At 46.4% G+C, this 72089-nt stretch overlaps 2 protein-coding genes across 2 annotated transcripts; one reads left to right on the forward strand and one right to left on the reverse strand.

Moving 5' to 3' along the window:
* Positions 1-10603: 10603 nt before the first annotated feature.
* On the reverse strand, positions 10604-13733 carry LOC124706877 (histone deacetylase HDT2-like). Its single transcript, XM_047238542.1, has 9 exons — positions 13663-13733; positions 12533-12603; positions 12085-12331; positions 11959-12003; positions 11589-11779; positions 11400-11480; positions 11200-11302; positions 10976-11105; positions 10604-10877 (listed from the first exon to the last, which is right to left on the reverse strand). Exons 1-9 carry the CDS (start codon positions 13673-13675, stop codon positions 10811-10813), a joined length of 948 nt encoding a protein of 315 aa, XP_047094498.1. The 5' UTR covers positions 13676-13733; the 3' UTR covers positions 10604-10810.
* Positions 13734-63973: 50240 nt separating this feature from the next.
* Positions 63974-65632, forward strand: LOC124648076 (aspartic proteinase NANA, chloroplast-like). The gene has a single exon (XM_047187899.1). It carries the CDS (start codon positions 63974-63976, stop codon positions 65630-65632), a length of 1659 nt encoding a protein of 552 aa, XP_047043855.1.
* Positions 65633-72089: the final 6457 nt, after the last annotated feature.

A 72089-nucleotide genomic window follows, 5' to 3' on the forward strand; every position in this document is an offset into this window, starting at 1 on the left:
GGGTTGTTGGGAGGTTATCACATGCTATATCTTTTGTTGGAGATATTCACACTTTACTTTATTGTTAACAACTAAAACTGTAAGCAGAGGCATCTGTGAGCCCCTTTGCGGAAGCATCGGAACTTTGACTCACTAATGTCCCCTAGGACCCGAGTTCTTGTTATCTGTTCCGAGACTGAGCGCTCTAACCACGCGTGGCTATGCTTACCGGGTCTCCCCTTGACCACTACCGGAATCTACAGCTTTGTCCAGTGGCCACAACTAGTTTGAATGTTTGTTTGTTTCTCTCGGGCGTGCAAGCATGTTTCTTTGTGGTCAGATGATATGATATTACTTCTGGGGAAGCCGTGAGTGCCTTGTAACCCCGTTGTCTCTTGCACGCTCGTAGGTGCGGTCCGCATTGTTAAGAGGTCATCCTCTAGTGGGCTCTGATCCTCTTAGCCGTTCTCGCAACAGCTAAGTCCGCTTCGGAGCACGGCCGGACTTCGATACGGGTTAACTTAGTTAGGTGGCTTCCTGGACATTGTTGTAGTGAAGGAGAGTGCAAGTCGTGATATCCACCTGTCGCAAGTGGGTTGAGCGTGCGTGTGGCTACATTTGGGCACCCCTGCGAGGTTAAATCTTATCGATAAGCCGTGTCCGCGGTTATGGACGACTTGGAATTGTATAGCTCGATCATAGAACAACTTACACCTTTATGTTGTTGATAATAATTTGCTAATAACTTGATTAGTAATATAGCAAAACTACAACCGATACCTAATAAAACTTGTCCACCGTTGAGTGCCTTTTACATTGCCTCTTCGCTTTGTTGGAGGGGATATGTGTATTTGGCTGGGTTATGTTTGTGTAGTATTTATCTGTTACCTTGTGCGCTCTCTTATTTTCTCTGAGTAGACGGATGTTGTACCGTGTCTCTATTGGTTATTGTTTTGCTGCCGCCAAACCTACCATATAGCCTCAGGCGATATATATATTCGCCCGGCGAGCATAGCCATTTCTAGTCTCGCTAAGTCCGTGCCGGAGTTCGTTCCTTGGTACTTACTCTCGCCTTTTCCCTTTATCTTTTGCTTCCTCCCTTTTGTCGGCAACCGATGGCCCGACTTTGACAGGTACGAGATGACGACGTTAGCAAGGTTACCCTTCCGGCTTGGCTCGGGCAGGGTTATGGACGCCGCTGGTTATCTTCAGGACTCTTAGTCCAATTTGTATCTTGTCCGTACTCGGACGTATTTGATCTTCTCTATGATTTGGATCTTTGTATTGTATATTTGTATCTTGACTCGTTGGAGTCGTTGTTGTAATATATGTATCTTGTGGGCCCTATTGTAATCCTGTTGTAATGTTACCGCTCATGTTAATTTCTCTGGCATCACGTGTGTGATTCTTCGCGCACGTCGTGTCGGAGGGCGTCTCTAAATCGATATCGTGCGGATTTCGGCGGGATCGTCGGAATCCTCATGGTACCGGTTCCGGGGCGTCACAATATACTCCGGTCAACTTGCTCAATTTTTTTTAGATACGAATGTACAAATAATTAAAATATGTTTCTATTTTTTCTTATCTAGATAAAGTTAAGCAAATTATTTTGGAACGGGAAGGAGTATTATTATTATTCTACAAATAATTAATTTGGGCTACCTCTTGAAATATCGTTTCCTTACATGTACCTTCTTTTGGCCATATATATGACATACTAGCTTATTGAATAATCTAAGGAATGTTCCCATTATTTAACAATGTCATTTCCCTTAATACTTATTTGGCACTCGAATGTACCTTGTAGCAGATCATTATTTTTCCTTTTTGTTTTCAAGAGTACGCAATTGCCTGCCTTAATTTTATAGAAGAAAGGTTGTTTCAAGAACCGGTGGGCTATACCACCCCCTTAGCCGCCGTCCGATCTGGTATTGGAGATTCGGTCAACTTTGACAAGTGCTGGCACAACCAAATTTTAAGCGGTGTGGTATACATAACCAGTGTCATTAGATTACCTAAATAACCGTCGACTCAACTTGGTAAGCGTCAGACCGTCTGACAAGGTCTGCGGCAGGTTTCGTCAGCTCATCCATTAAAAGTTGCATGATCAGTCTAACAGTAACTGTGTTGTAGGCGCAGGTAGCTGCAGCTCCGACTAGAAAACAGGCTAACATTTACACGTGACGTGATGCGCCACCAAGAAACAAACAAGCATCTAGCAACTCCATCAGCTATAGTGCTATATACCATTACGTGCCCAAGCGAGACTTGCTGGGACTCGAGCTGCGCCACCCGCCCGGTTCGGTGGAGGAAACAAGCGAAGCAAATTCAAAATAAAAAATGAGGGCAAGTCCAAACAATCGAACCAAATTAGGGATCCTGCCCGTGATAAATCCAACAATTCGGAGCAAATTGGGGACCTGCTCATGGCAAATCTAAAAATAGTGAACTAGCATTCCTACTGACTGGTTGCCGAATTCCTAGTGTCACTTGCAAAAACTGGTGTGATTGCTACTCTAATAGCAGTTCCATGAATCCTTTGTATACTATAAAAAAAATCGAGACATATGTTGCTAGAATCACTAATACGTACTCCAGATTAATTCACACGCTAATACTGAGGCACCCAGCATGCCTGCCGCCGCCGGACTCCTCGCACGCACGCCTCAATGTGCTCGCCGGTGGTGACCTCCCACGCTAGCGGGCAGGCGCCTCCTCTTTGCGTGTACTCCTCCATGCGCTCGTCGCGGCGGCCTCCCCTACCTGACGGCCGCTTCCATGAGCACGTCGACGATGGCCTCCATGTGCTCGTCCGCTGCGCCATCACCGATGTGTGCTTGGTGGCGCCCGTCTCCGCGGTGGCGGCCTCCTTGGCTCCTCAGTCCTCCCCACAACGCGGCGAGCTTGGCGGCACCCCTATTTGCTCGGCGGCGCTCCTCCTCACACCTCGGTGAGCTTGGCGGGGTCCCTGTCCGCGACATGCTCAACGATGCTCCTCCGCCGCGGCCTCCTTCCCGCACCGCAAGGAGCTTGGCGGCGCCCCTATCGGCGGCATGGATTTCATTTTCATTGAGATTTCAACGTAATACACTGAATTTCAGTGATTTCGGTGGACACCGAAATAATTACCTTTCGGCCATAATATTTCAGTCATTTCAGTAATACACATGGACCTAAAAAATATTCAAAATATTTTTCAAATTTTTGAATATTTTAATTAATTTTGGTAGAAAATTTCACTCTTTTGACCGAAATCATTGAAATTCACTGAATTTCAGTGATTTCAGTAGGGGCTGAAATTTTTCCGAAACTGAAATTTGAAACCATGATCGGCGGCGCCTATCTCCGCGTAGGCCGCCTCCACCCTCAACGTTGAGTCCTCGGCGGTGCCCCTCTCCTCGGACGTGCTCGGCAGCGGGGCTCCTTCGCCTCTCCGATGTGCTGCCCCTCGTCCTCCCAACGCAGTGCAGCTGCTCGTTGTGGTATGGAAAAATAGACATAAGTTTGTGAGCTTCAGAGAAGCTCGCAAAGATAAGGTCTGGCACGATTTCTAGCACGCTGCACCTGCTATATTTTTCCAACAATAACTCGAAGGAGCTGAAGCTGAGCAGACCAACAGTGGACCTGCTACATGCACCAACAGTGGACCTGCTACATGCAGGAGTGCAGGAGCCTAATGACTGCCGAGATGGCCTAATTAAAAAACAATGGCAGGGTGTGCATCCGAATCGCAACAATCGATCAACGGCAATGAATGGGGTGGTATAGCCACCGGGTGGCACAGGGATATTTTCCTTTCAAGAATAGCGAACATACTGCACCCTCCTAGACCAGCTTTGGTTCCACTCCTGTAAAATTTGTTCCCCTAAACCTTGTACTGAGATCTGCTTATTGGCATTATGGAATTCTGTAGCATATTCATCTGCTTCCAAAGCCGCCAGCTTATTAAGATCACCAAAGTGTCGAAGCTGTGCTTTCCTTTCTGAACTGAACTCATGCATGCGACCATTAAGTTTGTAGAATGTCGTCCACCGAAGGGATTCCACTCTCAATCCCTAGTGCTCTCAAACATTCGAACCAGACTTGCCTCGCATACACATATCCAGCAAGAACATGAGTGCCTGTTTGTCATGATCTTTCACGGTTTGACTTTTGCAGTGTGGTAAAAGGTGATAGCACTTAAATATGCATATCATACACTATATCAAAGTTGAACCCATTTGGTGAAAGGAGAACGTTTTTGGAACTGTTACTCCCTCCGTTTCCTCCAATCAGATTTACCCACGTTAAGCTTTTGCACTATTCACGCGTTAATTTGGGCAACTCTTTCCTGTAACGGTCCCTGAGTTGGTTTTGATCTCTCTTTATTTGTGTGTGTTAAATTCGTGTTGACCGGCAGGTTCCGGTATCTTTTTTTTATTTCTTCCGGTTATCTCTCCTATCCTCTGTTGTTTTTTACTTTTATGTAACTTTAATTCCCGGTCTTCCGGTATTTGTTCCTTTGTTCAATTGTGCATTGATCGTGGTGGCCCTCTTTGCACCGCTTTGACCAAACCGACGAGTAGTACGTTGACCTCGAGAACGCTTTTCCCCTCTGGCCATCCGGAACAATCGAGGAAGCCAATCGTATCTTCATCCCTTTCCTCTAAGGGCATGTTCAATGCTGAGCGCTTATTCAGGCGCTTAAGCGGAGGAAACAGGAAAATTAATCCCAACGTTGATGCTAAGAGTCTGTAACTCCAACGCTGGCCTCCATTTTTGAGGCGCTTATTTGTACACCAGATTTGATTTTATTTGCATATCCAAGCCAACTGTAACAAAGCGCCCGGCGCGAAATCTTGCATCGACGCCTGTATCTAAGCGCCTAGCGGCCGGGAATGTACGAAGCAACTGCCAGTTCAGTGGGATTAGGATCCCGGCGCCCCTGCTTAGCGCCATGCGCTGTAGATGCCCTAAAAAGAAAAGGAAAGCGAGGAGGACTAATGGCCGCGGCAGGGGGCACGGCTTCTGACGGCCGGCTTCGAGCGGAGGCAGGAGCGTTGCTGCAGGCGGCCGAGGACGGCCATAGTTGGACGCATCCGGACGTGTTCGTCGCTGGAGGCGTCAATCGGCTGGAGGAGTTCGAGGGCCTGCAGGCGGCCGTGGCGAACGAGGCGCGGGCTCAGACTGGAGCTCCACCTCCTCGCTTCCAGGGGAGTCGGCCGCCGGCGCATCCCCGACCATGAAGGCGGGGCCAGTGCAGACCAGGAGATTTACCTCCGCCGGCGTCTCCTCCACGGGCAAGAGCAAGCCTGTCCTTCACCGCTAGCACGTCCGCGTCGACGATGGCACCTGCGGCAACACAAACAGCTGGGCGAGCCGACGCCATCTCTTTGGCAGATGCGTGTCCTCGGTCCCTGCGAGTTTGTAAGTCTCTACTCCTCCTGCTCAGTCCCCTGCTCCTGCTCACTCCCTACTTATTTCTCTCTTTTTTCTCACACGGGAGTAGCTACTGAGGTGCAGGCGGCCAAGCGGCACAAGGAGCAGTCAGGACGGTGGTGCTACAGATCTTCACATTTGATGGTATGCCCCACAGGTACTAAGGTTCAGATTTTTTGGTTTCTCTGTTTTCATTTCTTTTCGTTGTACCTATATTACTCATCTTTTGGTTCAATTTGTCATGTACCAGTGTAGCCTACAGCTGACGAGATTGTTGGAGTGCTTAGTCCAAGAAGAGTGGTGTTAATATTAGCAAGAAGTAAACGTTCTTTCAATTGTTCCTGAGTTATATTTAAATGAGGATCCTCTTGGTCCTCTCTCCATGTACATAAGGTGAGTTATCAGCCTCCATGGAGTATAAATTTACAGTATCTGAGTTACATGTGAGGTTTTTAGATTTTACTTTTGTGCTTGGTATTTGCAGACTCATAGTTAATCAAAATGCATGACTTTGTTCTACTTCTCTGTTCAGATTGACGCGCTCAAATATCCAGTAAATCATCACCCTGTACACTGCTTATATTATTCATTCTATCCTATTATTGTTGTTATTCTTTTCCTTTGACTGCTATTTCTCTGTATGTAACATACTAAAACAATGTTTTTCTCGTCTGTCACGGGATGTTGGTTTAATGTATGTGCTGACAGATATCATACCATAAAAAACAAATCAAGACCCAAGAATAAATATTCACCAATAGCTTGACTGCTAATTAGAACACGATGCAGGGTATAATTTCTAGCACACAGTTTCATATAATTTGAAGTAATTTTTCCACATTATGCCCCTCTTCTGTCGACTGTAAGGTAGCAGACCTCTGATTTGCTCGCTCTTATATATGAATGGATATAAAAGATCAAGCTCAATTCACTAACTATATTTCATATCGGAATTCAACATATTGCAAATGATATATGGCTTCCTTCATCAATTCCTTATAATCAAGTTTTACAGATGGCTTTACATCTTTGTATGATCAGCATGTCGTCCCTTTACAATTGGTTAATTTTGTTTTCAACTAAGTGCGACCAAACTCTTATTTGTCACTCTTTTGGAAGGAACTACCTTTATAGGATCATCAGTGAAAACGAGAGATACCAAATTGCATCAAAATAAAATAAAACACTTTGCCAACCATATGCTCAGGTTCTTCCCAGAGCACAAAATTCCAATTTAACAAGCTGTTTTGACAAAAAGCCAAACACGGTAGAAAAGGCACTTCTATAAAGTGAGCTCAACTAATTCTTGCATGGGCACTCATGAGTATGCACGGATAGAAAAACTATACTAAGTTGCACACATGTTCCTGAAATCTTGCTGTTTGAGTTACTGACAAAAATTTCAGTTGTCTTTTGTATAAACTATAATTTCAGCTTTGGTCCATGGTAGAGGGAAATAGAGTGGAGGGATGTGTACCAAGCAACCACACGGATCAATTCAGAGAACAAGTGAAGGAAGATAACACATGAAGTAAGCTTCGACCTTTCTATTAGAAATGTTTCATCCCTGAAGCATGGATAAGAACAGAGTTAATTGTCCAACATGTTGTTTTCTTTCAGCGGTAAATGTAATACTCACTCGATCTATATTAAGTGTCATGGTTTTAGTTCAAATTTGTTAAACGAAAACCACGACAATGATGAAGTGCGAATGCCAAGCAACTTATGTATTAAGTACCTATGTATAAATATGCCTAGTGGATCTGATCAAGCTACTATTACTTCTATATGATTATGACAAATGACACTTTGTGAGTTAATTTGACATACCATATGGGATGGGAGCTTCCTTTCCACAATGAAATACTAGCAGATTATCTGTATGTCCATATATGCAGAACAATACCGTTTTTCTGTAGCATTAAAAGTATCTTCATTCTTTGCCTCAGATTGACCCAACGGAGAACACTATCCACCTACCTAACTATGTAGCCAGTACGAGTGTCACCTACTTATTGAATACAGCGGTACGATTAATTGTTTTGTTGACACAGTGATGCTATTCCTCTGAACTCATGTAAGAATCAGATCTCTTCTGCTATTTCTTTCATTTAGTTTATCCAGTTTGTTGACTTTTTAACCATGGCTTTGGATCCTAGATTCCTAATAGCAATCTTGCTATATGTTTTTCTTCTGCCATAGAATGATATATGTCCATAGCTTTCATTATTCCAAGTTCAGATAAATTCTTTCGTCCCTACCGTGATACTGTTTCTCTTGAATCATGTCAAATTTAGATTTGATCTGCTCTTCCTCACTTTTAGTTACTCCATTTTGCTTGCACTTTAACCTTCACTCCAAGCCTAGATCTCTAATACTAGCAAACATGCTATTTTTGTCCAGGGCAGGTACGAACAAGTCAACCAGGCGCTGTCCGTGCTCAACAAAATTCACAGCAGTGCACACACCTTCACTGCTCATACGTGTCAGAGAAACTCTGTAAATTTCAAACTGTCCCATCTAATACAGTGATCTTATCTATGGTAGACAAACTGGATGTATCCAAGTGTATGCCTTTTCACTAATCTGATGCTTTCAGTTTTCCTTTATGCTCTTTTTGTTTACAGTTCTTTGCCCTCTGCTTACCATCAATTTATTCAGCATAGCCTGCACTGGTTTGAATGTGAGGCAAACAAACAGTTCTAAATCACCAACAATACAGCTGGATGGCCATTTTTGTTGTTTTTATTTTCTTTTTTATTTTGATTTTTGTCCACTAAATAATTCTCTATTGTACGCTTAAACTACTTACCTTCTTCCATACTCATCACCAATTCTCTTGACAGACTGTGTTGTTATGATTGGTAAGTGAAATTACCTTTTAGTTTACGATGAAGTGGAGATTGGTCATCTCGAGGCTGTCTGTCTTTGCTATCGCTCCAACCAGTTGTGCCTGCCATCAGATCAGTCCCTCTCCACTCCGCTTGCCTCCTCTTCTTTCCTTATGTCTTGCACACTTCTTCCTTGGCGCCTCTTTGTTCGCTCTGGCGCTTCGACCATCTCTGGTGGACATGCAGCACACCGGGGATCACCCCTCCCCAACAACCTCCCCCTTCCATCTTGATTTACTAGCTACCTTTGGTGTCTAGGCTAGATCAATGAGAGGAAAGTCCACCGATCTGGAGTGTTGCCAAATAGAACTAGACCGAGGATTCATACAAGGGGAAGGGATGAGTATTTAAGTACAATGCAATGTGAGAAACAGGAGAAGATAGATGCACAAGAGACCAGCACGGCTTGACAAGGTAACCCCCGCCACGTGTACTGCCACTCCGCCACATGTCCACCGACTGCTCCCGCATAGCACTCCCCCATGCCATGCATGAAGACAAACTATTCTTTCACCGAAAATTAAAAAGAACCCAAAAAAATTAAGAACTAACAAAACCAATATTCATTTTGGGAGGAACAAAATGTATATCTTATGTCCTATCCTCTAACCTGTGAACACCAAAAGGTTATTTCGTGCCAAGCTAAATACAAACTATCTATTGTGTCCTGCTCATATAAGCCTATTCCATAAATTATAATCAACTTCTGCATGTACCACCTGCTAGCACTCTACAGGCACGGCGGTATGCCACGCCTTACTTTTTAGTACTACATATAAAAGTTGAAGCCTTTTCTGCTCCCTCATTTACCGCCTTACTTTTTAGTACTACATATAAAAGTTGAAGCCTTTTCTGCTCCCTCATTGATTTGGTTACTGTTCACGTGCATGGTGCACCATTTTTTTATTTCTGGATTTTTAAAAATTCCTCATACTATTTTTGAAAGAATCTGGTGGTAATTCTAGATCGTCGGTTGAAATAGTTAACTTTCCTAATAATTTTTCGCGTTAACAATATAACAATCAGTTTTTGCAAGGGTGGTAACTACCTATAATGTCGCAAAAACAATTTTTCGGTGCAATCTTTGAATAATTTTTCGGTGTCAACTATGAAATAGACCGTTGATTACATAATATTTAATTTTTTGAGGGCGCATATTCGAGTGACAATAATTTCTCAACGGTGCAACAACGTGGAAATTTCAACCTCAAGTTTAGTTTCGATAGTAATTTTTCGTGAGGCGGCAACTACCTATATTTTTCTACAGAAAAAATCCTCAGTAGACATCCTGAACATTGCCGATGTCAACTATGAAACACACCGTTGACTACCTACTATTAATTATTTAAGGATGCATATTTCTCCGCCGGTCATTTTGCAATGACGGACAAGGGTAGTAATTTTTACACGAACCTTAAACTTCAACCGTGGTTCTGGACAATAATTCTTCAACGGTGATTTTTTAAATATAAAATTCGCCTCCTCTTTTACTAGGGGAAATAATGTTGTGTTCTTCTACGGTAACATCAAAAAAATATACTTACTCCACCATCCATCATATTTTCACCTGGGATGACATTCTTCTAGCTAGGGTAAATTTAGAAAGATTTGCCTCTTTTGGCCGGAGAAATACTACCATTTCCTTTTGTAGCAACACTGAAAACAAAAGCACTCCACCATCCACCGCCTATTTCACCGGCACTTCTGCGGTATTTCAGCAACCTAAATATTTATTTTGTTTCTACAATATTTTAACCAACAATCTAGAAACAAAAGCACTCCCCATCCGCTGCCTATTTCACTGGCACTTCCGTGGTATTTCAGCAACCCAAATATTGTATTATTTCTACAAAACTGTCACCAACGATTTTGATACTAAGGTATTTCAGCAACAATTTTGTATTATTTCTACAAAATTTCCTAGTACTACACAAAGTTACAACCTATTGCCAGCCTGCCGGACATGCTTTCGTTGAAGTGCATGTGAGTCCAAATAACGACATGGCAGTTAGAACGAAAGGCATTAGTCAATCCAAACAGCAAACAACTTTTCCTTTGTGAGAAACGAGTGGAGGAGGTTGTGCGTGAGGATAATAAGCCTGTAGAATTGTTTTCGTCCAAGCGGTGGAATCGTGGGACCAGAGAAAACGGCAGATCAGCATGTGTGATCGCCTCTCACGCTGAGCCCCTGCCTGGCTGCCTCCATCAAAAGTAGTACTAGTACACTGGAAGACAACAATAAAGAAAGTAGCATGACACGCAACAAGAGCATAATCCCCACAACTTACTGAGGCTCCATTCATAAATTCATTCAACCATTCAAAATAATCTCCACCAACCACACAATAATTCCAACGACAACAGCATCCTAACAGCAGCATTGTTCATTCCGGTTCATTTCACCACACCACTACTAAACTGTCTCTCGTGACATTCACTCAACATGGTTTGGGACAAAACAAGATATAAGCCTAACACAGCATTACTTGGTAGCAGATAAGAATCAAGAACTATCCTCTCGCTCACTTGGCAGCAGCCTTGTGCTTGGCGTTCGAGTGGGCTTGCAGGGCGTTCTCGCTGTTGAAGGTCCTGAGTGAGCAACAGCACAAAGAGATTCATCATGTCAGGTCTGGAATCACGAGGTGACAAACTTGGTGGTCCAAGAGCATGGGCGTTTGAAAACTTACTTGGGGCAGGACTTGCACACGACAGACCCACCAGACTTGGGCGACTTCTCATTGGTGGCTGGCGTCTTGCCAGCCACCTTCTTGGCTGGGTGCGGGGTGGCCACATGGACAGAAGCACCCTTCTTGTCCCCTGCAATGAAACCAAGAGCCCTCCTTAAGTATATCACAATCAACGACATAAATGGACACAAATGGCCTGAAAACATGCTTTGCATTTTTCTCACCTGTCTTTTGGCCCGAGGGTGTTGCGATCTTGGCCTTCTTTTTATCAGAAGAAGGTGTCTTCAACACGGTTTCAGCTGCCCTCTTCTTCCCAGACTCTGGCTTCTGCACACATATTACCAGCATCATGTACACTAGGGCAACAACATCACAGTAGGGAGATTTGTAAGAGGCAAGAAGGGCGCATCAAGGTGTAACAGACCTTGGGTGTTTCCTCATCCTCCTCATCGTCACTCTCATCTTCATCATCTGAAGAGCTGTCATCACCCTCGCTCGAATCATCCTAGCAAGCACCAACAGCATTACAGCGTCAGTCAAGCATCTAACTTAAAATCTATACTGGGACCATGGTGACATAATAAACTACCATGATGTCAGAAAATGAACTCACAGAATCATCCATGGGAATCAACGCTCCCTCAGAATCATCGTCGCTGTCATCATCACTCTCGTCATCATCACTGTCATCGTCCTTCTTGCTCTTTCCAACGGCAGCCTTTACATCAGGCTTTGGCTTCGCAGCGCCAGCAGACCCGGCAATCTTGACATGCTTTGGCTCCTTGTCCTTTGTTTCAGTTTTGCCTGGAAAGAATAGTATAAAGTATGCATTGGCAAAGGTTTTCTCCTAGACAAAGTTACAGAAGCATATGGTTTGACAAAGTTACAGAAGCATATGGTTTACCAAACAGAAATACATGAAAAAGAAATGCCAACAACTGAATGAACTGGAAAAGATAAAAGGGAGAGAGAAATCTGGATACCATTTGCCATGGTGGCTGGAACAATCTTCTCTTGCTCCTCTTCATCTGAAAAAATAGAGTCTGTTCAGTCGTCTTCATCTCAATACAAGAGCACTAGTACTACAAGTACAGCAACAGTATAAATACCTTCAGATTCATCATCATCATCAAAATCCATCTCATCTCCTTCAGCAGGCTGGAAGACCTTGTAGCCAGAGAAGAAGACGCTAGAGGACTTGGAGGTGTGCGAGAGCTCAAACTCCTTCTCAAAGACCAAATCAAACTGGATCTGTGGAAACTTGTCATTCGAGAGGGTCCCAATGGAGAGCTTCTGGTCGTCAACCTTCACGAACATGGTCGCCTTGTCATCCTTCTTGACCTCACCAAGGGCACCCTGCCAAAGATAAACAAAACAGGGAGAGAAATTTCAGTACCATACACAGTAAGGCAGGACAATTAAATTACATGTACACCGCTTGTTAAAAGAGGGATTGCAAAAGGATGAAGAGGTCACAATTAACTAATCGCCCGTTGATGGCAGGAGACGTTATTAAGGAGAATAAACAAGAGATGGGTGTATGGTTAGTAAGCAGACCTGGGAGAGATGTAGGAAGAAGTCATCTTCAGGTGAGACCTTGACTGACTGTCCAGGCTTGACCTCAAGGCCTGCACAAGTTGAAAAAATTGAGGCTCAGTTACATGTACAGATTTCAGCTTCTTTTCAAAGTAAAAAATAGCAGAAATGGAACATAGAAAGGTTGGCAATATTTGATAGAGAGAAACTATTCATAAATATGGTGATTCAAACACTGCACACAGCTAGAGCTAGTTGACAGCAGTATTGCAAAGTTGTCTAGGAAGTAAAAACCAGACATATAAAGATGCTGGCATCATGGCAAGTTCCAATGCAACAACGCTGCTACCAAGGACGGTGGAATATGAGATCACCTCCTGAAGGAGGTGTTCCTACGAGGAAACCTCAACAACAGAAGTCTTACTTTGTGAAGCTTTGCCTAGGAATATACAAACATGGAATGTTTGCTCCCATGAAGCTGAAGGACTCGATGTCCACCCGTCAAAGAAAAAAATGGTTAAAACAAAATGTGCGAAACATATAAAACTTGGAAAATTATAAATGATTGTATCATGGCAAGTCCCAAACATAAAATGGTTGAAAGAAAATATGCGGAACATATAACACTTAAAAATATAAATGATAGTCTCATGGCAAGTCCCAAAGTTTAACTGCAGCAACGCCCCTATCAAGGGCGATGGAATATGAGACCAGGGGAATCACAGCATTCAAAGGCTTATTCTGTGGAGTTTGCCAAGGAATATACAATCATGGGAGAGTTTGCTCCTTATCAGTCAACAAGAACTTGCATGTCCCTCCATCACACTATGACAAATAACTACTGGCTAATCCAAAGAATGAAACTACCAAAATGAAATACAGCAGGAGTAACTTGAAATGAATTGATGGTCGAATCCAAGCAGTTATCAAGCAAATTGAATGTAAAGCAGGAGGCTGATTTTACCAGACCGGAGATGGAAAACATATGGTTGTTACAGATATTGGCATATGGTTGTTGCAGGCAAAACATATCATATACAGCAGCAGCACGTACGGAGCCGTAAATCGAGCACTGAACGGCGGCCATGTAAGGAGGAGGAGGAGGAGGAGGAGGAGGAGGCGGAGAGGGCAAAGGTGTGAGGGAGCGTTACCCCAGAACTCCATCGGAACGGAGGCGGCTGGTGGTGGTGGCGGCGACGTGGGAAGAGCGCCGCGTTATAGAAAAAGCTAGGGTTTAAGCCGGCCGGACGGAGCGGTGGGGGTTTGGAGTGGGATGGTGCCTTTTAACAGGCCGAGCCCGCGGCCTGGCCGTCCGATGCGTGCGCCGCCCATCATGGCCGTCCGTCCCCGCCTAACCTGAAACCCTCGGGGCTGAATTGGATTACATAGACGGTGCGTGGGCTCGCTCACTTGGGCTCCATCTCACTTCTGATGGGCTGCCGTGTGCAGTTACCGCTCCCTAGAGACCGAGCGAGGAATCTTGTAAATCGCCGCGTGTGTGCGGGGGTGACCACCTGGGCCGTAGCCTATAACTGTTTTTTTTCTTCTGGTTTTGTGAAGGTTTTGGGCTATGCAATTCATGTCAACAATAATAATAAGATGGATACCAAGTATCTTATGTATGAAAATATCTATGTGTCATGAGTTTGACCTTTTATGAGTAAGTGTTGCCTCATTTTCTTGAATGCTAAGGACTACACCTCTTGTTTCTCAACTTTGGGTTACCAAGACTTTTCAACACTAGATTTAAATGTGCGCCTTGGCGCACGATCCCGTGAAATTCATAGTGATCTACAGTTTATATAATGATGTTTTTTATTTGTACAAAAAAAATTGATACTCTTTCTACATATAAGGTGTATAATTTTTTGAGAAAAGTCTCCAAAATATAAGATATATTGTGTTGGATAACCTGTATCAATATTTTTTAGGGATTCACATGTGGTTATATTTTGAAAACTTCTCTATTTTATCATGTCAATTGTCCAGGATAAATCCCACCAAAAACTTACGTACTTTTCTCTCCATATTCGTTTCTTAATTTCCATGCCAAATACTATACACCATATATCAAGAACCGGAGGGAGTACTATTTGATTAGGATAAAACACACGAAATAACAAATAGGGTAGCACACCATCATATACAATCAAGGAAATAGAGAAATATTTGGGGGGGCCCCCTTGGCTCACGGTGCTGATAAATAATTTGTAAAACACTATATTAAGCATCTGTAGAAATCGATGGTAATCAAACATCAAATGTAACAGAACTATCCAATTGGTAAAACACTATGTAAATCTTCATTAGTACAACATGTCTTTTAGTACGGACTAACTGTATAGTCAACAAAATATACACTGATTGCTCGAAAGACAGTTGGACTGAGACTTCTCCAATAGGATGATGTGTATGACGGAGAGAATGTCACCATCACTTCGCCCATGGTGGGTAAACTGTTGTAGAATGGCTTAAGCTGCATTGATCATTACCCTGGATCATGTTGTAGAATGGCTTAAGCTGAATTGATCATTACCCTGGATCATGGTGGGTAAACTGTTGTAGAATGGCTTAAGCTGCATTGATCGTCCATGGCTTAAACTTGGTAAAAAAGAAGGACGGGAGATCATATTAGCTAAGGGTAAAAGGTATCAGCCTTACCTTGTACATAAAGAACATTTGTGCTTTCTTGTTTGTAGCCTGAGAAAGTAAATCATGTTTATGCATTTTTTTGTTTCAAGTCAGCTGTAGCTATAGATGCTCACTGAAATTTTATTTTAGTTCAATAACAGATTCTTTTGACGTATCAATAACAGATTTTAGTTCACAGGGTTTAGCAGAATATTTGGGTTGACTTGGGTTTCTGTTTTTGCTTTAGTTTTTTGTAAAAATAATTGGATAACAAAACCTGAGTTAAGAAACAACATGCTATTTAACTCGTGTGGCTAAACCGGTCATACATGTTATAATGCTCAAAATAAGTATTACTTCCTGTTCCAAACTACAGATTTCGGGAATAATGTGTAACCTGGAACTACAAGTACGAGTACAGTACATATCTTGTTAATTTGGATGCCACACTAATGACTTCGTCACTACTACAAAACCACTCTGAAAATGAGCAACCCGAAGGTTCATGGAATCGAGTTTAATTGTTGAAACTGAATATATATGCTATAGGACTTCTGTGAAAATTGGTTGGCAGGTGTAAACTGGGTTGTGGTCTTGATGTACATCCACTACTCTGAATAGTACCAAGCCTAGGTTGATCAAAAGTAGGGATAAATGAACATTACCTATTGAACCAAAAAATGGCACGTGAGTGCAACATTCAGTTGAGCCTATGTGGAAAAAATGGAGCGTAATCTTACCTGATTGAGGAAGTGTAATTGCATTTGACAATAATTATACTTCTATTGGCAGACCTAGAATTGCCATGAATTGTTGTCGTCCTTGAAGATGATGAGTGCCATCATAAAATAGAACAAAGTGAGGCTTGCAGACTGAATATCCTCGCAACAAGAATAGGCATTTGCAGCTTGTAGCCTGCAAGGCCGTAACCTATCAGCAATGTGCCTACTTATAACATCACCAATATATTTTAGCTAGCTATTGGTCCATGTTACTTTAAATAAAAACTTCTTCTACAATTATCCGAGGGGATGGAAAAAATTGGGGTTTAGAAGATATATTGTTCTAGAACTATTACAATGCAGTATGTAAAGAAACTTAATTAGGTGAATATCAGAAACATACTCATGTTGAAAAGTTAGATGAATATTCAGGAGCAATAGATGTAAACATACAACGACAAAAGAAACACAACTAAACAGTAGAAATGAAAGAGTAAGCATCCCAACACCATTGCTTCATTAGATCATTATAGGTCATCCCAAGGGATAGGATGGCACGCCTACCAAGAAAATTCAAGTATCATCTGATAACAAAAAAATACACTTAGCGGAAAGAGATCCAGTTATACAAGTGGAAAAGAATGTAAAGGATAATTATTAAATCAGTTTCATCAAAGGATGATTGCAAGTCCTGTACAAACCATAACTAAAAGTGGTCAACAATATATTTCCTCTGTTACAAAATATAAGACATTTTAGTGAGAAAAATAGCCTACTAAAACATATTATATTTTGGTATGGAGGTAATATTATTTAACTCTAAATGACCATTGTCGACACTGGAGACTAAAACAAACATTAGAAACTCCATAGCATATAGCAGTGACTAAAGGGCATATCACTTTATAGACAACTATGATATGCACTTTAAATGAAGTTGCAATCACATGAACGGGTCAATACGTCACTGAAGTTTCATTACCAATTAAAAAACGGAGGCAAACATTAATCTAAAAGTTACCACTGAGCATACATGGAACTACACAAAAGGTTAAGCAGATGGCAAGAATGTTGAATGTATTGGTCAATGAGACCAAACCCAAACAAACCTAAGTAACACACTAAGAACCATACAAATGAAGTAAATTATTAATAGACAAACAAAATAGCTTCTCATCTCACCAGCTTGAGACAGGTGATTTCTTGAATAAACACAAATTGTACCTTTCTCACTTAATATTGTCATGTTTCAAGTTTCAAAAGTAACACCACTACTCATTTTAAATTTGGCATGTGAACTAAACTAAGGAAGATATCAATAGAAATGCAAACCGTGTCTAGCATTGTTTATTAAGATAATTTGGCTCATATTTCAACCCACACAGTTGTACTGCATTACATTTCGACTTAATTTATTCGGTGGCCCAAAATGGAGACCCCTGCCTCGTTTCCAACATTTTTATTTATTATTAGAGTGAGATCTGGCTTACTTTGCGAGCCAAGCTTCAGCTTAAAACAATTAGTACTCTTTAATATGCAACTGTGATGAATATAATTGCAGCATTGACATATACACACAGCCAATAGCAAGCGAGTGCTTGTTCCTACTCCAAAAAGAGGAGCAACAAGATTAGTCTATTCTCAAAATTACTTATCACTTGAAGAAATAGTACCCAAATATCACGATTTTGGTTCTTAAAATGATTACTTGACCACACCAAACTAAAAACTTCCGTTATCCATAATACAACGGCTAAACATATATTTTTATCTTCAGAATAAGGTGACCTGCAGACAATAAACATCTAGTATAGAACAAAAACATAAAATAAATGTAGTGTCTGTGTTCGCTGATCATACAAAATATTGGTTAGCGTTGGTTGCGTGAATTCATTATGGTGTAATGAGATATTGTTGTTGTGTAGCATCAGGCCATCAGCGTCCCGGAGCTAGCTCGGAGCTCTGCGCTTTCAGGTAGTTGAGAAAGCCAGACATGATACAGAAGACCCATCACCTTTCAATTGTGAATATAGCTAGAGTATGAAAAATAGGAGAAACGCTTCTAATCCTTACAAAGGTGAACTGAAGTTATACTAAGCATTCTCCTGCTATAATAGATGTTGAATTGTATCCAGGGATGGTTTTACCATTGTGTAGATAACCCCAATTCTAATTAAATTTAAATGAAGGCATGCATTGTGACCTATACAAATCACTTTCAACACTTTAAGGAATATATTTATCAAAACCATGGAACAAAGTAGTTTTTCCCCTCAGCAACAAAAGTACGAGTGTTCTTTTTCAAAAAAGTGAATCCTTGTTGATCCTTTATGGGATTAAATCAAAACATGGTCAAAGGATAAATAAGGAGGAAGAGAGGATCACCTAGTCTTAATGTCATGGAAAAGTGGCAGGTCGTGTTCTGTATGCAAAGCGCCACAATGACCAACCAGATCACCCAAACCTAAATCGATCATAAATCATGCATGCCTCAAGTAAAATACCAGTATCAGCAATCACAACCTAGTAGGAAACAACCAAGCTAGCATATCAACATCATCACGCCAACTATCAAACAAGCACTCAGCTAGCGACCATGAGGAGAGCATAACTCGCGATTTGGGAAGGTACCTTGCTAGGCGTTGACAAGGGGCGCAGGGCCGCCGGCACATCGGAGCCCCCAAGCACTGCTCCTCTTTCTCCTTGGTCGAATATCAGCGATGATTCTTGCTACTTACATCTCCAAAGGTCACCAGATAGTCTATTTTCTTCTCCTTAAATAGTACATACAACCATATTAGCTAGGATTTTTATCAAGCACCTTGTAAAGCACAGACAAAAACAGATTTGCACAAACAAAGATGAGATTTTCACCGTACAACTGAGACATGGAGAGAGAACCTTATGGTCTTTTTTGAAGAACAGGCTGTTGTGCACTGCTCGGCGTCCTCGGTGGCAACAAAGAGGCAGAGTAGGCCACGAAGTCCAAGGGCGGAGCTCCACCAGCGGCTCCACCCGACGATGGCACGACGACATGCGGCGGTGCGAGAGGCGGGCTATGCTGCTCCTACTGGACACCAGAAGCTCCTCTAGGCGACGGTTCGTGCTGGTTGAGGAGGTTGAGGCATGCGGCCAGCCCTTGCTCGACGCTCCTACCGGCCACCAGCAGCTCCTCTCGACGACGGTTAAGCCTTGTTATATAAATCGTGGATAAATGAAAGACATAATATGTTAAGATATTCTAACCTAAAGCAATAGCAGCAGGTTCACTTGGAAATGTAAACAAAGACCCTAAGGTAGGCATGAATTCCTACACGGTAGTGTCAACATCAGTTTTTTTATACAGTTGCAACTTCACTGGAAAATGCAAGGCTTGTTGCTCCCACCTCTTATCCCGTGAGGCGTCACTGTACTTTTCTTTCATGGGTGCATTTTTTTATAATCCAATGATCTAGATGACCAAAAAAAGCTTGAAAAGTTTAATATCTCTGCATCTTGTTTTTCCTGAGTAAGTTCAATTAGAATTGTCAATTATCTTGCACACCTTGTCGTAGAGTAATTCGGCCAAATACAATACAAAGTAATGGCACTCAAGATGCACTTGAGATAGTAGAGATGGAAACCCATGAATGGGGAACCCAAGGAGCAAGTCCCAACATGCAAGATCAAGATACAGAGAAATTTGAAATACCAACCTACCCAAGACATTCTTTTCAGCGAGATTCGTATTGTTAAGACAATAGCCTGAACTATTAATAAAAGAACATTAATAAGTGAAATCCATTGGAGACAAATCACTTGATGATACTTATACAGATACCTTGTAAACTCGAATATAAGAGCAAAATATTCCATCAAAGCTAATAAGAGAACCAACACTTGAAGCAACACTAAGGTACACACATAAACTGGCAAGTACATTCCATACATGCTATACTTTATGCCCCTTTCCATTGACTATTTGGAACATTGTGTTCTCTACGAATGGTACACATGTATATAGCAACAGAATTGCAATATGTATGGAAAGAAAGATGGAGATCATTACCTCGATAGGGGACATGCCATCCCTGAGGAACATGCTGGCTTTTTGACATGGGTAATGACATGAGGGTGAGATCTCCGTGCAGTCTGCATAATGCTTCCGGTTCTCACTCCCAGACCAGCAGTTGTTCGAAGGTGTTGGAGCTAACAATACCAGAAGTAAAAGTTATGTGTGGTGAACATACTGCAAAAAAAATTCCTTGCAGAAGAAGGGAAATAGAGAAAATCAAGAAGCGAGATAAAAGGGGATGCCTCGCCTAGAGCTTATTTTAATAGGACACGCTGAATTGAAGGGGTAAATGTGTATGCACAAGTTTTGGCTTGATAACAATTTAAAGCCTGAATATGCATCGCCAAATTCTTGATATTTCTGTCAATCTTCATCTTAAACTAATAAATTTTGCAAGAAATAGACCATATACAAGGACGTAAGAATAGTAAAAAGCAGAAATATGGTGGCATCAAAGATTAACCCATAAAAAAGATATTCAATCGAATTCTCTTTGGTCTCAACCCAAAGAGAGTGAATTATTAGAAATGAGGTGCGTTAAAAAAGTTTGTATGCTCATAATTAATCATCTTAGGCATAATCAGTAGGTAAATGGCAAGTTATTAGTGTGATAATACAAATCTAAGCATAGCTGAACTGAAGAAACATGTGAACAAAATATCAACAAACCTTCAAGCAGTTTGCAGATACACCAATGGATTGTCACATTCAGGCATATATTCACCACAGATTTCGCAGCTAATCAAAAATCTATTATTGTACAAAAAGGTAAAAATTAAATCCATGGATGCAGATCAATACTAATTATTCAAAAGTCAAATTGAGAACCAATTGGTTTTACATGGATGCACAGCAAATGCGGTAATTGTTCAGAAAAGGATGCATACAACCTAACGTAGTCGACCAGACTTGAGCTGGAGATGACCACCATTACCAGACCCTAGCCAGCAAAGACAGTACCACCAAATTAAATCACAGTACTGATCCAGGCCATTTGAATCCAGATCCAAATGGTTCTGTAATGTGCAGTTCAGACATTCCACGAAACACATCATGTGAAACATCCATAAATTCTTCTACTCATTCTTGAGCATAGTGGAAACCTAGCAAAGAGCTTCGCCATGTTTTCAACCATTTGTCAGGGAATGGTAATATATAATAACAGAGTATTTCATATTTGTTCGTGGATATGCTTGACCATGGTAGAACCATAACACTGAAGGGATGTTCAACAAGCCGGACTCACGCAAGCTAGTCCGGTTAGCTCTGCAGGGCTTCTCCATGATATACCAGAACATTGTTTCAGAGACTTGAATCCATACTTCTTGAAATATTCTCGAAATCCATATACGCTATGTTCATAGTTGAACTGCACATAAGGAAACAGTATCACATCAGCTCAACCTGGAACCGAGTCTATAAAGGCATTAGACTGACAATTAAATGAGTGATGTATTCTGCACGGAAACGGTGACACAAATGGCTCATGCATGAATATTTTGAAATAATTTCAGAACATTGCTTACAGGTAGAACTTTTGTGGAATACTTTGTGATGCCCTGATCCGCAATCTTTTCTGGACAAAACAACGATGAAGCAACGGATCTCTAGACAGGTGACTGTTTGCGCATCAACTTTCTGAGAAAAGAACAACCATAATCAAAAATATTTTACACTACAGGAAACAAAAGTATCACCACAGGAAGACCCACCTCGCCGTTCGGCCGCGGAGAGAGAGAGAGAGCTCGAACCGGCGCCATCGAAGCGCTCCTGCTGCCCCAGAAAAAGATGGTTAGAGCCGCTGCGCAGGGGCAAAGAGAAGGCGGGGATGGAGGATGACGGGAGATGCAGGGCACCGTCGGGGCATCTCTTCCTCTTCCATCAAGTGTATCTTCTTCAGGACCCCTCCATCTCTGCTGCTGCTCCTCCTCCTCCCGGTTCTCACCAGCAGGGCGAGAGAGCTAACGTTGATTAATATTTTACTTGGAGTAAAATGTACCCAAACCATACCTACTGTATTTTCTTGATTTGTTTACGCCAACGGCAACAAATAATTGATGTTTCTGCACAAACCTACATAAAAAACCATAAATATTATCTAGAAATAACACTGACATGCCTTGCATCATCTGATATACACATAAGAGATGAAGCCTTTGCACTTAAAATCAAAATTACGTGGTCTTCTGCCAGTCTATTTAGCACAGCTGTACAGAATATTGAAGCATCCAACAACAAAAAATCAGGTACAGTTGAATACAAGTATATGAAACAAAAGCTCATATAAAATCTCTCTCCATAACATGCTCTTATTTTAATTGCAAGATTACAAATAGCAGGATGGAGCATAAATATTAGCTAGATCGAACTCACATCCTGGAGCACCATAACCATAGAATAGCCCATGTACACAATTCGTCAAACACCTGGCAAGCAAAAATGTCATGAAGCCAGAGAAAGCATATCCAAAGTAGATCAGATCATTCAACCTCACGGATAAAGCCCAAGGCTACATCCCTTTGCAAAGGCAAAACAGATCAAGCACTAAAATTTGATGGGGAAGAGGTAGGAGAGGAAGAGAGGAGAAGCAAAGAGCACGTAATACCGCCTGGGAGTGAGGATGGACCTGCCAGGAAGGTGCTCCTCCTGCCGGGAAAGACGAGCGGCGTGGCAGAGGGATGCCGCGGGGCTCGGCGAGATTGTTGAGGAGACGGATCGGCGGTAGCCGCCGGCGGTGGCAACGATGAGGCGGACCGAAGCTCTGCGGCGCCGCCGACGCCCTCCTGCGCCACATCGACGCGCGCTTCGAGGGGAAGCCCGCCGTCGCGCCGCCCCTGCGTGCGGGATTGGGGGAGAGCGTGGCCCCGCTCGGCCGCCCCGTGCTCCGCCTCTCCGCCGCCGGCTCGGAGCTCTGCGGCGCCGCCGACGCCCTCCTGCGCCACGTCGACGCCGTCGACCCGCCCCTGCGTGCGGGATTGGGGGAGAGCGTGGACTGGGGGCATGCGGGGATTGGGGAGTGCGGCTAGGGTTTGGACTGTGGGCTGCCTATTTTAACCACGTTTGACCAAGAGCAATCTCACCCGCAGTCACCGACAGGCGGGCCCGGACGATGGTGGGGCCCACTTGCAGCCAGAGGCGGGTAGCACATGGCCATTGCATGGCTTTATCTAGTGGGAGGAGAGGTTAACCACGTTCTGACCAGGAGCAATCTCACCCGCAGTCACTGACAGGCGGGTCCGGACGATGGTGGGGCCCACTTCCAGCCAGAGGCGGGTAGCACATGGCCATTGCATGGCTTTATCTAGTGGGAGGAGAGGCAACAACGAACGGACCAGATACGCTGATGAGGTGATCCGACGGCCCAGAAGCGCAGATCGCTGTGAAGCCCCCATGGGGGGCATCAATTATACCTTTAGATACATGTTTCAACCAAGTATCGCAATGGGTACCTCCATGTCGCCTGTACAAAGGACCAAAAGATATGGGTATCTCAACTATAGGACATACATATCGAGACAACATGAACAACTCGTTGAGCATCCTCTCTAACTCTCTCTCTCTCTCTCACTTTTTCTTTCTTTTCTTTTCTTTTTCCACTCTCTTTCTTTTTTTCACAACTTTTTATCTTTTTCTTTTTTTACTCTTCCTATTGAGGATGCTCGTTGCTGAAACTTTTACCATGAAACTACATATATAAAAAGCGGTAGGTTTATATAATTTAAAAGAATGCACATATTCATCGTCACGACGACCAGTGGACAAGTACCTTGGGAGACGGTCTGCCTTGTCGCTAAGATAGCCTCCACATCCTCGATGGTCGCATGTAGCCCCGCCTCCTCCGCATACTCGCCTCTAGAGACAATTACTTTTTGCCTTCTGACAGGCATACAACTCGACAAATCTGGCCACAGAGGGGGGGGGAGAGTGAGGCTGCCGATGCACCTCCCGCGAACATAGCACAACACCAGTTATTACTATCCCGGTGATTGATGTAACGCCAGCGCCGCTAGCACATAGCTAGGATTCCATCCAGGTCAGGGAGAGCACAAGCGAGACTGTGAAATGGTTAGGGTTATCCTGGCTCTGGCTTCTGGAGAGGCTACGAGCATCATTTATATATACTAGAAGAGTGAAGTATGCTGGCCAGGAACGCTCGATGGCCGCACGATCACGCGATGCACGCATCGAGGGTTGCCTAGTTGAGTTTTGTTTTTTTAGGGGGGGCAAGTTGGCTAGTTGTTCCTTGTAGGGACGGACCACGCGGACGATGTGGCGGGTACGGACAGATAAGGGATGTTGGACCCATAATTCAGAGAGAAAACATGTCAAATTTCGGGACATATCTGTAGCTCACTGCTTGTGATGGTAAAGCACACGTCCGTTGGGAACCCCAAGAGGAAGGTATGATGAGTATAGCAGCGAGTTTTCCCTCAGTAAGAAACCAAGGTTATCGAACCAGTAGGAGATGAAGATCACGTGAAGGTTGTTGGTGAAGGAGTGTAGTGCGGCGCAACACCAAGGATTCCGGTGCCAACGTGGAACCTGCACAACACAATCAAACTACTTTGCCCCAACTTAACGAGTGAGGTTGTCAATCTCACCGACTTGCCGAAAACAAAGGATTAAACGTATGGTGTGGAAAATGATGTTTGCTTGCAGAAAACAAAAGAGAACAATAATTGCAGTAGGTTGTATTTCAGATGTAAAAGAATGGACCGGGGTCCACAGTTCACTAGTGGTGTCTCTCTAATAAGATAAATAACATATTGGGTAAACAAATTACAGTTGGGAAATTGACAAATAGAGAGGGCATAACAATGCACATACATATCACGATGACTACTATGAGATTTACTTAGGGCATTACGACAAAGAACATAGACCGCCATCCAGCATGCATCTATGCCTAAAAAGTCCACCTTCGGGTTATCATCCACACCACTTCCAGTATTAAGTTGCAAACAACAGACAATTGCATTAAGTACTGTGCGTAATGTAAACAATACAAATATCCTTAGACAAAGCATTGATGTTTTATCCCTAGTGGCAACAGCACATCCACAACCTTAGGGGTTGCTTGTCACTCCCAGCATTCAATGGAGACATGAACCCACTATCTAGCATAAATACTCCCTCTTGGAGTTACAAGTATCAACTTGGCCGAGCCTCTACTAGCAACGGAGAGCATGCAAGATCATAAACAACACATATATGATAGATCAATAATCAACTTGACATAGTATTCCATATTCATCGGATCCCAACAAACACAACATGTAGCATTACAAATAGATGATCTTGATCATGGTAGGCAGCTCACAAGATCTAAACATGATGGCACAATAGGAGAAGACAACCATCTAGCTACTGCTATGGACCCGTAGTCCAAGGATGAACTACTCATGCATCAGTTCGGAGGCGGGCATGGTGATGTAGAGCCCTCCGGTGATGATTCCCCTCTCCGGCAGGGTGCCTGAGGAGATCTTCTAAACCCCCGAGTTAGGGTTGACGACGGCGGCGTCTCTGGAACTGTTCTGGTATTTTGGCTCTCGGTACTAGGGTTTTCGGGGATGAAGGAATAAATAGGCGAAGGGGCAGCGTCGGGGGAGCCAGGGGATCCCTCCCCACGCCTTGGCGCGGGAGTGGCCCCCCTGCGCCGCCATATGGGGTGGGCCCCCTGCTGGCCTTCCTCGACTCCTCTTCGGTCTTCTGGAACACTCCGTGGAAAATAGGGTCGTGGGCTTTTGTTTCATCCAATTCCGAGAATATTTGTAAAACAACTTTTCTGAAATAAAAAACAGCAGAAAACAGGAACTGGCACTGTGGCATCTTTTTAATAGGTTAGTCCTGGAAAATGCATAAAAACATTATAAAGTGTGAACAAAACATGTAGGTATTCTCATAAAACTAGCATGGAACATAAGAAATTATAGATACGTTGGAGACGTATCAAGCATCCCCAAGCTTAGTTCCTGCTCGCCCTCGAGTAGGTAAACTATAAAAATAATAATTTCTGAAGTGACATGCTACCAACATAATCTTGATCAATACTATTGTAAAGCATATGAGATGAATGAAGTGACTCAAAGCAATGGTCTATAGTTTGCTACCAAAAAGATAATGACTAAACAACTGAATCATATAGCAAAAAACTTTTCATGAATAGTACTTTCAAGACAAGCATCAAAAAGTCTTGCATAAGAGTTAACTCATAAAGCAATAGATTCTTAATACAAGGTTTAGAAACAACACAAAGGAAGATTTAAGTTTCAGCAATTGCTTTCAACTTTCAACATGCATATCTAGTGGATAATTGTCAACACAAAGTAATATAATAAGTGCAGTAAGCAAGCATGTAAGAATCAATGCACACAGTTGACACAAGTGTTTGCTTCTAAGATAGAAAGAAGTAGGTAAACTGACTCAACATAAAGTAAAAGAAAGGCCCTTCGCAGAGGGAAGCAGGGATTAAATCATGTGCTAGAGCTTTTCAAGTTTTGAAATCATATAGAGAGCATAAAAATAAAGTTTTGAGAGGTGTTTGTTGTTGTCAACGAATGGTAGTGGGCACTCTAACCCCCTTGTCAAACAGACTTTCAAAGAGCGGCTCCCATGAAGGACGTTATCTCTACCAGCAAGGTAGATCATCCCTCTTCTCTTTTCTTTACACATGTATTTTAGTTTTATTTATAGCTGACTCCTCCCAACCTTTTGCTTTCACAAGCCATGGCTAACCGAATCCTCGGGTGCCTTCCAACATTTCACATACCATGGAGGAGTGTCTATTGCAAAATTAAGTTGCTTACTGATAAATCAGGGCAAAACATGTGAAGATAATTATTAATGAAAGTTAATTAATTGGGGCTGGGCACCCCGTTGCCGACTCTTTTTGCAAAATTATTGGATAAGCGGATGTATATGCCACTAGTCCATTGGTGAAAGTCCGCCCAACAAGATTGAAAGATAAAACAACACATACTTCCTCATGAGCTATAAAACATTGACACAAATAAGGAGTAATAAAGTTTTGAATTGTTTAAAGGTAGCACATGAAGTATTTACTTGGAATGGCAGAAAAATACCACATAGTAGGTAGTTATGGTGGACACAAATGGCATAGGTTTTGGCTCAAGGTTTTGGATGCACGAGAAGCATTCCCTCTCAGTACAAGGCTTTGGCTAGCAAGGTTGTTTGAAGCAAACACAAGTATAAACCGGTACACCAAAACTTACACAAGAACATATTGCAAGCATTATAAGACTCTACACTGTATTCCTTGTTGCTCAAACACTTTTACCAGAAAATATCTAGACCTTAGAGAGACCAATCATGCAATCCAAATTTCAACAAGCTCTACGGTAGTTCTCCACTAATAGGTTTAAACTACATGATGCAAGAGCTTAAACATGACCTACTTGAGAGCTCAAAACAATTGCAAGTATCAAATTATTCAAGACAGTATACCAATTACCACATGAAGCATTTTCTGTTTCCAACCAAATAACAATAAGTGTTGCGGCTTTCAGCTTTGACCATAAACATGAAAAATAAAACGAAGAACACAAGTGTTCAAATGAAAAAACCGGAGCGTGTCTCTCTCCCACACAAGCATGTTAGGATCCAATTTATTAAAAAGACTTAAAATAACAAACGAGAATAAAAGCACACAGACGCTCCAAGTAAAGCACATAAGACGTGACGGAATTAAAATATAGTTTCACTAGAGGTGACCTGATAAGTTTGATGAAGAAGGGGATGCCTTGGGAATCCCCAAGCTTAGACACTTGAGTCTTCTTGAAATATGCAGGGATGAACCATGGGGGCATCCCCAAGCTTAGACTTTTCACTCTTCTTGATCATATTATATCATCCTCCTCTCTTGATCCTTGAAAACTTCCTTCACACCAAACTCAAAGCAATCTCATTAGAGGGTTAGTGCATAATCAAAAATTCACATGTTCGAGCAAGGACACAATCATTCCCAACACTGGACATTACCCAAGGCTACTGAAATTTAATGGAGCAAAGAAATCCACTCAAACACAGTAAAAGAGGCAATGCGAAATAAAAGGCAGAATCTGTCAAAACAGAACAGTCCGTAAAGACGAATTTTTTCGAGGCACTTAACTTGCTCAGATGGAAAAGCTCCAGTTGAATGAAAGTTGCGTACACAGCGAGCATGGTCCCTTCTCCACCTGTCACGACCCCGACGGTGTGCCGCTTCGCTTCACCACCCGTGGTGTTAAGCAGAACACGACAGCCACCTATCCCCCATCAGCAGGTTGGCGTGGCGAGACTCATGACCCTTGGGGAGTTCCTCACAGCCGCAAAATCGCGCTCGGACGCTCTCCTGCAGACCCCGGCCGTCCGACGGAGGCTTGTGGAGCTCAACTTCCAACCTCGTCGCAGCTCGAGGATAGCAGGGCAACCCGGTGGCCTCAATGCGGAGATGAAGGCTATTCGGAACCTGATGCGCAAGCTCGGTCTGCTCAAAGGGGATGAGGCGCCGTCGGCTGCCGCCCTAGAGGCGTATCACAAGATGTATGAGCTACCCCTGATAGACGACATGATTGAGGCGATCACAGAGTTCTATGGGTGGTCGCTTTCGACGATCAGAGGCTGCTCTCCACCAATGCTGGGGATGACGGGTGGTCGCCTCATTAAGGCTTGATCCCCACGGGTGTTCCACGGGTGCTTCCAATCGTTCCAATGTTGTACGAACCTAGGGTGATGGTGGCCAATGTGCGAGGCCTCAATGATCGCGCAAGGCGTTCCGCTGTTAGGAGTGTAGTGTGTACTACGGGTGCGTCTATCGTGTGTCTCCAGGAGACGAAACTATCTGTTGTAACCCATGCTATCGTTATGGAAGCGCTCGGCGCGGAGTTTGATGATTATTTCTGCTTGCCGGCGTCTGATACTCGGGGTGGAATTCTTGTGGCGTGGGTTAGTCGGGTGGTGCAGCTCGACAACGCCCACTATGGCAAAAACAGTGTCACAGCCAAGGTCTCCCCGGTGGGTGGTGGTACTGGGTGGTGGTTGACCTGTGTTTACGCCCCGCAGGCTGAGGCTGACAAGGTCGCCTTTCTGGCTGAGTTGCGGGATGTCCGCGGAAGTCACCCGGGACCTTGGGCTCTCTGCGGAGACTTTAACCTGATTTACCGCGACGAGGACAAGAACAATGGTAATCTCAACCGCCGGATGATGGGCAGATTCAGGAGCTTCCTGAATGGTTGCGAGCTCAAAGAGATCTACCTACACGAGCGACGTTACACCTGGTCCAACGAGAGGGAGATGCCTACCCTCGTCTGGCTCGATCGGGTGTTCGTCACGGTTGACTTGGAGGAGCTCCATTCCAGCTGCATGTTGCGCTGTCTGACGGTGGTGGCTGACCACTGCCCGCTCCTTCTAGATTGCACCACTAAGTCCACAGGGCGTAAGTGCTTTCAGTTTGAGCGCTTTTGGTTGAAGCTCGACGGGTTCGACGAGGCTGTGCGAAACGCCTGGGATGTTATCGAAGGGGACCCAGACCCCTTTCGGCAACTCACCACCAAGCTGAAGCGCACGGCACGCTGCCTGCTGAGCTGGAGCGACAAGAAGGTGGGGTGTGTCAAACTGCAGCTGATGATAGCGCGGGAGGTTGTGATGAGGCTTGATGTGGCCATGGAATCACGACGCTTGTCTCCGGATGAACGTCGACTCAAGGCACACCTCAAACATGCCTACCTAGGCCTAGCCTCCCTGGAGCGCACTATGGCTCGGCAACGGGCCAAGATTGCCTGGCTCAAGGAGGGGGACGCCAACACGGCCTTCTTCCACCAACATGTGGCGTACAGGCGCCAGAAGAATGTGATACACAGCCTGCAGGTTGATGGCGCGGTCATCTCTGACCATGCGGCCATGGCCAAAGCGGCTTTCTCACATTTTGAGGGCATGCTGGGCACCTCGGTTGACAGGTTGTACTCGCTGGACCTAGATTTCCTGGGCTCCTGATAACCCACAAGTATAGGGGATCGCAACAGTCTTTGAGGGAAGTAAAACCCAAATTTATTGATTCGACACAAGGGGAGACAAAGAATACTTATAAGCCTTAACAACTGAGTTGTCAATTCAGTCGCACCTGGAAAAGCACTAGTAACAGGGGTGATGTGAAAGCAGCAGTAATATGAGAGCAATAGTAACAGTAACACAGAGCAATGGCACCAGAAAATAGTTGATACTACTTCCAATGGCATATAGGACCGAGTGAGTATTTGATGATGAAAGATGATGACAGATGATGACAGATGGACCGGGGTTCCCAGCTATCTACACTAGTGGTAACTCTCCAATAACAAGTGTTGGGTGAACAAATTACAGTTGGGCAATTGATAGGATTGAAATAGCATTAAGACAGAACATCAAGTCTATTAATCATGTAAGAATGTTTTCCATATATAGTCATACGTGCTCGCAGTGAGAAACTTGCATAACATCTTTTGTCCTACCAGCCGGTGGCAGCCGGGCCTCAAGGGAATCTACTGGTAATTAAGGTACTCCTTTTAATAGAGCACCGGAGCAAAGCATTAACACTTGGTGAAAACATGTGATCCTTATATCTAAGCCTTCCCCTCCAGTTATCCTAGTTGCTGTCACTCTGGGGCCTCGGGTTCCGGACATAGACATGTGCGAACAACTTGTAGATACAATCTAAGCAATAATTATAGAGCTTAAATCTAAGATCATGCCACTCGTGCACTAGTGACAAGCATTAAACACAACAAGATTGCAGCAACAATAACTTCACAAACTTATATAGTTAGACTAATCATAATGTAACAATTCATCGGATCCCAACAAACACAACACCGATTACATCAGATGAATCTCAATCATGTAAGGCAACTCATGAGATCATTGTATTGAAGTACATGGGAGAGAGTACCAACTAGCTACAGCTAGAACCCGTAGTCCATGGGGAAACTACTCACGGAGCATGATGGAGGCGGTGGCGTTGATGGAGATGGCTTTCGGGGGCACTTCCCCATCCCGGCGGCGTGCCAGAACAGAGATTCTGTCCCCCAAAACGGAGTTTCGCGATGGCGGCGGCGCCCCTGGAGTCTTTCTGGAATATGATTGATTGTTGTAGGGTTTTCGCGTCGTGAGGGATTATATAGGCGAAGAGGCGGTGCGAGGGGGTGCCTGGGGGGCCCACCCCATAGCTGGGCGCGCCCCCTCCTTGGCCGCGCCGCCAGGTGGTGTGGGGCCCCCTGGCCCCTCTCCGTCTCTCCTTCGGTGTTCTGGGTCCGTCTCGGTAAAATACGAGGTTTGGCTTTTGTTTCGTCGAATTCCGAGAATATTGCCCGAACAACTTTTACCGGAACCAAAAACGACGAGAAAACAGAAACTGGCACTTCGGCATCTTGTTAATAGGTTAGTACCGGAAAATGCATAAAAACATTATAAAGTGTGAGCAAAACATGTAGGTATTGTCATAAAACTAGAATGGAACATCAGAAATTATAGATACGTTGGAGACGTATCAAGCATCCCCAAGCTTAGTTCCTACTCGCCCTCGAGTAGGTAAACAATAAAAAGAATAATTTCTAAAGTGACATGCTACCAACATAATCTTAATCATACTATTGTAAAGCATATAATATGAATGAAGTGACTCAAGGCAATGATCTATAGTTTGCTAACAAATAGATAAGCAAAACTTTTCATGAATAGTACTTTCAAGACAAGCATCAAAAAGTCTTGCATAAGAGTTAACTCATAAAGCAATAAATTCTTAATAAGAGGTTTGAAGCAACACAAAGGAAGATTTAAGTTTCAGCAATTGCTTTCAACTTCAACATGCATACCTCATGGATAATTGTCAACACAAAGTAAAATAATGAGCGCAATAAGTAAGTATGTAAGAATCAATGCACGCAGTTGACACAAGTGTTTTCTTCTAAGATAGAAAGAAGTAGGTAAACTGACTCAACATAAAGTAAAAGAAAGGCCCTTCGCAGAGGGAAGCAGGGATTAAATCATGTGCTAGAGCTTTTCAAGTTTTGAAATCATATAGAGAGCATAAAAGTAAAGTTTTGAGAGGTGTTTGTTGTTGTCAACGAATGGTAGTGGGTACTCTAACTACCTCATCAACCGGACTTTCGAGAGCGGCTCCCATGAAGGACGTTATCTCTACCAGCAAGGTAGATCATCCCTCTTCTCTTTTGTTTACACATGTATTTTAGTTTCATTATTGATGACACTCCTCCCAACCTTTTGCTTACACAAGCCATGGCTAACCGAATCCTCGGGTGCCTTCCAACATTCGCATACCATGGAGGAGTGTCTATTTGCAAAATTAAGTTGCTTACTGATAGATCAGGGCAAAACATGTGAATTGAATTATTAATGAAAGTTGTAATTAATTGGGGCTGGGCACCCCGTTGCCAGCTCTTTTTGCAAAATTATTGGATAAGCGGATGTGCCACTAGTCCATTGGTGAAAGTTTGTCAGAAGTAAATGACAAGGTTGAAAGATAAACACCACATACTTCCTCATGAGCTATAAAACATTGACACAAATAAGAGATAATAACTTTTGAATTGTTTAAAGGTAGCACATGAAGTATTTACTTTGGAATGGCAGGAAATACCACATAGTAGGTAGATATGGTGGACACAAATGGCATAGGTTTTGGCTCAAGGTTTTGGATGCACGAGAAGCATTCCCTCTCAGTACAAGGCTTTGGCTAGCAAGGTTGTTTGAAGCAAACACAAGTATGAACCGGTACAGCAAAACTTACATAAGAACATATTGCAAGCATTATAAGACTCTACACCGTCTTCCTTGTTGCTCAAACACTTCTACCAGAAAATATCTAGACCTTAGAGAGACCAATCATGCAAACCAAATTTCAACAAGCTCTACGGTAGTTCTCCACTAATAGGTTTAAACTACATGATGCAAGAGCTTAAACTTGATCTACTTGAGAGCTCAAAACAATTGCCAAGTATCAAATTATTCAAGACAATATGAAGCATTTTCTGTTTCCAACCAAATATCAATAAGTGATGCGGCTTTTAGCTTCCGCTATGAACATGAAAAACGAAGAACACAAGTGTTCATATGAAAAAGCGGAGCGTGTCTCTCTCCCACACAAGGATTGCTAGGATCCGAATTTATTCAAACACAAACAAAAATAAAAGCACATAAACGCTGCAAGTAAAGCACATATGATTTGGAAGAATAAAAATATAGTTTCACTAGAGGTGACCTGATAAGTTTTTGATGAAGAAGGGGATGCCTTGGGCATCCCCAAGCTTAGACGCTTGAGTCTTCTTGAAATATTCTTGCGTGAGCCACGGGGGCATCCCCAAGCTTAGGCTCTTCACTCTTCTTGATCACATTATATCACCCTTCTCTCTTGACCCTTGAAAACTTCTGCCACACCAAACTTCTCATAAACTTCATTAGAGGGGTTAGTACTCAAAAAACTTTAATCCACTTTAGTACTGTAGTGGCACATTGCAAGAACTCAATAAAACATTAGCTACAGCTCTCCACGTCTAGAAAGGCTTACTTAAAGTCCACAAGAGACAATGCAAAAAAACAGAGACAGAATCTGTCAAAACAGAACAGCCAGTAAAGACAAAAAAATTCGACGTACGTCCGTTGCTCAAATCAGAAAACTCAAAACTAATGAAAGTTGCATACATATCTGAGGAACACGCATGAATGTTTACAGAATTTTTAGGTTCTCCTACAGAGAGATCTACTCAAATTCGTGACAGACAAGAAATCTGTTCCTGCGCAGAAATCCAAATCTAGTATCAACCTTCTATTAGAGACTTTACTTGGCACAACAATGCAGTAAAATAAAGGTAAGGAGAGGTTGCTACAGTAGTAACAACTTCCAAGACACAACAAAACAGTACCAAAATAAAAACATGGGTTATCTCCCAAGAAGTGCTTTCTTTATAGCCATTAAGATGGGCTCAGCAATTTTAATGATGCTCACATAAGGATGAGAGTTGAAGCAAAGAGAGCATCAAAAAGCAAGTTCACAACACATTTAAGTCTAACCAACTTCCTATGCATAGGAATCTTGTACACAAATGAATTCATGAAGAATAAAGTGACAAGCATAGGAACATAAAACACGAGTAACTTCAAAATTTTCAGCATGTAGAGAGGTATTTTAGTACCATGAAAATTTCTACAACCATATTTTCCTCTCTCATAATAATTTCCAGTAGCTTCATGAATAAACTCAACAATATAACTATCACATAAAGCATGTTTTTCATGATCCACAAACACATAATTTTTATCAAGCTCAAAAATAATGGGATTAAAACTTTCAAACCCACTTTTATCAATAATATAACAAGATGATTGATCAATCTCAAAAGATATGGGACTCCTAGATAAAGTCAAGACCTCTCCAATCCCATTTTCATTAGTAGTACAATTAATATTATCAAGTAACATAGGACCATCATCTAGAGCTTTATCATAAACATTTGCTAAGCAAAACTCTTTAATACCGTGCATTTCGATATCAGGCACAAACAAAGCATTATCATAAGATTTATTAAAATAGCATGGATTATCATAGATAACAGTAGCATAATTATTCTCACAAGTTTTACTCATAGGGAATATTTCAAGAGAATCCACAGGAACATAAAATTCATCCTCCTTTGGTAAGCATGGAGGACAATCAAATAGTGTAAGAGATAAAGAGTTACTCTCATTAGAAGGTTGGCATGGGTAGCTAATCCATTCTTCCTCCTTTTGTTCATCACTCTCCTCCTCTTTTTCATCCAATGAGCTTTCTGGTTCAGCAATTTCTTCTTCCACAGGTTCCTGCAAATTGTGAGTGCATTCTTGTGCATGAATGAGTCTCTCTTTATAATCAATGATATAAGGATTATCGCTGTAATATTCTGTTATCACCATATTTTAGCCAAATCAGAAGATGGGCCGCGAGTGAGATGGGCTTGGAGGATATGCACATAAAGTGTTTCTGAATCGGCCTCGTACGAGAATTTGGGCTAGATTGCCCGTGTATTTGTACATTATGGTAGATTGCATTTTAGTTTAGAATTAAGAGATAGAGTTTGGTTCGTACACGAGTTAGGTTTATTCCAAAGATAGAAAGTCCACGGACTATAAATATGTATCTAGGGTTATTGAGAAAGGAGGACGATCACGTTCACAACAAACACAATCTAGGCGCATCGCCACCCCTTGTTTCGAGGGTTTCTTCAGGGTAAGCGTCATGCTGCCTAGATCGCATCTTGCGATCTAGGCGATGTCGATTTATTCGTTGTTTTGTGTTGCTCGTGCTTGAAGCCTTGTTGATGGCGAGTAACATCTTGTTATCATAGATGTTTTGGGGCTTACATCGATACTTTTCGATATGTTTACTTAGTTATGCTTGCCCCTCAATATCTAGCTGCCCTTGCACCTATCTTAGGTGTAAGGGCGGCATCTTGCTTCGTCTTTATTTAGTAGATCTGATCTGTCATGGTTGTTCCTTGTTATTCAAGGATTAGTTTGATATCCGCATAGTTAGGCCTTGCAAACGGGTTGAATGATCCAGTAGTGCGTAAGGTACGGTTTGCCGATCCCAGAAGGGATGTTTCGGGAATCAACTCTGTGTTGGTTTTTAGGCCTCTTCTAGGACTAGTTTTCTGTTATCTTTCGTATCTGCCAGGCTCAACTACGTGCAGGATGTTCCGGTTATGCGGTGAAAGCCCTAAACTGTCGTAGATCGATTTAACTTAGTATTGATAAAGCAGGATCCCCATGTCATTGTAGATCCATTATGAACCATGGGTTAATCGGCTCTTTGAGCCGATTCACGAGGTAACACGAGAGCCGATCGAGGCTCATTTAATGTTTACGTGTACTGCCATGCGGGAAACTAATTGAAGCAATCCAACACCTGCACGACCGGGTATAGGTCGGGTGGCACGCCCTTGCAATAGCCGGGACGTGTGCCGGAGCATTGCGGGCCGTCGCCCGAGGGACCGGGGCCCACCGGCGGTCACGGGAGCCTCCCGGCTCTCCGTGTTGCCCGTAGCTGCTCGCCGGTGGGTTTTGGCAGGCAACACATTCTGGCACGCCCGGTGGGACCTTCTACAACAACTGCGTCAACATGTGCAGCTGAGATGGCGGACACACACGTACGAGGAGCTGGCTGATGATCACAAGAAGAAATATGATGAGGTCAAAGCCCTTTTCGAAGCCGATCTCATCGGCTCTTTCGAGAGGACCCGTACACATGGCATCAGGTGGAAGGGATTCTCACCTGAAGGCGTTCTCGATGAAGTGGACCTGTCTCTCCCTTCGAGAGGAACGCACCGAGCTCGCGCCAGGAAGTTAATTACATGGTGGCTCATTCTATACACCGTCATTCTGAGAGCCTGGTGAACTCTTATGAGCGCATTGCGGTTCGCGTGGTTCAGGAAATCATGAAGCATCAGTACTCTCCGTCAGGTCCTGCCCTAGGGACTCACCAGGGAGAAATACCGTTCCAGACCAGACCGCAGTTGCCATTCACGCTTGCCGCTCCAGAGCCACAGGGTTCACCGGCATACGTCTTCTACAAGGTTGGAGGCGATCCTGGAGATTGCCAATTCCTATATGAGCCACCCAAAGAAATCCCACATGGATACGTGTGCACGTACGTGCCTGACTGCAATAACTTGGCGCGCACGAACCAGATTGCAGCAGGAGGGATCTCTGGAGCTGACGCCGATAAACAGGCGTGGCTAGCTAAATATGCCACTGGAACGAGTCATGAAAGCTCAGCCCCTGCAGCTCATACAGTGGAACAAATCAGTACAATCTTGAGAGACCAGTTCGGCATCCTCCCAAAAAGGAGAACAATCGGCTATTCCAAGCCGTACCCCAACGAATATGATTTGATTCCACTGCCACCCAAGTATCGGCTCCCTGAGTTCTCAAAGTTCAATGGATCAAAAGGGTCCAGCTCAATTGAGCATGTGAGCCGATATTTGGCACAGTTGGGCATGATTTCAGCATCAGACCCGTTACGCGTAAGGTTCTTTGCGCAATCTCTCACGGGACCAGCTTTTGGGTGGTACACCTCGTTGCCACCGGATTCGGTCCGGGCACTGGAAGCAACTCGGAGAGCGAGTTTCATGTACAATATCACTCGAAGCTACCGAGGCTGGCATTGCCGATCCGGCGCGAGTGCGGCGAAGCGGGGAGAAACGGTGTCGGAATACATTCAGCGTTTCGGGGCTGATCCAAGAACCGATGTTATTCGGCTCGTTTAACTGAGAAAGAAGCAGTCGAGTTGGCAGTGGTGGGCCTCGCAGCGCCGTTCAAAGATCTGGCTTTCCAAGTAGAATACAATTCGCTGGCGCACATGGTTCAGAAATTAATATTATATGAGCAGCGCCACCCAGAGTTGTATCAAGATAAGTTCAAACGCCCGATCGGCCTGGTCGAGACAGAAGACGTTGAGGACTCCGAAGACCGGGAAGTAGCGCGTAGCTGAATGGGCTCGGGGGGCAGCTCCCGTGTCCTGCAAATGGGTGAAACAACAAGGGCCTGCAAAAGGGTTTGACTTCGATATAAGCAAAGCTGAGCAGATTTTCGATTTATTGCTTAAGGAAAAACAGCTGAAGTTACCGAAGGCCATAAAATCCCTACGGCGCGAGAAGTGAACGGGAGACCGTATCGCAAGTGGCATCACTCGTTCACCCATATCACCAATGACTTCAAAGAACTGCGTCGGCAGATCCAAACGGCGATAGAACAAGGCCGTTTGATCCTTGGTCAGTTTGCCATGAAAGTGGACACGCAACCGTTTCCTGGCGTCAACATGGTGGAACTCAACCACTCCATGAAGCGCCAGCCATGTTTCTCATTCGGTGTTAACATGGCAGGGCCTGTACACCACCATGGCAACGACAAAGAAGAAATCGGTCACTCCTGTGGCAAGGAAAAGGAGGAGGCCGCCCACGCGACCGGCCCCGATATGATGATAGGAGGTACGTCACCGAGGAACAAGTGAGAAGCGTGCGGTATCAACGACCACTCTCCGCGCACCTCCTTAACAAATATGAGCATCAGTACGACCGACGTCGGTGGTACGATATAGATAACAAAAGATATCGTCGGTCTGATGCAGACAACAGAAAATATCGTCGATATGATAGAGACGACGAAGGTTATGAGCGCCGCGCTAAGGGGAAGTCAAGAGAGCAGGAAGACCTGGACAGACACTGGGATTGTCCTTTCTTTAAGCACTGCTGGGATTCGGGAATGAGCCGATTGCCCACAGTCGACAACTGCCCGGAATGTAGACACCAGAAGAAGGACACGGGAGACGTTTCAGTGTTCATGCATCTAGGGCCTCTCCCATCTCAGAACAGACGAGCTGAGTCATATCGAGTGGAAGAGTTCGAGGAGTCAGAGGATGAAGAAGATACATACCACCGGCCAAGGTGGTGCCCTGATGGACTCAGTCACTCCCAAAAGCGTAGGGTGCAGCGGCTACGTAGTTTGGAGGAAGCCGAGGCGCAATACCTGTACACGTTGAGGAAAGCTCGGCCCGATCTGGCCGTAAAAATTCAGCAAACGTTGGAGACGGAGATGCGTCCACAGAAGAAAGAATGGCGCCCCAAACAAACAAAAGCCGATGCGAAGGCATCGGCTGGCACAAACATGGTGTTCATACTTCCGTCAGAGTTTTGTGCTCCGAGAACCGAAGAAGTGCCAGTAGCTCAGTTTGACTGCGGCCCACGGCCAGTTATCTTTGAAAAGCCACGAGAAAAGAGCTACAAGCATTTGAAGGCCCTGTACCTAAGAGGTTATGTCAACGGGCAGCCTGTCGGCAAGATGTTGGTCGACACGGGAGCGACAGTCAATATAATGCCATACTCCATGCTACGGCGTTTGGGACGCTCTAACGAAGATATGATCAAAACCAACGTCATACTAAGCGACTTCAACGGCCAAGCATCAGAAGCGCAAGGTGTTCTGAACGTGGACCTAACTGTGGGCCGAAAAACCATCCCTACATCATTCTTCATCGTCGACAGCAAAAGCACCTACGCTGTCCTGCTAGGGAGGGATTGGATTCACGCCAACTGCCGCATCCCATCCACAATGCACCAATGCCTGATACAGTGGGATGGAGATGAAGTGGAGGTCGTTCATGCAGATGACTCGATCGAGATCTCAATAGCTGGCATGAATATTTGGGACGCAGATGATCAAGAGCCGATCTCTGGAGTCAGTTTGGATAGCTGTGACCGCATCGAAGCTACAAAAAACAGGGTGAGGCTGGTCTTATCCATCGGCCTGACAGAGTAGCAAGACCAAGGTCAGTAGACGTACGTGGCAAGGCCGATCCCTGCGATCGGCCCCAAAAAATAAAAAGCAATGATCTCACCTCAAGCATATCACGTAGTCGTAGTAGGGAGACCACCTCCCGTAGTAGAGCACAGATAAGTTGTAAACCTTCATTGTGCAACGCAATTGAAAAGGAGGCCGATTCCAGCAATCGGCCAAAATTATCCTCACCATACGTTTTGCCTGTGTTCAACATCGATCTAGCAGCCGACGGAAAGCTAGGATATGGGTTTACATCGACTGACGAGCTAGAAGAGATTGACATTGGTCCTGGGGATAAGCCACGACCAACATTTATCAGCAAAAAGTTAGATCCGCATCTGAGGGGCCGATGATAGCTTTGTTGAAGGAATACCCAGATTGTTTTGCCTGGGATTACACAGAGATGCCCGGGTTAGACAGGAGCATCATTGAGCATCGACTCCCTCTGAAGAAAGGATTTCGGCCGTTCCAGCAGAGAGCTCGACAGATGAAGGCCGAAATTTTAGAAGAAGTCAAGAAAGAGATCGAGAAAATGTTGAACGCTGGGTTCATCCGGCCATGCAGGTACGCTGAGTAGATTTCTAGTATCGTACCTGTAGAGAAAAAGGATGGCCGATAGCGCGTCGCCATAGATTTTCGGGATCTAAATAGAGCCACTCCAAAGGATGAGTACCCAATGCCGGTAGCGGAGACTTTGATCAATGCAGCTGCCGGTCATAAGGTTTTAAGTTTCATGGATGGCAATGCCGGTTACAACCAAATTTTTATGGCTCCAGAAGATATACACAAGACTGCATTCAGAGTACCAGGATCGGTGGGCTTGTTTGAATATGTAGTCATGACATTTGGACTGAAAAATGCCGGCGCAACGTACCAAAGAGCCATGAATTACATCTTTCATGATCTGATCGGCAAGTTGGTGGAGATTTACATTGATGACGTGGTAGTCAAGTCTGTTTCAGTGGAAGGACACTTGGAGGATTTGCGACACGTCCTGGACCGAACTAGAAAATTCGGGCTACGAATGAATCCAAAGAAGTGTGCTTTTGGTGTAACGGCCGGTCAATTCTTGGGTTTCTTGGTTCATGAACGCGGAATTGAGATCGGCCTGAAAAGTCAGGAGGCAGTGCGAACAATGAAGCCACCTACCACGAAGAAGGAACTCCAGCGTCTCATCGGCAAAATCAACTTCGTCAGAAGGTTCATCTCCAACCTGTCAGGACGAATTGAGCCGTTCATGGGATTGGTAAAAAATAAATCTAATGAGGAGTTTCGCTGGGGGCAGAGCAACAACGAGCGTTTGATGAAATCAAGGAGTATCTAACGAAGCCACCTGTGTTGGTGCCGCCCCAGCAAGACAGGCCATTCTATATATACTTGTCAGTAGCTGACACTTCCATTGCCTCAGTGGTGGTGCAAGTTTATGATGGCCTGGAGAGAGTCGTTTTCTACCTCAGCAGAAGGATGTTGGATGCAGAAACTAGGTACCCTGAGATCGGGAAGTTGTGCCTCTGCCTATTTTTTACCTGCACCAAGCTTCATCACATCTTGCTCGTCGGCGGAGATCGTCGTCATATGCAAATCAGATGTCATCAAACATATGTTGTCGGCTCCTGTGTTGAAAGGCCGACTCAGTAAATGGATGTTTGCACTATCGGAATTTGATATCCGGTATCAGCCTGCGAAAGCAGTCAAGGGACAGGCGTTGGACGATCTTATTGCTGAACGAATCAACACGGATATAGCAGCACTGTCTGTGCATGCATGGTCCATGTTTTTCGATGGATCGGTTTGTGATGATGGCTGCGGCATCGGCATTCTACTCGTGTCGCCCCGGGGGGCAACATATTCCTTCTCCATCAGGCTACCTACCCCTTGCACCAACAATGTCGCTGAGTATGAAGCAATATGCAAGGGAATGGAGTTGCTATTGGAAGCCGGAGCAGAGGCGGTGGAACTTTTTGGAGACTCTAAATTGGTGATTTCCCAACTCACGGAGGAATACAAATGTGAGAGCGAGTCGCTCTTCCCATTATGGATGCAATGCCGTGAGCTGATGACACAATTTAAGTACATAAACTTCAATTGGATCCCGAGGTCACAAAATACTGAGGCAAACGATCTCGCACAGATGGCGTCAGGCTACAAGGACGTAGTGGATGGAGCCGATGTTCAGGTACAGGCCCTGGAGCCGGACGACTGGAGAGCCGATATCTTCAATTACTTGAAAGATTCGGCTCGGGGGGCACCTAAACGGATAAGATACAAGGCCATGAAGTATGTCCTTATTGGGGATGACATGTTCTACAGGACTTTGGAAGGGTTACTTCTCAAATGTTTGGGACCAGCCGAGTCAAATCGGCTTTTACACGAGGTACACGAAGGCGCCTGTGGAACTCACCAATCGGCTCATAAGATGAAATGGTTGATCAGGCGATTAGGGTTTTATTGGCCCACCATGCTTGAGGACTGTTTTAAGTACTATAAAGGGTGTCAAGCATGTCAGAAGTTTGGGAGCATTCAGATGGTACCCGCATCAGCAATGAACCCCATCATCAAGCCTTGGCCATTTCGAGGTTGGGGCATGGATATGATCGGCAAAATCAATCCTCCATCGAGCAAATGCCATGTGTGGGTTCTGGCCATTACAGATTATTTAACTAAATGGGTGGAGGCCGTCCCTATGAAGTCAGTGACATCGAAAGATGTTATCAATTTCGTGAAAGAACATGTCATTCATAGATTCGGGATTCCCAAGACTATCACAACTGATGGAGGTTCGGTTTTTGTTTCTCACGAGTTCAGAAAGTTCTGCGAGGATATGGGAATTAAGTTGATCCGATCGTCTCCATACTATGCTCAAGCAAATGGGCAAGCTGAAGCGTCCAACAAGAGCCTTATCAAGTTGATTAAGAGGAAAATCGACGAGCACCCTAGACGTTGGCACGAGGTATTGTCAGAGGCTTTGTGGGCTTACCGCATGTCATGTCATGGAGCGATAAAAACCTCGCCATATCATCTGGTCTATGGACAAGAAGCCGTATTGCCCTGGGAAATCACGGCTGGGTCGAGACGTGTTACGTTTCAGAATGATTTAACAACTGAAGAATATGCAGCCCTGATGAGTGATAGCATTGAGGATGTAACGGAATTTAGACTGTGGTCGCTTGAGAAAATTAAAGAGAACAAAGCCAAGGTAGCTCGTGCATATAATAAGAAGGTGATACCAAAGGAGTTCCATGTTGGTGATCTGGTATGGGAAGCTGTATTACCATTGGGGACTAAGGATGCAGCGTATGGTAAATGGTCTCCAAATTGGCACGGGCCGTACAGGGTCGACCAAGTTTTGAAGGGTAATGCATACATGCTCGAGGAGCTGACGGTGTGAAGTTCCCAGTGGCTGTCAATGGCCAGCATCTCAAGAAATATTTCCCAAGTATGTGGGATGATGGACAGTGAAATATGGGGGCCGATGCATGAAATCGGCCAGTAATTTTTTTTTACTGAGCAACAGGACGCAAAGTACAGCCGATGCACAGACATCGACTTTAGGATAAAAATAGCCGATGCGCAGCCATCGACTCTAGAGGTACAAAATGTTACGAGCAGGTATCAAGTTAGCGTTTGAATTTGGGGAATGTCTACTTGGACCTGTCTAATTAGGTAATTGAGTTTGGCCTTATTGGCGTTTGATGGTGAAAGACCGATGCGTTGCTATCGGTTCTTTGTGCGTTGACCTACTGTGACAATCGGAAGAGTCAGATTGGACAATCGGCAAAATCAAATATAGAAGTATTCTTCATTGATTGAAAGGGAGATTTTACAATAAGAGCCGATTGCTCTCAAAAGGATGATCTGATGCCTAATGCACTACTACTAGCCCTATACTAGTCCCTAATCTAAGGGCCGGCGCCGCCCTCGCCGTCGCTGCCCTCGTCGTCGCCGTCGTAGCTGCCGTCGGCGCTGCTGCCGGCGACGTCTTCGTCGCTGCTGTTGAAGCCGCCGGCAGGGGCTTCATCTTCCTCGTCGTTGTCGTCCGACCCGGCGCGGAAGCGCTTCGCCGGCGGGTACTCTTCGGAGGAGGAGTCCTCCTCCGCTTCCTCTTCCTCCTCGTCGGAGGAGATGTCCGCGCCCTAGGAGAAGGCATCGTCATCACTCGCCTCCTCCAACTCCCCGTCGACGAGGAATTGGAGGTTGTCCTCCCCGTCGGTCAAGGACTCGTCGTCCTCCGACTCGACGGAGAAGTCCCAATCCCTCGCGTCCCACCACATTGAGGCGCAGGCCTCGTACGCTGCTATTCGGCCGTACTCCGGCGCCGGCTCGCTGGAGGAGGAAGAGAGGGAGGAGAGGTCCGAGGAGTAGGAGGAGGAGGAGTCCATGGCAGAGGAGGGTTTTTTGCCGATGGCTAATGCGGAACAGGGGAGTGAAGAGGCGAACTGCTCGGATGAGTTTAAATAAAGGGGATATAGTGAAAGGTGATTCAATGTTGTGGCAGTTTCGATGATGCGGTGCCAAAACTGTCAATCGTGCAGTGCTGAGAAGTTGAGAAGGCAAGGCATCATGATGAATGGCACTGTAACGATTCTGCTCTGCAACGCGTGACCCGATGAAGGAATACAGAGTGGTTTTGGAATTATTATTGCCAAAACCAGGGGGCATGTGTTATCACCATATTTTAGCCAAATCAGAAGATGGGCCTCGATTGAGATGGGCTTGGAGGATATGCACATAAAGTGTTTCTAAATCGGCCTCGTACGAGAATTTGGGCTAGATTGCCCGTGTATTTGTACATTATGGTAGATTGCATTTTAGTTTAGAATTAAGAGATAGAGTTTGGTTCGTACACAGTTAGGTTTATTCCAAAGATAGAAAGTCCACGGACTATAAATATGTATCTAGGGTTATTGAGAAAGGAGGACGATCACGTTCACAACAAACACAATCTAGGCGCATCGCCACCCCTTGTTTCGAGGGTTTCTTCAGGGTAAGCGTCATGCTGCCTAGATCGCATCTTGCGATCTAGGCAGTATCGGTTTATTCGTTGTTTTGTGTTGCTCGTACTGAAGCCTTGTTGATGGCGAGTAACACTGTTATCATAGATGTTTTGGGGCTTACATCGATACTTTTCTGATATGTTTGCTTAGTTATGCTGCCCCTCAATATCTAGCTGCCCTTGCACCTATCTTAGGTGTAAGGGCAGCATCTTGCTTCGTCTTTATTTAGTAGATCTGATCTGTCATGGTTGTTCCTTGTTATTCAAGGATTAGTTTGATATCCGCATAGTTAGGCCTTGCAAACGGGTTGAATGATCCAGTAGTGCGTAAGGTACGGTTTGCCGATCCCAGAAGGGATGTTCCGGGAATCAACTATGTGTTGGTTTTTAGGCTTCTTCTAGGACTAGTTTTCTGTTATCTTTCGTATCTGCCAGGCTCAACTACGTGCAGGATGTTCCGGTTATGTGGTGAAAGCCCTAAACTGTCGTAGATCGATTAAACTTAGTATTGATAAAGCAGGATCCCCATGTCATTGTAGATCCATTATGAACCATGGGTTAATCGGCTCTTTGAGCCGATTCACAGGGTAACCTGAGAGCCGATCGAGGCTCATTTAATGCTTACGTGTCTGCCATGCAGGAAACTAATTGAAGCAATCCAACACCTTCCTGACTAGGTATAGGTCAGGTGGCACGCCCTTGCAATAGCCAGGACGTGTGCCGGAGCATTGCGGGCCGTCGCCCGAGGGACCAGGGCCCACCAGCAGTCCTGGGAGCCTCCCGGCTCTCCGTGTTGCCCGTCGCTGCTCGCCGGTGGGTTTTGGCAGGCAACATATTCTATGCAATAATCAAGGATAGAAGAGACATAATCTTTAAGATCCTTACAAGCAACACAGGTTTCATAATTTTTAGACATGAAGGATTCTATTTCAGAAGCTCCCATAAATAAAACAAATTGTTCTACTTCTTCGAACCCAAGATGAATATAGGTATTCCAATGATAGTTCACAATTAAAACTTCTTCACTAAAGCCACATTGGAATTTAAGATGTTTAGTTTCCTGTTTAGAGCAACAATTTATATCATGGCGTTTAAGCAAGATTTTAGCAATTGTATTCAATTTTTCTATAACAGCACTCATGACTTTACCCTTTCTTGATTCTCTATAATTCATATATAATTCTATAAGCTCCATAAAGGTTGTGGGTTCTTCCATAGCAACAGTTTTTAATTTTTCGGTTTTTCAAATTTTTATGGATTTTTGGGTATATAAGAAAAATAAAACAAGACAAAAACAAACTAGACAAAAGTAAACTAAGCAAAATAATACTGGACAGAAATAAACTAAGCACAAATAAACTAGACAAAAGTAAACAAAGCAAAACAAAATAAAATAAAAAACAGAGAGAGAGGTAGAGTGTACTCCCCAGGTGAACTTATGAGTAGAGGTATGCCTCCCCGGCAACGGCGCCAGAAAATAGTCTTGATAACCCACAAGTATAGGGGATCGCAACAGTCTTCGAGGGAAGTAAAACCCAAATTTATTGATTCGACACAAGGGGAGACAAAGAATACTTATAAGCCTTAACAACTGAGTTGTCAATTCAGCTGCACCTGGAAAAGCACTAGTAACAGGGGTGATGTGAAAGCAGCAGTAATATGAGAGCAATAGTAACAGTAACACAGAGAAATGGCACCAGAAAATAGTTGATACTACTTCCAATGGCATATAGGACCGAGTGAGTATTTGATGATGAAAGATGATGACAGATGATGACAGATGGACCGGGGTTCCCAGCTATGTACACTAGTGGTAACTCTCCAATAACAAGTGTTGGGTGAACAAATTACAGTTGGGTAATTGATAGGATTGAAATAGCATTAAGACAGAACATCAAGTCTATTAATCATGTAAGCATGTTTTCCATATATAGTCATACGTGCCCGCAATGAGAAACTTGCATAACATTTTTTGTCCTACCAGCCGGTGGCAGCCGGGCCTCAAGGGAATCTACTGGTAATTAAGGTACTCCTTTTAATAGAGCACCGGAGCAAAGCATTAACACTTGGTGAAAACATGTGATCCTCATATCTAAGCCTTCCCCTCCAGTTATCCCAATTCTTTGTCACTGCGGGGCCTCGGGTTCCGGACATAGACATGTGCGAACAACTTGTAGATACAATCTAAGCAATAATTATAGAGCTTAAATCTAAGATCATGCCACTCGTGCACCGATTAAACACAAAAAGATTGCAGCAACAATAACTTCACAAACTTATATAGATAGACTAATCATAATGTAACAATTCATCGGATCCCAACAAACACAACACCGATTACATCAGATGAATCTCAATCATGTAAGGCAGCTCATGAGATCATTGTATTGAAGTACATGGGAGAGAGAGTACCAACTAGCTACAGCTGAAACCCGTAGTCCATGGGGGAACTACTCACGAAGCATGATGGAGGCGGTAGCGTTGATGGAGATGGCTTTCGGGGGCACTTCCCCATCCGGCGGCGTGCCGGAACAGAGATTATGTCCCCCGAAACGGAGTTTCGTGATGGCGGCGGCGCCCCTGGAGTCTTTCTGGAATATGATTGATTGTTGTAGGGTTTTCGCGTCGCGAGGTATTATATAGGCGAAGAGGCGGTGCGAGGGGGTGCCTGGGGGGCCCACCCCATAGCTGGGCGTGCCCCCTCCTTGGCCGCGCCGCCAGGTGGTGTGGGCCCCCCTGGCCCCTCTCCGTCTCTCCTTCGGTTTTCTGGGTCCGTCTCGGTAAAATACAAGGTTTGGCTTTTGTTTCGTCGAATTCCGAGAATATTGCCCGAACAGCTTTTACGGAACCAAAAACAGCGAGAAAACGAGAGCTGGCACTTCGGCATCTTGTTAATAGGTTAGTCCCGGAAAATGCATAAAAACATTATAAAGTGTGAGCAAAACATGTAGGTATTGTCATAAAACTAGCATGGAACATCAGAAATTATAGATACGTTGGAGACGTATCAGCTCCCACCCAGAGGACCTGTCCGAGCTCGAGGTAGCTTTCACCGAGGATGAGGTTTGGGAGGTGGTTCGGCGGCTATCGGCGGGCAAGGCGCCAGGACCGGACGGCTTCACGGCTGAGTTCCTGCAGAAATGCTGGAGCGTGGTCAAGGGTGATTTCATGGCTGCCTTTGACAAGATGTACACGATGTGCGGGCGCGGGTTCCAGGGCCTTAACCAGGCCCTACTAACCTTGCTGCCTAAGCGCCCTGATGCGGCGGCCTTGGGTGATTACCGGCCGATTAGCCTCATCCACATCTTCGCCAAGTTGGTGGCGAAGACGTTGGCTACCCGTCTGGCCCCCAGGATGGAGTTCCTGGTAGATCGCAACCAGTGCGCGTTCATTCGCAGACGTTGCATCCACGACAACTTTACGTTGGTCCAGCAGACAGCTAGATTCCTCCATCGGGAGAAGTAGCCGAGGGTGATGCTCAAGCTGGATATAGCTCGCGCCTTCGACTCTGTTTCGTGGGGCTTCCTTCTGAGGTCCTGCGCAAACTTGGGTTTGGCCCGAGGTTCCGCGAGTTGGTTTCCATCCTCCTATCCACTGCGAGTACTAGGGTGTTGCTCAATGGCGAGCCAGGCCCCACTATCTGGCATCGGAGGGGACTGAGACAGGGAGACACCCTATCGCCATCGCTGTTTGTGCTGGTGATGAACTCGCTCAACAAGATCCTGGCAAAAGCCATCGAGCTGGGGGTCTTGAGACGCCTTGCTAGACGGGACTTACAAACATCGGTCTCCTTCTATGCGGATGATGTGGTGATCTTCTGTCACCCAGATGAGACTAAACTGCGAGCTGTTCGCGGTATCCTGGAGCTCTTTGGGATGGCATCAGGGCTGCATACCAATTTTGCCAAGTGCTCGGTATCCCCAATCGGGTGCTCGGATGATGAAGCCTCTGGCGCTGCTGAGCTCATGGGTTGTCAGCTAGCGCCGTTCCCGGTGAAGTATCTAGGCATACCACTGTCCATCAGGAGAGTGACGGCTGCCTCTTTCCAGCCACTGGTCGACCGGCTTGCCGACAAACTTCCCACCTGGAGGGCGGCTTTGATGCCCATGGCGGGACGCCTGACACTTATTCGCTCGGTCCTTGCACCTATCCCGCTGAACCAACTGATGGTGTTAGGTGTCAACAAAACCGTCCTGAAGCAGGTCAACAAAATCCTGAGGGGTTTCCTCTGGGCCTGCAGAGCTGATGCCAATGGGGGGCACTGCCATGTCAGCTGGGCACGGGTCTATCGACCTCTGCGGCTCGGGGGCCTCGGGATTCCGGACCTTGCTCGAACTGCTATCAGCCTAAGGGTGAGGTGGGTTTGGAGGATGCATACTGACCCCCTACGACCTTGGCGTGGGCTGGACATGAACTTCTCGAAGACGAAGCTGGATGCCTTCGCGGTCTCCACCACCATGGTGATCAGGAATGGGGAATCTGCCCTTTTCTGGGAGGACAGGTGGCTGGACGGCAAAGCCATGAAGGAGGTGGCGCCTGAGGTGTATGCGCTGGTACCGAAGCGCCGGTGAAAGGCACGCACGGTCCGCCAAGCCCTGTTGGACCGCTCGTGGATCGCTGATATAGTGGGGCACCGAGCGCTCTGGCACTATGGCAGTATGTGCAGCTGTGGAGCCGGCTCAGGGATACCCAACTCTCGGCCGATCCGGACAGGATGATTTGGCGCTGGACGATGGATGGCCAGTACTCTTCCAGTTCTTGCTATGACGCCCTCTTTCAAGGGGCGATAATCGCAGGCTTCTGGAAGCTGAACTGGAAATCATGGGCGCCGCCGAGGGTGAAGTTCTTCCTGTGGTTGGCCTGTCTTGACAGATGTTGGACGGGGGAGAGGCTGGCCAGACGGGGGTTGCCGCATACCCCCAACTGCCTGCTTTGTGACCAGTCCACGGAGACCATGCGCCATCTTCTCACAGGTTGTTCGTTCTCCAGGATGGTTTGGTTTGAGCTGCTGTCGTGGATTCGATCCACTTCAGGCCCTCCCACGGCTGAGGGCAACTTCGCGGAGTGGTGGTCGCTGGTGGTGCGGACCGTCCCTCGCTAGTTGCGTAAAGGCACTTCGTCGATTATCATGCTTACGACATGGTGGATATGGAAGCATCGAAACACGGTGGTCTTTGACAACGCGAGGCCTTCGGTGACAACCTATTCAGCGACATCGTGGCGGAGACGCGACATTGGGCGGACGCGGGAGCCCGGGGTGTGCGCCTTCTGCTCCCCTAGACTGGGTTTTTTTCCTTTCTTGGGTCGAATTGTACGGCGTGGTGTTCGTCCGGTCTCAAACTTGTACATATAACCTTCTTTTCTATCAATGCATCGAAACGCAAGTCTTTTGCGTTTTCGCGAAAAGAGATTACTACACGCAATTCTTACTCGTACATTGGGGTAGAATAAAATTTTGGAATGTGGCAACCAAGTGAGTATACTATGGTTGATAAATACTACTTAATCTGGCAAATAAGTATCAATAATATTATAATTATCACTGTTATTTGTTAAAACATGTCAAAATAGGTTTTCGAATATCTTATTGCGACTATGCCACGGTGAAAATGGACCATCTACCCGCCATCCGGTTCGTGGCATAATACTTTTTCAACTTATGAAAATAAGAGAATCCTAGATGATGTCAAGTCTACTCTAATGTGTTCTCGTTTTAGATGGTTGCTCCATGTATCGACCTGAAGTGGCCAGTGAACTGTAATTAATTTGTTTTGAATTGGAGACTATCTAAGTAAAGTAATAAATATTGTATGCATCAATCGATGCATACACTACAGGAAAACGGTACGGTGCCGACGGTTATTACCGTCGGCGTAGCAAGTAAAACCGTCGGCGTAGGTCTATGCCGACGGTTACCGTCGGCGCGTCATCGTCGGCATCGCTGCTCGCCGGCATAGCCGGAAAACCGTCGGCGTAGCTTCACCGTCGGCATAGCTCGACACACCGACGGGGTTCCTCGGCCGTCGGTATCGCTTGGCCGTCGGCGCGCCACCGCTAACGGAGCTCAGTTAACGGCCGGGAGGAGCTACGCCGACGGTGTAACCGTCGGCATACGTGCAACGTGGCGTCTTCTGGTGGCTCCTTGCCACCGGCTGCAGCCAGCAATGCGAGCCCTATGCCGACGGTTATACCGTCGGCATAGGCGGGCGACGTGGCCTCTTCTGGTGCCCGCAGCGTGCACCTCGATCCGTCCGGCTGTAGGGTCTATGCCGACGGTTAAACCGTCGGCGTAGCTCCACGTGGCAAGTTCTGGGCTGCTGCAGCCACCTATCGCCGCCCCTATGCCGACGGTTAAACCGTCGGCACCTTTGGTACGTTCGCTATGCCGACGGTTTAACCGTCGGCATAGGTGCCCCAGTTTTTTTGTTTTTGGGTTTTTTTGCTCTGGTTGCAGTTTTAAATTCACATTATTGCATACAAATATCAATACATATGTCACATAACTCAACCATTTCAACGATACATAACTCAAACATGTCATCGATACATAACTCCAACATCCATCCATACATATGTCAAACATGTCATCGGTACATAACTCCAACATCCATCCATACATATGTCAAACATGTCATCCATAACTTAAACATCCACGCATGTAACATAGGTCTAACATCCTGGATCACCGGTCATAGACAACATGCCATGAACTAAGCAACATCCATACATAATCAAGAGATAGTATCAACAGGTCATCCTGGATCACCTTCGAGAGCATCATCACTACAAAATGGAAGACAACACCAATTAAGCATGGATACTTGTGCAAGTAAAAGTCCGTGAATGAAGAAATGATCAAAGTCATCCGTGGATAGTTTGGTAGGGAACTCACCAGCTGCGGCGAGTGTTGGCGGGACTCACGGCTCTCGCGACGGGGAGAGACGTCGGCGGAGTGACCAGGACTCGGACCACCAAAGTGAAGCGGAGTCCTCTCGGCGGGCGAAGCATATGGCGAGGAGGCAGCAGCACGACCAAAGGGATTGTTCGAGTGAGTCGAGGATCCCTACATAGCACGAGCAAAATATGGCTAAGTGTAAATATCAATGTGCAAGGCAACGGTAAGTAGTAGCTTAGTAGTATGGCAAAGCACTAACCGGAGTCCCGCCGTGGAAGCTGTGCGAGGAATTCCGCCTTCGTGGGCATCTTTGGCAACGGTGGTATCACCTGGAGGTTCCACATGCGTGGCGGCGGACCACCAGCTGCCAGAGCCGCGAAAAGCGCCTGCAAGGTAGTTTAAATGTCAGGCGTGGAGAAAGTTAGAAAATAGTACAAGTGGCTATGATGGGTAACAGTTAACCTTGGTTTGTTCTTGCATGTGTTCTCTTGAGGCGAGAATTCGCCACTTCGTATTCATGCATCTTATGTTGAAACTCTTCCTGAAGCTGCTCATAGGCTTCCATCATGCGGGCCTACAATTTGACATAATGAGCCCCGCCAACATGGAGATGCATGAAATGGAAGTCGAAATGAGGACAAAAATGAGAGAAAGCTTACATCGTCGAAGTACGGGTCGAACGCCGTGGACGAGGTGGCATACACACACCGGAGCTCGAGGTCATGTTCCGGATTCGTGGAAGAGTGATGGTAGGCTTGTGCACCTCATTAAGAATGCTGGTCCGGCCATGTGGCTTGCCGTGACCTGCGATCATCACCGCCATCTCGTCGAATGGCTCTGAAAGTGGGTCAGAATCCTCCCCATGCAACGACTTGAATGCCTTCTTGTAACTATCCACGTAATCGTCGGTCTTGCCATAGTACACGACCTTGCCTTCAACAAGCTCCTTCTTCTTATGAGCCGCCTGCCAAACTTGGATACGAGGAATCTCCTGCCCTCCATTAGCGGCCACCTGGAGTGCAGAAAACGCATGTTATGTAGAAAAGAAGGAACATGAAGACAAATAGAAGGAGGGTTGTTCCATATATATACCATGTCCTTCTCGTAGAGAGGGAAGGGTTTGTTGCCTTGATTGTGTGTTCCCCCACTGCCACGATTGGCCTTGTTTTGGATGCTCCTAGCCTTGAACTCCTCATCATCAGTCCAATAGCGTACCAGCGCGCACCAACCATCCTTCTTATTCACGCACCATGTTGGACAAATCTAATAAATGAAGACATGTCAATTCAATAAATATAATGCAATATGTGATGAACATAGGACAACAAGGAGAATTTACTTACACTCTGCCAACCAGCGTCATCCTCGATAGTAAGATTCTCCGCAATCACTCTATCCTTGTTTTTCCTCTTCCCTTTTTCAGCGAAGTAGTGTGTGATGGCCAGCTTGCGAACATGGTATAATGCATCTCTAAGATTCTTCTTGGCCATCTTCTCCAAGACTGCGGTAGCCTGCTGATGATCCATGCCGGAGGACAATTTGTAGAACTCCTACAATCATGCACAAGACAACAATAGTGAGACTCGTGGGTTAGCACAAAATCTGAAGTGCACAAAATCTTGACTTGTGTGCTTTGAAAAAGAAGTCTTACCCAAAAAGTCCTGAGCACAACTTGGGCACAGGTGGGCGCAACTCGTCTCCCATCCTCAGTGGTGGTGGTCATGACCCCGCAAGGTGCGGCATGATAGTCATCCCATTTGAGGGCTAACTTCTTGGGACCATCGGGACCATCGAGAGACGACGCGGTACGAGGCCTCGGCCAATACTTCTTCGGGAGAACGGTGACAATGCCACTTGGTTTGCGGCCCATGCCCGCGATAAGAAGTCCAAGAGAACTGCACATGAATCGGCAAATTAGTATTATCTAATATGTCCAACAATCCAAGAGTATACTAACAAGTCCAAGAGCCACTTACTCATGCTTCTCCGGATACACAACCCATTTGCCCTCTTCGAGCTTTTGGTAAATCCGGTAGAGTAGCTGATCCACGGGTCCAAAGAGCATTCCCGGGCACGTCCTGGCCCTCCTCGCCCTCCTCGCCCCGCGCGCCCTCCTCATACCCCTGCAAATTAAAATTACAATCAGAATTATAATGGTAATTCAAATGTGTGTGAATGAACGAAGTCGGGTAAAAAGGGAGAAATGAACTTACATCGTCCTCGCCCTCCACGCTTCGACCGGCGTCCAAGTCCTCGTCACCCTCCACGCTCCGACCGGCGTCCAAGTCCTCCTCACCCTCCACGCTCCGCTCGGCGTCCAAGTCCTCGTCAACCTCCTCCTCCTCTGAAGGTGTGGTACCACTAGCGGAGGGTATCTAAGCATAGTACCAATTAGTAGGCATAATAACAATAATCAGGAATAATAGCAACTAATAAGAATGATAGCAATTATCACCTCACTAGCGGAGCGCGGCGAAGACACCCATCGTCGTCGTCTGAGTGTAGTATCCTCGGGGGCTAGTACAAGCTCCTGAACGTGTCTAGTACGAGATCGTCCTCGACCTCGACCTCGTGCCAGCCCTGTGGCACTCCCTCCTCGTCCTCGTGGCACCTCAACCTCTCGCTCTCCTGCTTCCTCATCAAGGAAGCGACCAGGAGGTCTTCTATTTCGAGGACGGCTTATTCTTGGCTTCTCTTGGCCATACATATGACTAATGGTTCCTTTTGTGGATCTACCACCCGTCATTGTGCAATCACCGCATTGAGAACAAGTAAACGAGTTAGTAATGAGCATAGTAGCACATAATAAGTATGGTAGGGAAAAATGAGCATGGTAGCAAATAATTAGCATGGTATCATGAAATAATAAGCATGGTGGCAATAAATAAGCATGCTAGGAAATAATAAGCATGATACCAAATAATAAGCATGGTAGGAAATAATAAGCATGTGTAGGAAATAATAAGCATGGTGGCAATAAATAAGCATGGTGACAATATACTAGAAGGACATAAAGACCCTCACCAAGAATCATCACTCCTATTCATTATCGCTATCAGTATCATGTGAGTAGTAAGGTTGGCCCTCGAACGGTGGAGGCTCATCATCATCGCTGTCACCCTCGTCGAGAAACTTGGAGAGCATCTCTATGTCCTTTATATTCACAACAGTATCGCCCTGAATTTGTGCATCGTCCTCGAGCTCCTCAAGATCAACCATCTCTACATCAAAATCCCCGCCGTCCTCTTCCTCTTGGTAGAAATCTCCCTCGTATGTGATGGGGTTTATGTTGTTGTAATCATCCTCGTTGGGCATGGGTAGTTTACCATGAGGCGACACCTTGAACACAACTTCCCAGCCCTTTAGTTCCTCGTTCTGGCATGGGTAGGGAAGATAATAAACTTGTGTCGCCCGGTTAGCCACTACAAAGACATCGGACCCCGGTAGGTGGTGGAAGGCATAACTTCAACTAAACCAATGGAAGGGTTGGTCCTAAGTCCATTTTACGGGTCGAACCAATGACATCCGAACATAACAAGAGTGAGATTATGGATCCCTTTATCGAATGTCACCTCATATACGTCTTGCAGCCTCCCATAGTACTCGGTACTATCTTGACCTCCGGTAAACACTCCGGTATTTCTTGTTTTTGCATTAGGCCGACGGTTACGGTGCCTCTCTGTATGGAAGCGAAACCCATTGACATCATACTTGTCATACCTAACCACCTTACTGTTGAAACCTTGGGAAACCCATCTCAATTCATCCGCCATAGATGTATGGGGATCAGCTCCCTACAAGTTTATTCGAAATTGTTGGGTGCATCAGTTCAATGTAACAGAAACTACAAATTTTTATGTAAGAAGGATAAGTTAGAAATTACTTTTTCCATGAACCAAGCCACGAAATTTTTCCTTCCCGGGGCACCCTTAATTAGAAGAGTATTACGCTCATCTGGGGTAGGAGGACGCCTTTCCAACCACTCTTCCTCCACGAATTGACTAGAAGAGGAAAAAAACATATTACACCACAACCGAGTTTCTAGTAGCAAAGAAACAACCGAGTTTCACCATTTTTACCTCATGAACGTATCATGTACTTCCTTAATGTTCGACAACACATAGAACATGATGTCCTCCCACTCTTGCATCGTCAACCTATAACTCTGTTTACCACCAGACTCGCCACCTTGCCCTTGGAATAGGAGGAGCTTGGGTGTGTACTTGGGCTCGTCGGTATTGTACCGAGAGACCTTATTATGAAGAGTGGGGATATCGTCGGCATAGTACGTTGTCGTGATATCTGACACCTCCTCGATGATATATGCCTCGACTATGCATCCTTCAATCTTATTTTTATTTCCACATTTCAACCGGATATGCTTAAATTCTCTCTCAATAGAAAACTGCCAACGGAACTGCACCGGTCCCCCCAAGATTACCTCGTAAGCTAGATGCAAAATGAGATGAACCATCGGAGTAAAGAAGCCCGGTGGAAAGATAATCTCTAACTTGCATAGCAGCTCCGGCACTTTCTCACACAGTTTCTTCATCATGTCCTCGCATATTTCTTTAGCACAGAGCGTGCGGAAGAAATGGCTCAACTCTGCAAGCGGTCGCCAGACACGGTCGGGAGATAGCCTCGAAGCATGACCGGCATTAGCCTCTCAATCCATATGTGATAGTCATGACTCTTGAGCCCGGTGACTTTGCCAGTCGAAAGATTGACTCCGTTACTGATATTCGATGCATAACCATCTGGGAACCACACGACATGTTTCAGCCAACTGAATGACTCCTTCTTTTGGGCACCGTCAAGGCAGAAGTCGGCCTTTGGCTTCACCCAATTTTTTCGATTATGCTGGGGAGGCTTCATGTTTAGTTTTTTTCTATCACAAAGCATCTCTTGATCGACTCTAGCCTTGACATTATCCTTTGTCTTCTCGGGGATGTTCGGAGTCGTGTTAAAGACCGACTCTCCAACATTCTTTTCCGTGTGCATCACATCGATGTTATGGGGAAGTTTGAGGTCCTTGTAATAGGGGAGCTGCGTTAAGCCAGCAACATGAGTCCGGTTGTGTGTCTCGCCATATCCCACAAAACCGCCTGTGGGGCTAGTCTTTAGAGCATGTAGCTCTCTAACAACAGTTGCACCATCGAACGTTGGTACGGTGTTCACTTCGGTGACAACTGTGTCCTTCGTGAAGTTCTTTTTGTCTTCTCTGAATCGATGCCCTGCTTCGAGAAACTGTCGATGCTTGTCAAAGGCTGAATATTTGCCGCCCTTCTTCAGCCATATGAACTTAAGCGCATGCACGCACACTTGGGCATGGCATCTTCCCAGTTGTACAATGTCCGCGAGAATAGAGCGTACCGGGTAGGTCATGCATGGAATACTGGAACCAAACTTTCATGAGGAAGTTTTCTTCGATGCTCGGTCGTATGTCCATGTCCCGTTCTCCCAAGAATGGTGCAAATCATCGATAAGCGGCTGCATGTACACACTCAAATTCTTCCCCGGGTAATCAGGCCCTGGAATGACCAGCGTCAGGAATATGTTCTTGCGTTGCATTAGGACACCGGGAGGGAGATTGAGCGGAATAACAAACACGGGCCAGCAGCTGTATGATCTAGCCGACATACCAAATGGATTGAACCCATCGGTTGCTATCGCAATTCTGACATTCCGCGCATCTTTTGCTTGATTAGGGTATGTCTTTGTCAAAATGCTTCCATGCTTGACCATCGGCTGGATGTTTCATCTTCTTCTTTTTATCCGCATCGGGTATCTAATCCCATGCTTGTGCCATGTCATTTGTCTAGCGGACTCCTCGCTCATGTAAAGGCGGCTGGAGTCTTTTTATGAATGGGAGATACCGAAGAATTGATGCGGCCTTCTTCGTTTGCGTCACCTGACCATGGGCATCCGTGACCTCAAGATACCTAGAGGCCTTGCACAAGGGGCAATGAGTGAGTTCTGCATACTCCTTCCGAAACAAAATACAACCCTTCGGACAACAATGTATCTTCTCATAATCCATGCATAGCGCTTTCATGATTTTCTTCGCTTCATACATGCTACGGGGCAGACAATGTCCGTTAGGAAGCATGTTACCCGCATCTTTCAACGTATCTTCAAAGCAAGATCGGGTCATGCCGTGTTTGGCCTTAGTGGCTAGTTTTTGCGAGATGGCATCCAAGCTGGGAGATTTACTGCACCGGGTAAAGAGGTTTCTTTGCCGAGGCCATCATATCAAGGAAAGCCTTCGCGGTTGCCTACGGTTCATCCGGTTCATCCGGTTCCTCCGGGTCATCCTGCTGGAGGCGGCGAATGTGCATGTTGTGCATAATGCGAGATCATCAAGCATGTTTCTAATGCCATCATCCGCATTGCCATCGATGCGTTGTCGCATCACCTGCCATCTTTCACGGTCACGCTCAGCAAAGTTGATCGGCATAGTGAAGTCAGGCATATACCCATGCCTCCAAAGGTGTTTCGTCATTTCAATCTTGCCATGACGTTTAGCAAAGTTGATCGGCATAATGACGCGTCGTAGACCTAAAACCATTTTTCCCGGAATTTATTGAGCGAAGGAAAGTGTGGCCCCAGTTCAAATCCGGTCAGTTTCCAGCGGATTCGGCGGGACACCGCAGGAAGCGGGAGGGATTCCCGAGATGGCTACCGCGCGCATATGGCATGTGATAGGTGGTGCGTAGGACGTATCCTACCACTGCGCGAAGGTCTCCCGCAGTACTAAAATGCGCGCCATGTAGCTGCTTCACAAAAAAAAGGCCATCTCGCACCCCGAAAATGGAAACACCATCGCCCGTGGGTCAGATTGGAAATCCGCGACCGGGGCCTTGCTTCCCATCCTAAGACCCACGCACGTGCCAAATATGGCCTCGTTCCGACAAACTATGTGGTGCAACGGGCCGTTTCCTACTCATTTCCCCTAAAAGCCATAGAACTCCGGACGTGATAGCCCTGTTCGTGAAGGGTTTTTCAAGATAATTGCCGTATCCCAGTTCCGTCTTTTGCAGTGGTTACTAGGACACATAAAATGACGCCACGCGGCTCCGCGTGATTTTGTGGCTTCGTTTACTTTGCCAACTGTGCAAAACGGGGCCGTCGGGACATGCGGTATGGCCGTACGGGCGCGCGGGTGCACCCGTCCGCCAACGCGCTAAACGGAAAACATTTAGCACATAAAATGACGCGTCATAGACCTAAAACCATTTTTCCCGGAATTTATTGAGCGAAGGAAAGTGTGGCCCCGAGTTCAAATCCGGTCGGTTTCCGGCGGATTCGGCGGGACACCGCGAGAAGCGGGAGGGATTCCCGGATGGCTACCGCGCGCATATGGCATGTGATAGGTGGTGCGTAGGACGTATCCTACCACTTGCGCGAAGGTCTCCCGCGGTACTAAAATGCGCGCCATGTAGCTGCTTCACAAAAAAAAGGCCATCTCGCACCCCGAAAATGGAAACACCATCGCCCGTGGGTCAGATTGGAAATCCGTGACCGGGGCCTTGCTTCCCATCCTAAGGCCCACGCACGTGCCAAATATGGCCTCGTTCCGACAAACTATGTGGTGCAACGGGCCGTTTCCTACTCATTTCCCCTAAAAGCCATAGAACTCCGGACGTGATAGCCCTGTTCGTGAAGGGTTTTTCAAGATAATTGCCGTATCCCAGTTCCGTCTTTTGCAGTGGTTACTAGGACACATAAAATGACGCCACGCGGCTCCGCGTGATTTTGTGGCTTCGTTTACTTTGCCAACTGTGCAAAACGGGGCCGTCGGGACATGCGGTATGGCCGTACCGGGCGCGCGGGTGCACCCGTCCGCCAACGCGCTAAACGGAAAACATTTAGCACATAAAATGACGCGTCGTAGACCTAAAACCATTTTTCCCGGAATTTATTGAGCGAAGGAAAGTGTGGCCCCGGTTCAAATCCGGTCGGTTTCCGGCGGATTCGGCGGGACACCGCGAGAAGCGGGAGGGATTCCCGGATGGCTACCGCGCGCATATGGCATGTGATAGGTGGTGCGTAGGACGTATCCTACCACTTGCGCGAAGGTCTCCCGCGGTACTAAAATGCGCGCCATGTAGCTGCTTCACAAAAAAAAGGCCATCTCGCACCCCGAAAATGGAAACACCATCGCCCGTGGGTCAGATTGGAAATCCGCGACCGGGGCCTTGCTTCCCATCCTAAGGCCCACGCACGTGCCAAATATGGCCTCGTTCCACAAACTATGTGGTGCAACGGGCCGTTTCCTACTCATTTCCCCTAAAAGCCATAGAACTCCGGACGTGATAGCCCTGTTCGTGAAGAGTTTTTCAAGATAATTGCCGTATCCCAGTTCCGTCTTTTGCAGTGGTTACTAGGACACATAAAATGACGCCACGCGGCTCCGCGTGATTTTGTGGCTTCGTTTACTTTGCCAACCGTGCAAAACGGGGCCGTGGGGACATGCGGTATGGCCGTACCGGACGCGCGGGTGCACCCGTCCGCCAACGCGCTAAACGGAAAAAATTTAGCACATAAAATGACGCGTCGTAGACCTAAAACCATTTTTCCCGGAATTTATTGAGCGAAGGAAAGTGTGGCCCCAGTTCAAATCCGGTCAGTTTCCAGCGGATTCGGCGGGACACCGCAGGAAGCGGGAGGGATTCCCAGATGGCTACCGCGCGCATATGGCATGTGATAGGTGATGCGTAGGACGTATCCTACCACTGCGCGAAGGTCTCCCGCAGTACTAAAATGCGCGCCATGTAGCTGCTTCACAAAAAAAGGCCATCTCGCACCCGAAAATGGAAACACCATCGCCCGTGGGTCGGATTGGAAATCCGCGACCGGGGCCTTGCTTCCCATCCTAAGGCCCACGCACGTGCCAAATATGGCCTCGTTCGAGCAAACTATGTGGTGCAACGGGCCGTTTCCTACTCATTTCCCCTAAAAGCCATAGAACTCCGGACGTGATAGCCCTGTTCGTGAAGGGTTTTTCAAGATAATTGCCGTATCCCGAGTTCCGTCTTTTGCGGTGGTTACTAGGACACATAAAATGACGCCACGCGGCTCCGCGTGATTTTGTGGCTTCGTTTACTTTGCCAAGCTGTGCAAAACGGGGCCGTCGGGACATGCGGTATGGCCGTACGGGCGCGCGGGTGCACCCGTCCGCCAACGCGCTAAACGGAAAACATTTAGCACATAAAATGACGCGTCGTAGACCTAAAACCATTTTTCCGGAATTTATTGAGCGAAGGAAAGTGTGGCCCCAGTTCAAATCCGGTCGGTTTCCGGCGGATTCGGCGGGACACCGCGGGAAGCGGGAGGGATTCCCGGATGGCTACCGCGCGCATATGGCATGTGATAGGTGGTGCGTAGGACGTATCCTACCACCTGCGCGAAGGTCTCCCGCGGTACTAAAATGCGCGCCATGTAGGCTGCTTCACAAAAAAAGGCCATCTCGCACCCCGAAAATGGAAACACCATCGCCCGTGGGTCAGATTGGAAATCCGCGACCGGGGCCTTGCTTCCCATCCTAAGACCCACGCACGTGCCAAATATGGCCTCGTTCCGACAAACTATGTGGTGCAACGGGCCGTTTCCTACTCATTTCCCCTAAAAGCCATAGAACTCCGGACGTGATAGCCCTGTTCGTGAAGGGTTTTTCAAGATAATTGCCGTATCCCAGTTCCGTCTTTTGCGGTGGTTACTAGGACACATAAAATGACGCCACGCGGCTCCGCGTGATTTTGTGGCTTCGTTTACTTTGCCAACGTGCAAAACGGGGCCGTCGGGACATGCGGTATGGCCGTGCCGGGCGCGCGGGTGCACCCGTCCGCCAACGCGCTAAACGGAAAACATTTAGCACATAAAATGACGCGTCGTAGACCTAAAACCATTTTTCCCGGAATTTATTGAGCGAAGGAAAGTGTGGCCCCGGTTCAAATCCGGTCGGTTTCCGGCGGATTCGGCGGGACACCGCGAGGAAGCGGGAGGGATTCCCGGATGGCTACCGCGCGCATATGGCATGTGATAGGTGGTGCGTAGGACGTATCCTACCACTGCGCGAAGGTCTCCCGCGAGTACTAAAATGCGCGCCATGTAGGCTGCTTCACAAAAAAAGGCCATCTCGCACCCGAAAATGGAAACACCATCGCCCGTGGGTCAGATTGGAAATCCGCGACCGGGGCCTTGCTTCCCATCCTAAGACCCACGCACGTGCCAAATATGGCCTCGTTCCGACAAACTATGTGGTGCAACGGGCCGTTTCCTACTCATTTCCCCTAAAAGCCATAGAACTCCGGACGTGATAGCCCTGTTCGTGAAGGGTTTTTCAAGATAATTGCCGTATCCCGGTTCCGTCTTTTGCGGTGGTTACTAGGACACATAAAATGACGCCACGCGGCTCCGCGTGATTTTGTGGCTTCGTTTACTTTGCCAAGCTGTGCAAAACGGGGCCGTCGGGACATGCGGTATGGCCGTACCGGGCGCGCGGGTGCACCCGTCCGCCAACGCGCTAAACGGAAAACATTTAGCACATAAAATGACGCGTCGTAGACCTAAAACCATTTTTCCCGGAATTTATTGAGCGAAGGAAAGTGTGGCCCCGGTTCAAATCCGGTCGGTTTCCGGCGGATTCGGCGGGACACCGCGGGAAGCGGGAGGGATTCCCAGATGGCTACCGCGCGCATATGGCATGTGATAGGTGGTGCGTAGGACGTATCCTACCACTGCGCGAAGGTCTCCCGCAGTACTAAAATGCGCGCCATGTAGCTGCTTCACAAAAAAAAGGCCATCTCGCACCCCGAAAATGGAAACACCATCGCCCGTGGGTCAGATTGGAAATCCGCGACCGGGGCCTTGCTTCCCATCCTAAGGCCCACGCACGTGCCAAATATGGCCTCGTTCCGACAAACTATGTGGTGCAACGGGCCGTTTCCTACTCATTTCCCCTAAAAGCCATAGAACTCCGGACGTGATAGCCACTGTTCGTGAAGAGTTTTTCAAGATAATTGCCGTATCCCAGTTCCGTCTTTTGCAGTGGTTACTAGGACACATAAAATGACGCCACGCGGCTCCGCGTGATTTTGTGGCTTCGTTTACTTTGCCAACCGTGCAAAACGGGGCCGTGGGGACATGCGGTATGGCCGTACCGGACGCGCGGGTGCACCCGTCCGCCAACGCGCTAAACGGAAAAAATTTAGCACATAAAATGACGCGTCGTAGACCTAAAACCATTTTTCCCGGAATTTATTGAGCGAAGGAAAGTGTGGCCCCAGTTCAAATCCGGTCAGTTTCCAACGGATTCGGCGGGACACCGCAGGAAGCGGGAGGGATTCCCAGATGGCTACCGCGCGCATATGGCATGTGATAGGTGATGCGTAGGACGTATCCTACCACTGCGCGAAGGTCTCCCGCGAGTACTAAAATGCGCGCCATGTAGGCTGCTTCACAAAAAAAGGCCATCTCGCACCCGAAAATGGAAACACCATCGCCCGTGGGTCGGATTGGAAATCCGCGACCGGGGCCTTGCTTCCCATCCTAAGGCCCACGCACGTGCCAAATATGGCCTCGTTCCGACAAACTATGTGGTGCAACGGGCCGTTTCCTACTCATTTCCCCTAAAAGCCATAGAACTCCGGACGTGATAGCCCTGTTCGTGAAGGGTTTTTCAAGATAATTAGGCCATAAGAATATGTAGTACCAATAATTAGGCCATCCTACCTCAATATTCCCCCGGTAGACTAAACCCTAATCCGGGAGCCCTGTAGATCAACCCCTTTGACCGGTCTCCAATTAATGATATATAGTTGACCAAATGGCCTTTTGTAGGTACTAGGTCACATAAAATTATGTGCACTAGTTAAACCATATCTCTAGATTAACTCTAGTGCTCAGGGTAAAACAACATATAAAGTAATCGTGCATGCAAACATTACTAAGTACATATAAAATAAAACCAAGCAAAAAGTTCCATTAAGTATCATGCATACAAAAATTACTAACAAAAACCAAACCCTTGAACTAGCCAGAACTGTGCAAAATAAAAAGAAGCTGACCCTATGCCGACGGTATAACCGTCGGCATATCTTGGAGTTGCTCGGCTAGGACGGACCTTAACGGCAGTAGCTATGCCGACGGTTAAACCGTCGGCGTAGCTCTGGGACCAAACGGCGAGCTGACTGCACACGCAAACGCGCGTGGAAGCCCGACGGCGGAAGCTGCGGCGACGGTGACCGTCAGCGTACCTGTAGCTATGCCGACGGTTAAGTGGTGCCGACGGTGACCCTCGGCATAGTTGGAGCTATGCCGACGGTGAAGGTATGCCGACGGTGCTTCGACAGCCTTCGGCGTCTGTGGACTACGCCGACGGCCCCGACCTTTGGCCGTCGGCATAGGTCCACACCGTCGGCACAGTGCCATTTTCCTGTAGTGATAGGCCGAGACTTGCTCCCTTTTGATATAAGTCTACATTGTTGCCTGCATGCAGATGAGAGAGTGTGAAAAGATAATTTGTTACATACATGTGGGAAAATGGAAGTGACGACAGGGGAAGTCGATTATGTGGCGCAGCTAAATTTAGGTGGGGGAGAAGCTTAATATAGCTGAAGGGGTCGTGGCCACTCGACCAAAAGCAAAAGCTGGAAACAAAACCGTGGTGACCTCACGTCCAATCACCTTCATAGCACTAAAATGGAGCAATCACAAGGACAAGGGGCATGACAATGGTGGGCATGCATGCTTAGCTAGCTCATATTAAATGAGATTAATGAATTATTATGAGGGGCGTGGACCACCGGAGATGCATAGCAATTGTTATGTTGTGGTCGCTGCCGCCGTGTTGCTCCTCCTCGTCGCTGTCCTCCCCATCTACGGCGCATATCCCGATGATGAGGTCGTCGACGTGGAGGTGTTGGAGGAGGGCAGCAGCTGCCACTTCCCGATGACCCCGCCGGTGGTGCCGGAGTCCCCGGAGGAGCGGCGAGAACACTACCGCGCCATGGAGGCCAAGGACATGGCCAGGAATAGGCAGATGGCCAAGGGCACTAGGAGGAGACAACTGGCCTCATCGACGTCGAATTCGGAAGAGGAACTCAACCTCAACCCGGCGCCAAAGCTGATGTCGACATCGGCAACTGACATGACAGAGCTGATGTCGAGCACGTCCATGTTCGAGATGCCGATGCAGAGCGCCTTGACCATCCGGGACGTCGGAATGTACCTCGTCACGGTGCTCTTTGGCACGCCCGCGTTGCCGTACAACATGGCGCTTGACACTGCCAACGACTTGACCTGGCTCAACTGCCGGCTCCATGGCCACCGACGCCACAGGGGCCGTCGGAGACCCCCCAAGCCGACCGTGCAAAAGGCCACCACCAAGACCATGTCCTTGGAGACTTCAGACCCCGTTAACATCACGCCGGAGAAGGTGAAGTACGTGAAGCACTGGTACCGCCCGGCGCGGTCCAAGTCATGGCGGCGCTACCGGTGCTCGCAGGCGGACAGCTGTGGCTTGTTTCCGCACAACACATGTTTGACACCCAACCGCAACGAGTCGTGCACCTACGACACGGTAACAGAGGACGGAACAATCGCCCGAGGCATCTACGGCAGCGAGACAGCCACCGTGGCGGTGTCCAGCGGCCGGATGGCTAGACTACCGGGACTGGTGCTGGGCTGCTCCACATACGAGGCCGGCGGGGCCGTAGCCATGCATGATGGCGTACTCACCCTGGGAAACCAGGACGTGTCCTTCGGTACCGTCGCCGGTGGTCACTTCAAGGGCCGCTTCTCCTTCTGCCTCCTCCCAACGCTCAGCTCCGGCAACTCTTCCAGCTACCTCACCTTCGGCCCCAACCCGGCCATGTCCACGGGTGCCTGCGAGACCAGGCTCATCTACAACCCACTCATCCCGGCCTTCGGCATACATGTCACCGCCTTATTAATCAATGGGAAGCGCCTCGACATCCCTCCTGAGGTTTGGATCCATGACGGCAAGGGCGGCGGCCTCAACATCGACACCGGCACATCCCTCACGGCGCTCGTTGAGCCGGCGTATGGAGCGGTCACAAGGGCGATCACCAGGCACCTAGACCATCTGAAGAAGGAGAAAATCGATGGTTTTGAGCACTGCTACCGATGGACCTTCACCGGCGATGGCGTGGATCCGGCCAACAACGTGACGATACCCAAATTCGTGATTGAGTACGAGGGCGGTGGGAGGCTGGATCCAGGGGCAAAGGGGGTGGTGGTGCCGGAGGTGGTGCCAGGGGTGGTCTGCGTAGCGTTCCGGCGGAGTCCGTTGGGGCCATCACTCATGGGCAACGTGCAGATGCAAGAGCACATCTGGGAGATTGATCACTATAAAGAGGTGCTCCGGTTCAAGAAGGACAAGTGCCTCAACCATAACCTTCCTCCTCTTCCTAGTACTAATCCTTCTTCTCCAACCGCTAAAAATTAATGAGACTCATTGTATGTATCATTCATCACAACTATTAATTATAGTACTAGTATCATTCATCTGTAAACCATACTAGCTTGGCTTTCATTTCTGAGCAAACTCATTGGAGAGGGCAATAAACCCGGATACTGCATCAGTGGATGACCCAACCATTTTTATTTCAATGTTTCAGTTCAGAGTATCACAAATGACGGATAACAAAGAGTGGACACAAAAATCAGCATACGAAAACAAACATGAACCATCCATATAGCATTGTGTGATTCTATTATTCGATCGCTATCCCCACCGCTTGCACCCAAAGTCCATGGACGCCCATTGTTCCACCAGGTGAAGGAAGGGCCACGTATGGATCAACTTCATAGCTTTGTGGATCATGTGCAAGAGAGATGACTAACCGTATGCATCCAATTAAAAATAATATCATTACTAGCTACATTGCCATATAGACCAAATCAAAGAACAGATTTGAGTTTTTTTTGTTAACATAGACCAAATAATATCATTACTACAATGTCTCATGCTAAGCAAATAGGACAAGCAAACTGACACGTGGCAAACACCGTTAACTGTCGGGTAATGCCGTTACCGGCTGAAACGCCGTGGTAGATGGTAGACCCAAACAAGGCCTGTCATGCCTTAAGCAGGCCAATCCATTTAGTTTGCGGGCTGGGCCAGCTAACTTAGTTTGACCGGTCAACTATACAATTGGACTGGTCAATTAGGTAAGTGGGCTGGGCCTAATTTCTCAGGATGATTAGTCAAAACCTAAATGGGACAACCCACTTAGTGTTTCACATTGTAGCATTGTGTCCAATTCATTTAAGCAAATAAAAAAATAAGGAAAATTACAAGGCAATTACTGTGTCCAAATAAAAAAATTACATATAATTATGGAGGGCTTGTATTAGCATCATCAATAACACGCTCGTATTTGGCAATCACCTTGATTGAATCCCGCGTATTTTTTTTTCAACATTTCAGATACAGATCTTGGAGTAGCAACATCATGTCTTTCATGCAGTAGAGCATTGAGATATTTATTATTTGAAAGGAATGGCCTAGATTGACCGCTATGAGATGATGCATCGGAAGAAAGGTCAGAACTTTTTTGGGGCCTCTCTTCTAATGAGCATTGCTTTATTACAACTGCATTATGATAATATTGCAAAAATAGTTAAATGATTAAGTATGCAAACATGTATTAAGCATTGTCGATATCAGATAGTCACAAGTAGCAGAAATAAGCACAAGATAATGTATGAAACATGTACTAAGCATAGACTTACATTGTATCGTTGCATATGCTCACTACGGATCCTTTTTTGACGCCTATCTTCTAGCCACCTCACCAAGTCACTTGGTATCTGATTTCCTCGCACATCAAGACACTCGAGGAACACATCGCACGAGCAAAGAAACGCGCAGAACCATTCGGTTACCTCCCCGGGGAAACATTAAGGAGACGCAAAACGCGCATAACCCTTCGGTTACCTCCCCGAGGGACCAGTAAGGAGAAGCAAAAGAGCCTAAGGCGCAGGTCTACGGTTACCTCCTCGAGGAGCCAACAGAAGCCACTGATAGGACGACTCTTATACATGTGCAAACCTTGCAGTCACCTCGCCGAGGGACCTACAAGGAGACACATCAGAGCCTACATGTGAATCTTATGGTCACCTACCCGAGGAACCATCAAGAGAACGCATACAGGACACCCCTCGCCTGCAAACCTTACGGTCGCCTCTCCGAGGGACCAACAAGGTGTCACGTTCAGAGCCTACATGTAAAGTCTTACGGTTACCTCCTCAAGGAACCAACAAGAACAGGCATATAGGACACCCCCTCGCGTGCAAACCTTACGGTCGTCTCCTCGAGGGACCAACAAGGAGTCACGGTCAGAGACTACATGTAAAGTCTTACAGTTACCTCCTCGAGGAACCAACAAGAACATGCATACATGACACCCCCAACACATGCCAGTCACGTGGAACCCTGTGCGTCAAGTCTTATGGCCACCTCCTCGAGGGGTTAACAAAAATCCGCGCACAGGACGAATGCCTACGTGTCAAGCTTACGTTCGCTTCTACGAAGAACCAACAAGAAGACATAGAAATCATTCACAAGAAACAAGTTAAAGTTCTACACCTGCCTCGTAGGCAAAGTACGAGCTAAACAGACCACCTGGTTTGGGTTCAAAGTCTTACAACAAGGACTTAAAAATAAGATGAAGGCCACTCGGCAGGCATCGGAGCAGCTAGGCGTGCGGCAGTGAGATGGCATCGTCCCGACGAGTTTCTCCTAGAGAGGTGGTGTCCTCCGTCGAGTCATCACCCTTGGTCTCGCCCTCCTCGTCGGTGGCTATACCTGAAGACTCGGGAGAAGGCTCGGGGAAGGCTTGGCATCGCCTTGGCGCCGGTACCTTTCAAGCAGCAACGTCACGCCCTGTTGGATTTTCTCCTCCATCGCGGTTCCGCCATCCGTCTTCACCAGATTCTCGGCCTTCGGTGCACTCCTCACGAGCTCCTAGAAGTCAAACGGAGATCCCGAGCCGCTAGAGGTGATAGAAGATGTGGCGCCCTGCAGAGCGCACAAGGCTGACACTGTCGTTTGCAATCATGTCGCTGATCAAAGGCTCCATCCGCCCCGAAGGTGGCGAACATTAGGCGGAGGTATGTGACCAGAGCCCCACCATCGTCATCTTCTGGCACCACGAGGGCTGGAACCGGGGTCAGACCGAGACGCAGGAACAGAGATTCCACGCCAGCTGCCAACACACCCAGCTCCTCGGACCTTTGGGCATTGACAGAGCGCATTTGGTCAGCCCGCGTCTGCCACAGCTTCGCCGCAATGTCAAGCTCAATCTGCAGGCTAGCCAGGGATTCTTTGAACGAGGCAACCTCGCCTTGTGCGGTGCAAATGGAGGCAGAGACCTCCTTCAGCTTCTTCTCTTAGCCCTCAGCCACAGCTAGTGTTGACCGAAGGGAGTCGCGTTCCGCCTGGAATTGGGTGCGGTCGGAATCCAGTCGAATGGCGCGGATGTCAAGATCTTTCGCCCTAGTCAGGGCAGCTTCTTCGCGAGCCGCAACCGCTGTCAACACCCGGATTTTTAAGTCCAGATGCCTATTATGCCGTACATCGCAATCCCAGGAATATTGTTTTTGCGAGACATAATAGATTGATATCACAGAACATCATTTATTACAACACATAATTATCTTACATAGAGGGATCACATGATCCAGTCTTAATACCACATAGTGGATCTAGAGATCCTATTAGCGTGCGTTTGGTTCCAAACCAAATGAGAGATGGGATGGGATGGTTCCCTTTTTATATGTGTTTGGTTATGAACTGTGAGGGATGGTACCATCCACTCAAGAGAATATACCCTAAATATGCTGAACCAAGTGATCCCTTAGAATTGGCCGGACCTCTCCATCCATGTTTTTCTAATCCGTGGACCAACTCCTAATTCCTCTTCTCCTCTCCGTCATTCCTCGCTCGATTTCGTCGCCGTGCGACCACCTCGTCCAAGTTCGGCTGCCACTCGTCGGGGCAGGCCTCTGCTCGCCGGGCCGCCGCTCCTCGGGCCGCCGCCTCAAGCTCGCCCGCCTCAACCTGCGCTCGCGACCGCCGTCCAAGATCGACAGCCACCTAGACCAACATCTCCGGCCGCCGCTCCTCGGGCCGCCGCCTCAACCTCGCCCACCTCAACCTCGCGACCGCCGTCCAAGATCGGCAGCCACATGGACCGGCGTCGCCGGCCGCCGCTCGCCACGTCATCGCCTCAACCTCGCGGCCGCCGTCCAAGACCGGTAGCCATCTAGACCGGCGTCGCTGGCCGCCGCTCCCTGCGCGCGTTCTTCCCAGTAGATGGCTGTTGAATCCGTGCGCTCCTCACATTGTTTCCCACTTTCTGTTAAGCTAATCTCTCCTATCTAAAAAGTCAGACAAGAAGGTGGTCCGTCTCCCTTCGTCGCACCTCACGGACAAATATTAGCGCCGACAAGTGGGCCCGTCCGGAAACAGGAAACAGCTCGCGAAGTCGCCGCCCCTCCCTCCTTCGCTCTCAACGGCTGCCGCCGCCACCTCGAGCTCGATGTTGCTGATATTCCATCCCTCGCCTTTGGCACCGCCCCACCTCCACCGGCCCACCCAGATGGGCTCCATCATGCCCATTCGCGCCTCCACGAACCCTAGCGGCATGACTGCGCAGGCGGCCATTAACGAACGGCCGGCCGACCATGGCGGCTCCATACGCAGATGGCATGGAGCCAAATAAGCAACTAGGATGAAGCCGGCCTATGAGAGATCCTCCACGGCTCCAATCCTGTACGCATCGAGCTCACATGGTGCCCCCATCCCGCCGTGGATTCTTGATTTCTTCTGCATCTCGCCGTAAGAAGCACGACGGCCAGCGCCACCATCTCCATCCCAGATCCGATGGACGCGGCGCCGGAAAAACTATGCGACGACTTACCTAACTGTGCCAGGCTCGAATCCGAGCTACCTGGGACCGATCTGGTTTTGGCGGCGGCGGCCATAACCACCGCGAGAAGCACACGGCGGCCGCACTACGAACTCCGGCTTCCACGGCCTGAGCCGAATCTCCGGCCACTGTGAGACATGGAACGAGAAAGCAATCATGATTTCTTCTATCAAAGCTTCCTTTCTTGAACATGGTTTTGCAGCAATTAACTGTTTCATTTCTTCAGGCATATTATTTGTGCAAATGGTTTTCTCAAGATAGTCATTTGACATATATTTTGGTTTGTAGCTTGCAGCAGTATTAGTGTTCTAGGCTTCCAAATTGCCTACTGGAAATATTCTACCTATGGTTAATTAGGATTATTTTACATGGTCTTCTCAATATCTGCATATGCACCGAAGAACATTCATTTTAAACTAAAATACAGAGCAAAAACTCGAGGAAACTGACAGGTGGACTGCAACGATATATCAAGGTGCTGAACTGCCATTTCAAATACGACCGTGCCACTTGAGTAGATCTTCAAGGCTCCTGTCCATCCGACCTAGAACACTTCCATTTTTGGAAACAAAATGAAAAGTGATATTGTATCTGAATTTATCTGTTTTCAGTAGGGCACCAAATATGATGACCAGGTGGATCATTTCGTTCCAGTACTTCATGGAATTATTTGAAGATGGTCAAAATGATGGGACATATAGTGCGTAGGCTATGACTACTCCTGTTGGTAATATTTCTATTTATCTTTCTGATTCTGGTTGCCACTTGCTCCATTGCCTTAACTGTTTCTCAAGTAATTCTATCTCTCACTGCCAGATGATCGATCAATGGAGAAGAAGGGGCAGGAGCAACAACAACATAAGTCGGAACACAAAAGAAGTGAGCTTATGATTTGTTCCTCGATGTAGTAAACAATTTGGAATTATTGGATCCTTATGGTGCACTATTTAGGAGGTTGAACTTTTTTGCATTTCAATGCAAAGTGCATCTTATCTCTGAAGCAAATATACCTTATGTGTTCCTAGATATCAAATTCATGTACTCTGTTCCATCGTGGCTATCTCAACTACGGCACAAATTGACTGTTGGTGAAACAAGCGCGGCTTCGACTATTCCTCGACTTCGGTTTGGTAAGGTTTTTGGTTCTCCTCATCTGCTTTCCTGCTCTGTGTAGTACAGCTATCGAGCAGTGGTTTTTGTGTATATGCACATGTTCAGGAAGAATCATGCCATCACAAATAGATTTTTTTTAGTCTTGATAAGGTGATTAGAGAATAAGATTTTTCTTGTATTGCTCATAAGTCATGTTTTGTATTGATGGCTGCATACATAGTTTTTGGTAGTCAGACAAAGATGAGCATGCAAGAGGTTGGAGCGGAAGACCGGGTTGGCCTTGAGCTGGCAGTGGACGGCCGCAACAAGGAGGAGCTGACTCTTACGTATTCATAATGTTGATATTACTTAAAACAAGAGCATCTGTTACTATTTATGCCCACTGAATATTGTATATATATTCCTGCTGTTGCAGGTATAGGGTCACTCGGACATCTACAATTTGGATGAAATGACAAGCTTAATAAAAGGTTAGACGTGAAACAATGAATCCCTTCATCTTTTGTTTTTGCTTGTTCAAGTATCGTAGTGGGTTTGTATACCTCTTCTCTTATTTTTTGTATTATTTGTGTTTGCTGTAATGCACAAAAAATGGAATCTCTTATGAAATTATCCAGTTTTTTCTCCTTATTCTTTCAGATTTTTATACTGAACCATTGGGAATTCGTTGATTTGCTTTTGGGGAAGTAATTCCTGATTTTTTTTTTGTCCTGCTCCAGGACGACCCAACTAGGTCATTTTCAGGTGCAGTATTTTACAGTTGAACTGCACATGAGAACTATTTACAATAAATTTACCAATTTCTTTCTAAAAAGGCAAACAAGGAGTTTGATTATTCCAAACATAGTATATCCC

This window comes from Lolium rigidum, chromosome 4 (genome assembly GCF_022539505.1).
Source record: "Lolium rigidum isolate FL_2022 chromosome 4, APGP_CSIRO_Lrig_0.1, whole genome shotgun sequence".
Taxonomy (NCBI): domain Eukaryota; kingdom Viridiplantae; phylum Streptophyta; class Magnoliopsida; order Poales; family Poaceae; genus Lolium; species Lolium rigidum.

Bases quoted from the DNA above. Each gene is read 5' to 3' on its own strand.
- LOC124706877 (XM_047238542.1), bottom strand. The intron at 12,004-12,084 runs GTATTTATACTG...CTATTTTTTCAG, and splicing joins TGATGATGATGAATCTGAAG to ATGAAGAGGAGCAAGAGAAG. The intron at 10,878-10,975 runs GTAAGTTTTCAA...TTGCTCACTCAG, and splicing joins GTGTGCAAGTCCTGCCCCAA to GACCTTCAACAGCGAGAACG.
- LOC124648076 (XM_047187899.1), top strand. From the start codon at position 63,974: ATGCATAGCAATTGTTATGTTGTGGTCGCTGCCGCCGTGTTGCTCCTC.